Source organism: Dermacentor silvarum, chromosome 1 (genome assembly GCF_013339745.2).
Source record: "Dermacentor silvarum isolate Dsil-2018 chromosome 1, BIME_Dsil_1.4, whole genome shotgun sequence".
Taxonomy (NCBI): domain Eukaryota; kingdom Metazoa; phylum Arthropoda; class Arachnida; order Ixodida; family Ixodidae; genus Dermacentor; species Dermacentor silvarum.
This window is the reverse complement of record NC_051154.1, coordinates 71,133,375-71,194,322: the sequence shown is the minus strand read 5'-3', so window position 1 is coordinate 71,194,322 and position 60,948 is coordinate 71,133,375. Positions and strand designations below refer to the sequence as shown.

Here is a 60,948-nt window from a genome sequence, read left to right as displayed (position 1 = left end):
GCAAATGCAAGAAAAAAAAAAAAAAAAACTTGCTAAATGCTTTATGCTTTCCCAAGGTTGGGGGATTGAAACATACATGCAGTTCCCCACAGCAGTCAAAATACACTACCTTGCTGCTGCAGTATTCTTCGATGGATTCTTTCGGAAATTAAAACAAGCAATGGACAATGAACAACAGCATTGAATAACTGCATGAACGGAAATGTCACAAAGGTATTTTGACTCATAACTATGCGAGTATTGTATCATACTAACAAAACTTCGTACGATGGCAGAGATCTGACAAGCACCATCACAACATAACATCCGGATAAAAGCGCGCAAGGACATGCAGAAACGTCCAACAACTAAAGATCTGGTGTCTCAAAAGCTTACCATCATGGCATGAATAGGGGTGTGCAAATACTCAAAACTATAGAATAACGAATCAAATAGTCACTACTTGCAGTAGAAATATTTTGCTAATTGTTTTCAGATATTTGAATATGTCAACTGTGCACAATCAACCAAAATTGCAGCAAAAGTACGATAATTTTCATTTCCACATACAGTGTAGACCACTTATAACGTAAGTCGCCGGAGTCGCGAATATCCGCACTATAATGAAAGCAACAATTTTCAAGGCCCACACATGCAAAACGTGCACCGAGCCGCCACGCGTATGCGACAGTCGAGGAATGCGGCTAGAACGTTTGCATTCAATTTACAGTCGAATCTCGTTCATTCGAACCACATTACACGGCGCTTCCGACCGGCATTGCTTCGGCACCGCCATAGAGTAAAAGCTTAGGCGAGACCCCTCAATGTCGCGTGCAAAAAAAAAAAAAAAAAAAAAAAAAAAAAAAAAAGAAAAAAAAAACATGGCGGAAATTTCACCCTCTCTCAAATGGCAAGGTCGCCGATTCTGCGTTGCGCCGGAAGATGCGTGTACGTGCTGACATCTCAGCCACGTGTAGAAAATGGCAGTGAACCCTTCTTTCTCCTTTATTTTTATGCTTCCTCTACTTTCTAGCCACCCGTTGACCTTGCATGCTGCGGCTACGGCGCTGTCCCAGGCTGGCCAACGAAACTGCCCACGCCGGCAAATGCCCGCTACCGATAACGGCAGAAAACGAAACTTCTCGGGGAGCTGGCGCCGGGCCGGCTGGAGCGGCAGCGCCTGCACGGCGGGGGAGGGGGGGCACACGGTGACAGTCGAAAGTGAGGGAGCTATGAGGGAGGGAGAGGGGAGCCACCGAAGTGGCGGAGTTGCCGAGGCGAAATCCGCTTCCCTGCCTCCCTCACAATCCACGGTCTCCGCGTGCGCCCTTCGCCGTGCCGTGCTGGCGCTGCGCGCTCCCTGAAGTTTCGTTTACTGCCGTTATCGCGAAGCGAGCGTTGGCCGGCGTTGGCAGAGTCGTGGCCCTCGCTCGTTATGTGCGCCGTGATATTTCACGACTCGCACTCAAGATTCTGGTTTCAGCCTCACTGGCTGTTCGTTCGCACCACGTGCCCTTCTCCTCCACTTCGTCTCTCTTTCTTCCTCGAGCACTCCTTGGGGCGCCCGTTTGAGGGGAGCGTTCGCCGTCTCCGCTGACTTCCGTACTCCCAGGCAGTCACACTGTAACCGGTATTTCGTTTCCCGCAACTGCACTATAAGCGATACGTGTATACATGGAGTGCTATGGGAAAATTAACGGGAGTCTGAAAAGACCGCACTATATCCGGTCCTGCACTATAAGCGGTTACGTTATAAGTGGTCTATACTGTACATAGTTGTAAAGGATCGAGAAAACAATGAGCGAAGGCCAACTGGGGAACGAAGAAAAGAGGAGGAAGAAGGAATTGAATAAAATGGAGGAACTGCTCATACAATCTCCATGCAGCTTCTTAAGATAGTATAGGCATAAAACTTGGGAACTTACATCATGAAGCAGGTTACATTATTCAGGGTGGCAGATTTGACCGGCTTTACAGCGATTATTCACTCTTCGAAGAGTCCTGTGTCTGCGAACGAACTGTTTGATTGTTCCTAATGCTGCATTTGTGTTTTTTAAAATAAGTAATGGCTGATAACTAGTAGTTTAATGAGAAACTTAACATTATAAATACTAGGATGAGGACATCATTTAATTCAAATATGAAAATGGCTGCTCATTTGAAAAGTATTCAACTCTGTCTCAAACATTACTATTCGCACACTCCTACATAACACAGATGGCCCAAACTGCGCTTACCACTATGTAACCAAACTGCGCTTACCACTATGTAACACAATACAGGACAAGCAATGTTAAGCTCAGCACTGCTTCAACATTCCAGGGTAAAAATAATAAAAGCCTTCCTTCAGGCACCCATATGCAAGTATATTACATGCACATCTGAAATGATGTAATCAATCACACAATTCATGCAAAGAAAAAAAAAATCACAAGTATTTTGCAATAGCCTCAAAACGTCCACTTTTCAGAAATGTAAACGCTCATAAAAAAAGGGGTCTCTATCTGCGAGATAAATAGTCCATGTATATGAGAAATTATAAAAACTAAAGTCCATTTACGTTGGAGCACTAAGCTCAAAAGCATGCCTGTCAACATACGTAATAAGTGATGCGTGACTGCAAGTTGTGTGGAAAAGCTACAACCTGTCATACATGCACCAACATTTAGCACAAATAATTTTCTTTACATTACACGATACCTAAGCTGCCATCTTCACACGTTGAAGGATGGACACGAACTCTCTTTAGCTGAATTCTAGTCCTGTGTGTGTCACTCCATATGCGTCACACACTCAGTCAGGACAGAGATTGTGCATGGACGGCCACAATGCAACAGCCAGGTAAAACAAAATACTATACACAGCGAACTCAGATGAGCTATGTAAAGAAACTTGACGTTCAATGGAAGATAGAAAAAAAGAAATGATTAAAAAAAAAAAAACTACACGTTTGCTGGGAGTTACATCCACAGACAGAAATGTCTGTGGCAGCCCATCTGATGGGAATTCTTGGAATGAGCACTGGGGTTTCTTCCACTGCTCAATGGAGCTCAGAATTCCAATGGGTAGGGAGGGTTTTCCCATCTTTTGATGTCACTATGGCTCCTTTTGCAAGCTCACTGAGCCTGAGAGTAGGCACCAGGAGGATAACCCTGCTGCTCATAGGCACCATAAGCAGCAGCCTGTTGACCAGCTGGCTGAGGAGCCCGGTAGTGACCATAGCCAGGGTACCCTGCAGGGTAGCGCAGCGGCGCTGCTGTGCCACCCTGTGGGTAGGCACCGATGTAAGCACCTCCCTGTGGGTAGCCTCCACTTGGCCCATAGCCGTAAGCCACGCCATAGCCTTGTGGGTAGCCTTGGCTATATTGTGCATAGCCAGCAGAAGCTGACGTTGTAGCTGGGTAGGCAGCTGCAGGGGGTGCAGCACCTGCTGCTCCTGCAGGTGGGGCTCCTGGAAAGCCAGGTGACCCAGCTGCCTGGTAGGGAGCCGCAGGATAGCCACTCTGGGCAGCCATCTTGTGGCCTGGATACGGGCTGCTCGGGTGCGGGGTGCTGGCAGGGGAAGGTTGTGAAGGTGGCCGCTGCTGCGGTGGTGTCTGGGAAGGGCCAACCTGTGGTGAGTAGCCTCCGTATGGGCTGCTGGCAGGCCCTCCACTAGGCTGATGCTGCTGCGATCCCATGGCAGCACCTAAAAAGTTGTCCGCAACTTTTTAATTTTTGATTTTACACACATAATATGAAACCTAAAGATGTACAGGAACCTGCTTACAAACCTGTACACAGCAGGCCAGCAATACAAAGTGCCAAAAAAGGCATGTACACATTTTCAATTTAACATTCTTGTCCCCCAAAAGAAGGGGTGAAGGCGTCGGGGGCATTTTGAGCTGACAAGTGCAGTGCATGCAGCAGCTACACTGTATTATACAGGCCAAATGTTTTTGGACACTAATATTTCAAGATGGGGAGCTAGCAAGCTCAAGAAAAAGCCTGAGCTCTCTCACTCCAGCAGCAGGTCATGTCAATCAATGCCAATGAAAAGGGGCAACCATGTTTGATGCTTAATCATGTTGATAGCGTGCAGTACTTATGATAACACTGGCTGCAGTTACAAAGATTAGATAAGGCAATTTTTCAGTGACTGTGGCTATCACACAGTAATCAGCAACATTACTGCAGGAATACTCAGCTTCAGCTACATAAATGATGGATACACCATGGTTGAAAATGCAGAAAGTCCACATTTCACGGTCGGAAACACTTTATTACAAGTTTTATGCAAATCGTGACTCAAAGAACAACACTGCACACAAATAGCAACGATAGAATAATTTGTGAATGAAGTGGCTGGTCCACTGCATGGCCACTAAAGTCATGTCGCCCTAGGCGGTACACTTGTGCCAGAAGTCCTTCTGCAGGATATGCTAGAGCATTAGAAGCACAAACAAAATGTGCTACTTTTACGCACAAGCGTAGATGCCTCGTCTGTGAAATTGGCCAAATTATGTTTTTTGTCATGAGGGAAGCGAGCACTGGAGGAAGGCGCCTGAAGGCGGAGAGGAGAATCGCTGCATTTGCACCCTTTCCGTTTGTGCTTTGCCGCCATGGTGCTTCGCTGTGCATGTTTGCGGCATCTATTCTTTGCATGTGTAGCAATACAATGCACTTTCCCGTGGCACACTAGGCATCACACAGTCGAGATCAATGCAGCGTCTGCGACCGCGTTTGCGCCCTTTCTGTTTGTGCTTCAACGCCGCGCCGTGGTGCTCACTATGCATGTTTGTGGCATCCATTCACTTGCACATAACCCGCGTTCGAAGTGAAACATCATGAACTTTTTTGTGCAGGAGTACAGTGGTGCACTCACAAATCTGCACTTGGGCATCAGATTTCTGCAATGCACAGTGGGGAATCTCATTTAATTTGACTGTCACATGTCTTAAGTGTGTTCAAATAGCAGAGTGTTTTCCCAACTTTGGAAATGCATGCGGCTATGAGAAGACTTGGCAATTAGTTTGACGCATTCTATACTGTGTTCGCTCTTCTGTAATGAAAAATATGTGTTTCAGATGCTCAGCACACTTGTGCTGAAGGGCTACAGTAACGTATGCCAGCTAACACATTTTAAAAACAACAACCGTGATGCAAAATTTCCAATCAAAGACACGTGTGGCTATAAGGAAATGCTGTCACTGTGTTCTCGTTCTCCCCCAACCAGGTGTACCACTGAGAACTCCCAAGGTCTCCTGCTGTGGTGCTTTTCTTTCTGTGCTTCCCAGAGGGTGTGCTGTTGTCTGCAGGGAGCCGATAACCGCTTTTTTTTTTTTTTCTTCTGAGCCTCAGCTCAGCTCCTGCATTCTACAGCACTGAAATGTTAAATATGCTTTTAAACTGCTCTCAACTGTCTACACCCTTATGCATTACTGCAGAAACATCTTTACCATATGTATAATAAACTGTGTCGTCTCTTGAACCTCACTGTAATGTCCAAACTTTTGTAAACTAGTGGCAACATATGTTTCCATAAGCGCTGTACCAGAGCACTGCATACTATTGTATTTATTCGAATCTAACGCGCACTTTTTCCCTGATAAAACAGGTCCAAAAATTGCCTGCGTGTTAGAATCGAGTACGACCCTAAATTTGCGCTACCATATCGCCATCAGCATTTCAATATGGCCGCCTCCTACGCACTTCGAGCCTAGCTCCCGTAGCTTCGACCATGTGCTGAAGTATGAGTGCTTAGGCAGTAGTCTACCAATTTAGTTAAACAGCGAATGTTTACAAGTTTTTACGGCCGATAAAACTATTATCCTTACTTTGTATAGCTGTCTGCTAATTTGCTGTCGCAATTGATGCTTCGCCTTTTGGGCGAAACTGGAACTTTTATGTTCATCGCAACTTTAGTGTATTGGGAGTAAATCTTGAGCGACAGTTGTATTTCTGTATGAAAGCATGAGATGCGCAGTACTGTAAAGGATTTTTTCCCCTCTCTTTTGGTCACGAAAAACGGGTGCGCATTACAATCCAGGGCGCGTTACAATCGAGTACATACGGTAATCATCTATCAAGCTCTACGGTGGCTTAGATTCGAGGATTAAAAAATAATGTGCCAGTTTTTAACCAAAACTGATAAATATGGTGCATAGCTAGCGCCATCTAGAAAAGTCAGTATCGCAGCCGCTACTAGCCACGCCAGTAGCCAACTGAAATACACAAGTGGCGTAGATTTTGACCTGTGTTGTATCGGTAGTATCAGTATGGTGTAGTATCGGCACGCGGCGTGGTGTTATCGTAATGGCACCAAACAGGCTATGCCACAATGGTGCCGCTTTCTAGCGCAAAGTTGTGCTAGCCACAGAGACGTCGTCAAACATTCAAGCCGGGCGGGACTTCGGCATCGATGAGAAAAACGTCCGCCGTTCGAGGGGGCAACGGGAGATGCTTTTTGTGTGCACCACAACGAGGATTGCCTTTACCCAGAAAATTTGATTGTGCGCTTCACCAAAAAGTGCAGCATCTCTAATGCGCTTGATGGTACTGAATATAGTGCACGGTTTGAAGACGACAGCGATAAGGAAGATAGCGACGAGGCTAGCAGCGATGATGACTTAGAATGAACTCGGCATGTTCATATTCAATAAATGCTGTTTTCATTTTGTGAACACTGTCCTCACTTTTTTGTTCGGACTACATTAGAGCTAAGTTTTTTTGTTTTTTTCTTTGGCTTCGGACTTTGTTGGGGTCGGCTTAGAATTAGAGTCGGTCTAGATTCGAGCAAATACGGTAAATACACAATCTGTTGTGAGGTAACTTTGATGTGCCTGATGCACGTGAAGTGTCTGCTGCCTCCCTTGGCTGCTCTCAACTTTAAAAGAACCAACTTTTGCATGTTTATGGGCATCATCACAGCAGAAAGTTTGTACCATAAGGGTAAGTATAACAAAAAAGAAAAAATGAAAGTTCAGTTTTACTTAAGACCCATGACATCTGCATTAGAACGCAATAATTTCAGTGGTTTGCCGTTTGTGCATTCCCCGTGATGAAATGTATACACGCAGCTTCGGCAGTGGTCAACTCATGCTAGGAACTAATTTATAGTCATACCTTTTAGTTGGATTATACTCGTACAAAGGTTTTTAAAAAATTTTTTTTTTCTGCACAGAGCACAGGCCTCAAAATACATGCGCTCACTAATAATCACGTCTCATTCATTCTCACCTGTTCAAAAATTACGGGTGCTGAAATTTTATCGGCACCTGATCACTACGACTGGGCTTATCACTACGACTGGGCTTATTACACGCAACACGCGTCCACAGTCTCGCAAGCGAGATTGTCATGGAGCGGCCTAGTTTCGAGTCATCGACACGCCGATTAACGGCCACCAAAAACATCGTGGTCTCACGGTGCGGCATAGTTTCGAGACAGCGACACGACGATTAACGGGAGCCGTATGGCCAGCGGCCGCTGTAGCTTCTGTGCTTGTCAACGGGCCCAAGTGTGTGTGTGTGTGTCTTTGTGGTGCAGTGTGGGGGCGCGACCTCCTACAGCGGGGGGGAATCATCCGCTCCCTCGCCCCTGATTGAAAGGGGCACGGCCAAGACTTTTGGGAGGAGTCGTGAGATAATAAGATGAACTGTCACCCATACCTTCCGTTCCCCGACCTAAGGAACTAGGGAAAGGAGAGGCTATTTAAGCGCAGGTTTTAGGCCCTGTTAATCAGTTTAGAAGCTGAACCTGTAATCTGCTGAGAAGCAGTCAAGGGAAGGGGGCGTGGGGGGGCTAGTGCCATCCAGTATCGCCTGGGCTGCCTAGCCACGTAGGAACTCCGAGTAACTAGATGTATGCGATGACAAACCAATGTCTGCAACGAAGCTCACGGTATTCCGCCTCAAGTTAGCCCAACCTGCTTGAAGGAAGTCATCAGATCTAGACTCCCGGGAAACCCAGCCCAACAATTGCATCCACCTCAACAAGATCGGCTCGCCAGCATTCTTCTGGAAAGCTTTGCGCGCTGACTTCACGGTTTATGTACTTGCTGCTGCTGCCCAGCCACGAGCATGACATCATTTGTTTTCTTTTGAACTTTGTTTTAGTGAACTACTGTTAAGTGTATTCTTGTATATTTGATCCGCGCATTGTTTCATTTTTATATCCACTGTTAATTGCTCGTCATGTTTCTTTGTCGTCATCATTGAGCTATATTAAGTTCAGGTGTGTTAATTTTCTTGTGTCTTTTTAAAAATTATTTTACATTATTAATTTGTGTATCGTCAGTCGATAAGTATCTTGATTTTTTTTTGTTTTTGTTTACTCCCGACTCTGACTCTCACTGGGCTTCTTCCGATTTTCAGAGTTCTGGCAGCCCGCTGGCAGCCACACGGCAGCCAGCTAGTTCCGGTTCTGATAGGAAGTCACGTGGGCTGGGATCCCAAGACAACCCGGAGCTGCCCGAAGTTTGCGAAATCAAATGCCGGGACAGCGCTAGCCGCGGGATAAATGTAAACAAGCTACCAGCATGGCAGCGACCGGCATGGGCGGCTCGCACGAGGCGTAGTCGGCCCATTTCTGCGTTGCCACCTTGAAAATGTACAGCTGTATTCGAGAAAACGATCACTTTTGCGAGATTTTGCGTGACTAGCACAGCGTAACAAGCGGCCTGCGACGCGTCCGATGCCAAGACGCAAAACCGCACGTAAATAATCGGCCACCGGTGACATTTGAAGTAATTTGACAAGACACCAAAAAGCGGGTACGTCATCGCACGAAAAATTTTGTGCTGATCGAAATGCTTGAATTCGATTTGAGAAAATTTGTTTCGGTTGCGGCTGGTGCATAACCAGCGAAAAGCTTTAGACGAAAAATAGTATTGGTCGATATTGGAATTGGTCGAGAGCAATAATTAACCTAATATGCGTGTGGCCACTATTCATTTCAACCAGTGCATTCCTTTAACATCAACGGCGGTTTCGAGCTGCCACCCAAGCATACAGGCGCGTAGCCGGGGGGGGGGGCTGATGGGGCTTCAGCCCCCCCCCCCCCCCCCCCGAAATTTTTTCGTGCCGGCATGCACCGCCGACCAAAACTACCACCGACGCCGGGAATAATAATAATAATAATAATAATAATAATAATAATAATAATAATTTACTTCCCATGAAAAGAATGACATGGTGGGGTTCTGGATAAAAAGTTGCACGCAGGCAACTTGACCAGCCCAAAAACCCATCAAAGGCAAGAGGGCGTCGGGCGCTCACATGCGAGTAAACAGATGGGAAGGTGTCAATTAAAAAAAAAAAAAATGTGTATACGAGACAGGCAGTAATACACTTTAACAATTAGAAAAACAAGTAATCTGCATTAACAAGGAAATACTGAATTTATACATGAGCATTATAGATTACATAAACAAAGTCTTATTATAGGAAAACAAGAAAAAAATAGGAAAAAAAAAACATAACATAGCACTATATTCAGTGAAGCATAAACTAAAGCAAATAAAGGGGGGGAAAGTCATACAGTATTGCATATGAACAAACTCATTAAACAACAAGGATTAGTTTGACTGAAAGTAGTTGTGCAGGCTGCATAAGGACTGAAGGTCTATTTCTCGTAAGGCGAGGTTACTGAGGTGAAGTCGGAAGTGTATGTCGAAGCATTTGTTGACCATAATTCGTTCTTGAGTGCAGAATTCTCCATTGTTCAGGTGTCCTAGTGTCATAGGCCGCGACATGTTCGTGTAGGCGAGCTATGTTCAATCATTCTGCATTCTGTCTACAATGTCTTTTTCACGCTCGAAAGACATTTCGGCACGAACATTGCGAACTCGGGCTGGATTTCGTGGCACCTGTGGTTGATTTCGTGGCACCTGGGGTCACGTAACGCAAGGAGCCCCATCCGAGCACAAACTTTCAAGGGCTTTTCGATAGCGAGCGGGCGCGTTGCGGCATCTCGCAGCGGCCGCGGAATCTACGGAGCGCATGGATTTCAATTCCAAGTTTTATGGGTGTAAAGTTCTCATAAACTTTTGACGCGAAAGGTGCACTGACATTTCCAAAGGCGTGCTTCAAAAGATTTTCAATTCTGGAACTTTATGGGGTTAATGCTGTTATAAACTTCGACCAACATGCGTGCACTGGAGCCCTCGTGTCCAAGCCGTTCCAGAAATGAAAGCACGCGCTCGCAATCTTCCACACACACGAAAATACTAAATATTACCGTGACTGTGAGCTAGCAGCTGATAATTTTCTCCAAACATTATCAGGACGCGTGCCCAATGTTATCGATCAGCTGGACCAGGGCAGGCAAAGTAAAATTTGAGAAAACAGGAGAAAGGAAATGGCCTATTATTGAGGAAATTCTTTTTGCGGGCTACAAGGTCTGGCTCTCGTTGGCCAGAGGGACAGTGGCCCTATGGATTCAAGCATAGGCCCCCCTGAAAATACAGGTATTTTCAGAGCGCTTCTTCGCATGCGAGCTGATTGTGGAGATACATATCTGAAGAACCATTTGGAAAGTTGCCCCAGTAATGCCTCGTATTTAAGCCCAGATGCACAAAACCAAATTATAGAAATTTGTGGCGAAATTATCAAAGAATGCCTAGTTGCATAAGCAGGCTGCTTCTCCGTACTTGCTGACGAAACGACGGACATCGCCGGAATCGAACAGTTTACTGTTTGTGCAAAGTACCTAAACAAGGATGCCAACGACATCGAGGGAGTGTTTTAGGTTTTAGCACCGGAATAGATGCCCATCTTTCACTGCGGCAGCAGGTTCTATGTAAATGTGTACAAACTGTTCCAGATTCCAGTCACCCTTCTAGTGACCACTGCCAGCGCAGAGAGAATATTTTTTTACAAGAGTTTACTAAAAAAACTACTTGCGCTCCACAATGTCTGTGAAACGCATGGTTAGACTGGTGCTTCTATACACCCACAACGACGTCGGCATCAACGTGTCCGAAATCATTGACCACTTCGCTCAACTTCCCCGCCGAGAGAAGTTTGTCCTTTAGATAGCGAAGCAGCAAAAATCAATGCAACTAAAAAGCTCTATTCCTTCAGGTCCATAAGCTCGTAATTATGAAAACGTAAAAGCTAACGTTCGTTAGCTTTTAAAACCGCAGAAATTTTAGCCGTTTATTCTAGCAGTTAGCATCATGATCAAAATTATCATGCGAATACGAAAATTACGAGGACATCAATAACCAATTTTGACCGACCTTGCTCATTGAAAGCCCGGCCCACGATGCATTTGCGAAAAATACACTCGGATATTGGGTAGTAACTTGCCGTATCATATGTGTCTTTCGCTTGTCCTTTTCTTTCCTTTTTAGCTACCTGCTTTTATTTCTTTTTTGAAACGAAGCAAAACCCTCCTTTAATTTTGGGTGCAGAATAATTGTTGCGGCTGTGCAGGCAGTTAAATTACAGAATTTCGTACTGATTTCTGCATTATTCCTCTATTATTCTACCTGTATGGTGCTGTCGCGACCGCTGCATGGCCCGAGTACATATCATGATGTCTGCGATCATAGTTTTGTTCTTGCCTAGATCATCTGTCTTTCTGTGCGCAAAGTTTACTATCTCTGACTCCGCAACGTGTTTATTTGTCTTGTTTGACGCATAATATACAGTGACGTTTGCTTAAATATGTAGATTTATTGGAGACTTAGATGTACATTTAAATATCTTGTTGCGAGGTGTTGTGTATACAAGCAGTGAACTTTATCCTAGCGACTCTTTTTTGCCCTTAGCGAGTTGTATCTTTGCATTTGTATATTCCATTCTATCTTCGCATTTCTAATGTATATTTTGCAGAACTCCTACTTTTATGTAACTGCCACAGATACGAAGATGAGAGGATTGCCCTTCGGACGGCTTTGGGGCACTTAGACGACAGGTTTCTTACGGAGGAAAATATCTTGGGCATGTGGCCTCGTGCGTCTGCTATGTGCAGGGCTATAAAGACGCTGCTGTGTTTTTTGAAGTGCACAAGTGTATGACCGCCTGTGACGAAACTCAGCGATGAACGCTTAACTGTAAATATGAAACGTGTGAACTGTGAACTTCTCTCTTCCTTCTCTTTCAATCCCTTCTACCCCTTCCCCAGTGCAGGGTAGCCTACCGGGCTCAGCATGTTTAACCTCCCTGCCTTTCCCTTATGACTTCTCTCTCTCTCCTACTTTTTATTTGCACTCACTGTTGCGAGTATAATCTCGGTGTAATTACAATACACGACCGATAACAGCTGCTCCTGCGCAATCTATTGCAACGAGGGACAGCGTCATTGAGGTTTTTTCCTGGCCGTTGCATATGTGCTAAAATGTAAACAAGGTTCTTGAATGACGAAGATTCATCAAAATATTTGTCCTCAACTTATTCATTAGATGGCCTTTACGTTCTTCATATCAGCTGTATACATTGCTTTGCTGGTTTCGAACTCATATAATTTTAATGTCCGTGTGATATTTTCTTTCCTTATTAAATAGACGAAAAAAAAAAAACGCAGCCGCATCGACATCAGTTATTTCTGCCAGAATTTTAAAGACATACGAATATATTCTTTATGAAAAAATACATATTTTACTTGACAGTGCGTAGCGTTCAATAATTCATTTGCAGCATCTACTATACAATGGCATTGGCAATGCAGTTATTATTCATGTATTTGATCCCTCGACAAATTCTATAAGGAGGAGGCCGCGCTGCAACCTCAGCCCCCCCCGAACAAAATTTCTGGCTACGCCACTGCAAGCATACGACGGAGAGACGGAGCGAACGTGGCTAGCTGCAACGCCTTCGCTATATAACTGCAGAAAAAAAGATATCGCTGCATGTACGCGAGCGCGAGCGATGTGAAAAGGGATACCACTAGAGAAAGATGGACCGAAAAGGCACCGCGATGTGGGGAATTGAGCGTCTACAGCTTCGCGAACAACTTGCGCGGAACACGATGAAAATACCATGCAAGCATAATCGACAGCACCCACGGTGACAGCGCCGCATGCGCTGATTACGGCGGGGACGAAGCATTCACGGCACACACACACACACACACACACACACACACACACACACACACACACACACACACACACACACACACACACACACACACACACACACACACACACACACGTGTACTTAGATTTAGGTGCACGTTAAAGAACCCTAGGTGGTCCAAATTTCAGAGTCCCCCACTACGGCGTGCCTCATAATCAGATCGTGGTTTTGGCACGTAAAACCCCATAATTAAAATTTTTTAACACACACAAAAGGAAGCTTCAAATGGTTCGCCGCTGCTCGTATGGCACCGCCTCGCAAGGCGGAACGGTGCGTCAGAACCCTAGTAAGATAACGCTAGAAGCAACGAAATCAGCGATCCACGCACCGCGCCGACGAGTACGCGACACGAAGTCCAAAACCACAACAGCCAGGGCGGCGCGCGCTAGCGTTGACGCAAGCCAGTTGGCTGAGCGAGGTAAAAGTCCTCAAGCGCCCACGCTGCACTCCGTCAAGTCCCCACAAAGATGGCGGCGAGCGCGCATCGCCTCTTTTTGTCATCTGCTAGCCAGAGAACTTCCAGAGAGTAGTCAGAACAAAATCGTCCTGGCTGGTTCTGGCAGCCCGCGGGTAGCCAGAAGCGTCCAGCCCGAGTAAAACGAACGCGCGGCGGAAGTGCGTCACGCGGTCGGCGGAGCAACCCGAGAAAAAATAAAGGCACGCTGGCTGGATCTGGCAGCCCGCGGGTAGCCAGAAGTGGAAAATCAAAGAAGCCCACTGTATTCACTGAAGTACGGAACGACCAACTGGCTTGTATATCCCGTCAATCGACTTCGTGCCGACGGTGAATGGGTGACAGCCATGACAGATGTATTGCTAATTGGGTACTACACCAAACACGCACATCTCCTGATGTGACGTACACCAGGAGAGGTCTATTGTGCACACAGAGCACGAAGGGGTTATTTAGGCAACTGGTACAGCCAGTTTTATCTGTGCTGGAATAATGCCACAGATGCATTGGTCATACAGTATGCAGATACAAGAAGTGCTTACCCTGTTGTCCATGCGCTGCATGCTGCGCATAGTTCTGAGTAGAGAGAGTTGACGGTGGAGCAGGGCTTTGGTTAGGCGTTGGACTGGATCGATTTGGTGGATTCAGTGAACCTGAAGCATTCAAGAGTGAGGAAGGAAATAAATTTGGCATATTTCACTACATTAAAGCTATATTCCAGCAGAGTATGCTACTACACTAACTCGTGATGAGAAAAGCAATAACACAAGATCAAAAACCAAAACCAAGGATGAGAAGCTTAGTTTATACTGTGAAGACAGACCATAACAGACAAATGACCAATTCACATTTTTCATTGCATGCAGTCAGTGGTCAACATACTAAAGCAGTGAGTAGAACTTGTTGCTGGGCGAGTTGGTTGAGACCTGAGGAATACATTGTTGCGCTAACAGGAAACAAAGACTTGGAAAGAAAAGTAGGAAACGATAGGAGCGCCTGACCTATCATTTCCTACTTTTCTTTCCAAGTCTGTTTCCTGTTAGCACAACAATGTATTCTTCAGATACTAAAGCATTTCAGCCACGTCTAACTGATTGGTAAATGCACACAACTTGCTCGAAAATAACTGAAGGCTAAACTGTGTATTTCTCTAGTACAACAAGAGGGACTAGGTCGTCAACGCTGTAGCCAAGTCTCTGCTACAAAAAAGTGAAGCTTGGAGCACGAAGAGCAAGAGCAGAGATCCGCCCACCGAAGTTGAGGCTGGAGGTTATACCGTATATGCACAAAGTGTCACAGAACCTTAGAAAGGTTGCAAACTTCCTCCCCCCTCCCCCACGGCCGCGGTGTGTGCCTTCATTTGCGACATGCTTTGCCCTATCACGCGCACATCCCGATTATGTTTTCGTCAGTGAGCTGCCGAAAACATAATCTCTATGTAGCCGGTGCTCTTCAACCTCGACAGCTTTGCACTGAGTCAAAACGAAACAACTGTTTGCTGCAACCGCTGCGAATAAAACTGCGGCCGCTATAGACGTGATTATGAATGGCGACATTGCGGTGCTGAAGGCAGGCGCCCGACGCACGCACCGAGTCAGAACGGAACTACCGTTCGCTGCAACAACTGCAGACAAAACCGTGGTCGCCATCTACGCGATCATCAATGGCAACTACGCAGTTTTTTAGGCATGCGGCCGACGTGTGTACCGAGTAAAAACGAAACTACTTTTCGCTGCAACCTCTGCAGAGAAAACCGCGGCCGCTATCGACGCAATCGTGGAGGATGATTACGCAATTATGAAAGCCCGCGGCCAACGCGGTATTAATACAGAATACAGGCTTTAAATACACAAATAGGCACGAAGTGTTGTGGCATTGTTGTCATTCACGTATGATTTCAGCCGATGACTATGGCGATGCAGACTCCACTGCTTTGTTTCGGTTGGATGCTAGTGACGTTCTTGCTCTTTTGAGGCACTCCTCGCGTGCTGAGCTCCGAAAGTTGTCCGAATTAACCAATAAGCGGCCAAATAAGTCCGAATTAACGAGAGTTTGATTGCATTGAATAATGCATATGCCAGCTGAGACCAGAGGACAAGTCTGGATTAACCGATTTTCTGAATTAACGAGGGTCGAATTAACGAAGTTTTACTGTACACGGGCGATGTGCCGTATTTTGTAAGTATAATCCACGGCAGGTGCAAAGACTAAGGGCGAGCAGAAATGGCTGGCATCTTGATGCGCGTTGTGTTCCCGAGCGCGCCTAATGTTTGGGGTCGTGTAATCACATTTTCAAGACACGGTGAAGCGAGAGGCATCTCGAAGCATTCGCACTCTGTTGCCGGCGCTCTTCGCGACGACAGTATTGTGACAGCAAGTGTTTGCAGTTTACATTGAGTGAGAGCTGTTCATGTTTGCCTTGTGTGCGTGAATATCATGCTTGTTAATTTAAAGCTAGCGAATGTTTACTGCAATACTGCTTTTGTAAAGCCGGTAAAACTATGAACTTTGTGTGGTTGTCTATCAATTGCTATGAATGCTTTGCCTAGAACTTAAATGGGCCCTGCAACATTCTTTTGGGTCTACCATTTTTGCTCTAGACCTTTTCATAAAATATCAAAGAACCAAGAGCAAGAGCAATGATGATAACACGTACAAACACATGCTATCGACTGAAGAAAATTCAAAATACAAGCAAAATGCGAGTTACCCTAGACTCGAGAAATTTCACGGCTCTGGATTCCACGTTTCACCCGCCCATGACGTAAAAACTGTGGTGCCTAATAGCACCAGGGCACTGATGTTACGTAGCGGAAGTCGGAGCACCATGGTTGCCAAGCCTGGTGGCATCACCATGGCCTCTGCAATCGTGCAGCATACAGTCCGACCTCAGAGGCTGTGGCGTCACTCCTATGGTTACAACTTCCATGACACGGACGTTGGCGCACCATGTGCTCAGCGTGCTGATGTGTCGTTCCCATAGTTCCCATGGCTGTGTATGATAATTAAGCAATGATAATTAATGGCTGTATGAGGTAATGCCATAGTTTTTCTGCAGTACTTGCAATATCCATCGGAATGTAAATTGCACATTATATTTTTAACCAACAATCATAGTGCTGCACATTGATCTCACATCCACAGCACAAAAGTGTATGAAATCACCTTATCGTGATGATGCTGTCAGTGTTGCTCAACAAGCTCTCTCAGGAGCGTTGCAGGTCCCCTACAATACTTTCCTGTGGAAAGCAGCTTTTTTTTTTTAACGATTCATTTTATGCATTTCACCACAAAGGAGGAAATGGGCTCATTCATTTTTTTAAAGCCTTGGTATGTTGCCAATGCTACTTTGCTGCCCCAACAATTATTGTGAAGCTTAAAGGGACACTAAAGACACAAATTATTTCTGCACAGTAAAATCTCGTTACTACAAATACCAGATTAACAAACTTTTCAGAAATCCCCCCCCCCCGCTGACTTCTTATAGGTTCAATGAAAAATATTTCAGTACAGTGAAATCTCGATATATCGAAATTCAGGGGACTGCGGTAAATGTTCGTTATTCTGAAAAGTCGTTACAGTGAAAGCCCCGAAATGAAACATTCCGTCCATTAACTTATCAGTTCATAAGTTGTCACCATATGAGCTATCCACCAAGACGTCGCTGTTGACTCTTGATTGTTGCTGCTATTTGTCATCGCTTTCGGTGTCACGCACCACCGAAGCACCGTGTAAAAGAGTGACGCACTCAAAACAGACGCTGACGTCGAGAAAACTACCGATAAAAAGGAAGCTCCATGTCGCCTCCGAAGCGCAATGTTACTTCATTGTTTGTTTATTCTCACAATTCTTGCCGTAAACACCACAACTGTCTCGCTCGAGGCGAGGCGGACACCAGAACTATTTTAAAGCTCAAGCGCGCATAAATGACACTGCCCGGAAAGTACAAAGTGTGACCGTCTGGCAACCCCGCGAGTACGGCGGTTACACTTCTCCGTGCGCATAGCTACTACGGCCATAAAAAGCGCGAAAGAGGTGCACGGAAAGAAGGGCGAAAGAAGGAAGAGACGCGACTCCGTTGCTAGGCGACACTTTTCTGGGCAGAACATGCGCTCGCAAAGCCCGATGAGTCATCGCCTCAGCTAGTGTTCCAACAGACCTGCACGTGACAATCACCACTTCGAGACCTTCTCAGAATGAAGCCCGACTGTTCAGCTCACCCACTGTTACCCTGCCTCAGAAACAAAAAGCGCAAGTCAAGAGCGAAAGTATTTTGCGCTGATGCCTGACCCGATGTGCGCCTTCTGGGCCTGCTGGTCCCACTGCTCTACTAACCTGCGCTGTTGGAATATCCGTCCACGCGGGGCCTTCGCGCACACTGGGCTGCTGTAGAGCGCAAAGGCACCGTCCTAAACCAGGGACGGATCCATTGCAACGCTTGTCGTGTCATTTGAGGGTTGAGTGGTACGGAAAAGGTGTGCGCAAAAGAACCAGCACGCGTGCGGGCGGGCGGGCGAAAGCCGCTTCCCTTGTGACATGCTGCTGTCACCGATTCGCGTGATTGTCTCGCTGCTTTCGACTCTTTTTCGGAACTCATGGAGCGATTATCGTGGGCGATTGGCCTTTCGAGAGGCGGCCGCCCCGCTTTCCGACCCTCCGATGCTGCATGCCAGCGTTTTTTTTCCTCTTTTTTTTCTTTCCCTCAGGCGCCGTTTGTCTCAGGTTTTCCAGACCCGTGCGCCGTGGCGTCCGCTTTCTGCGCCTTGTCTGCTAGCCGCCTGTTTAGGCTGCCGTGACTGGATACATGGAAATCTAAGAATCCCAGATTTTGGAATATGAGTTCGTAGTACTGAGGCGTTAACATGACACAGAAATTGAATAATGATCACTATTTTGAAAAGTTCGGTATTCTGAAGTTCGTAGCACTGAAATATTTTTAGATAGAAGCCATAAGAAGTCAGCAGGGATTTCTGAAAAGTTCATTAATCTGAAAAGTTTGTTAATGTGGGGTTCGCAGTAACGAGATTTTACTGTACAGTGGAATCTCGATGATACGATCACGGCTAATACGAATTTCCGGATGATACGAACTTTTCTGCGGTCCCGGCCGAGCCCCATTACTTTGCAACGTGCTAGAGAACTGTTGTTACAAATCGATTTTCGACCCGCGTCGGTTGATACGAATAAACGCCGCCCCACCGACGGCCGCGAAAGAGAACAGCGCGCAGTCACGCGCTTTCTCCCTTTCTCTTTTGGGGCGGAGGCGCGGACGCGGCGCCGGACAGCGCGGAGGCCGTGACTGGGCGCGAAGAGTTTGAAGCGGTGGCGCTTTTGTTGCTTTTGTGCTTTTCCTCCTTCTCCGCGTGCCATCGGCCGGACGGAGTGGCTGCTGTGCTTCGGGCCGCAGTTCTTTGTGTTTGCGCCATTTTGCCTAGTCGCAGCGAGCTATGTCTACCGAGATACAATCTCGGCTGATGCGCGGCCGTACGCCGAGGCACGGGAGCCTCCGTTGGCATGTCTTCCATCTACTGCGTTATCGGTGCCGATGGCACAGGGCAATTGTCTGTTTCGCTGCCAGAGTAACATGGTGCAAGATAGCACGGCACGCAATCCACGGTGCAAGATAGCGCGGCACGTCCAGTCGGGTGCTCCTCCATTTCTCCCGCTAATCGCCGTATTTTTCTTGCCGTAGGAGGCTTGCACTTCCATATTCCGAAGGCGTGCTTCGTCCAAAATTTCTTTCTAAACGAGCAATGGTCCATCACTAACCTGGGAGCTCTCAGTAATCCGAATTCTGCGTGTCAAGTGAAGACACCGACGTGGCTTACGAAGCAGACAACTGCGGTTGCCATCTTGCCCCTGTCACAGCAGCAACCAATGGAGAGACGCCTTTCAGCACGGCAGCCAATCGGAAGCCCGCTTTCACCAGAGGGCCCGTGTGCTTACCTAATACCTATCGCAGACCCAAGCTTCTTTTGCGTTTGTGCGTTTGTTACAAGATGGCGACTATGGACAAATTGAGAAGCGGAACGGCGAAACTATGTGGCTTTCGAACGATACCAAGATGGCGGCGCTCGGTGGCGGGAAATATGAGATATGACTCCGTGAACTGCGGTGATTTTGCGCGATTTAAAGCTGTTTTCTCACCCTGCGCACTGACGAATTAATGTTTTTCGGGCACTTTTAGTGCGTTTTCAGCCAAACCATTTTGATACAGCGTAGATTAGGCGTTGCAGATGCCAAAACGAGTGGTTTTAAAAAATAGATTTTTTCTCGCGATTTTCGCGATCTGATCCCCACGTCCCCCCTTAATTTGGCTAGCTTTAATTGATTTTCGATGATACGAATTTCGGATAATACGAATATTTTTCGTGACCCCGTGAGATTCGTATCACCGAGATTCCACTGTACTATGAACTTCAGAATACCGAACTTTTCAGAATAACGACCGTTTTCAGTTTCCATGTCATGTTAATGCCTCAGTACTACGAACTGATACGCAAAAATCTGAGGATTCTTAGATTTCCATGTATCCTTCACGGCAGCCGAAACAGTAGGCTAGCAGATGACAAGGCGCAGAAAGCGGAAGGCGCGGCGCATGGGTTCAGAAAACCTGAGACGGCACCTGAGAAGAAAAAGGAACGTGGGCGAAAGAATCCCCCCTCCCCCCCTATTGCGGAGGCGACGTCGCATCAGGTTTTGTGAGCGCATGCCACTGTATGTCACTGTAGAAGGCAAACCTTTTTGAGCATTTCAGACCATGTTCTGCAGTTTATCTGCATAAAGCAGTGAGTGACACTTTCTTGTAACTCACAGCCCTACTGAAAATTGTGGGGTCTCACATGCGCTTTTTCGCGCGTGCGCCGGCCCGCTTCGCGGGACCATCTCGCGAGGCTAAGAGCAGGACACCGGTATGGACGAACACGGATCGTAAGAATGCGCCACCGTTCGTGTGACCGTACACGTGAATGACTAGGCGATGGTGTCACAGCATGGGGCGAACATATTCGCTGGCTGTCGGGTCGCGGTGAGTCGGACTTCCTTGATTTGTCGTGCATCCATGTAAATGTTCTATTGGTTGTAATTTGGCTAGTGTGCATTGGTGTATGAAAGGCGCAATAAATGCCCTTTTGATTGTTTACACTACTGTGTTGTCGTTCCTTTGTCCCAAGAGCATGTGTGAGACCCCACAAAATATGAACAAGGCATGTATTACCCATTTTCACTCCATGTCATTAGCAAATACTGCAAATACCGAGACTCCCAAATTATCACGTCAGCAACAACACAAGGAATGGTGTGCGATGACATTAACCCTGTCAGTGTCAGTTTATTTAATTTTTTTTCTTTGCTCGTTTGAAGTGACACACTTCCAGCATACGATTCTTTTCTCGGATATTATGAATTGAACACAACAGTTTAATTTTGGCTATGCAAAAGGGAGAAAATGACATGGATAATTGCAAGTGGTTTTTTGGTATGGCCTTCACATTTCTGATGTCAGTGACACTGAAAGGGTTAAGTAGAAAGAGGTCAGAATTTTACGCGCTTTCACTACAAGAATATAGCTGGGAGCTGCTACACCAACAGCTCTTCTAAGACACTAAAAGTGCACTCATGCAACTTTTACAGAAATACTCAAAATACTCTCCCACAGCTGCACTATAAGCAGTATGCATACCGTATTTATTCGAATCTAGGCCGATAGTTTTTTTCAAATAATCACATACGAAACTCTAGGGTCGGCTTAGATTCGAGGATTTAAAAAAACGCGCCAGTTTTTAACTGAAACTGATAAATATGGTGCATAGTTAGCGCCATCTAGAAAAGTCAGTATCTCAGCCGCTACTAGCCGCGCCAGTAGCCAACTGAAGTACACGAGCGACGTCGCCATTTTGACATGCATCGTATCGGTAGTATCGGTATGGTGCAGCATCGGCAAGCGGTGTGGCGTTATCGTAATGGCACCAAATGGGCGATGCCACTATAGTGCGCTTTCTAAACGAATACCGTATTTACTCGAATTTAACGCGCACTTTCAACACCACCCTAAATCTGCGTCAGCATTTCAAAATGGCCGCCTCGCACGCGCGTCGAGCCTAGCTACCATAGCATGCGGAAGCTTCCTCCGTGTGCTGCAGTACACGTGCTTAGGCAATAGTCTACCGTCTGTCTTCACGTTCTCAGCGTCTGCTCTATCAGCATGAAGTACTGAGTTCATCATGATGCCGCATTTAAAAGGAAAGTGATCATCTGTGCGGAGACGGACAGAAATTGGGCCGCATCACGGGCGTTCAGAGAATCCGAAACTTGCGAGCGGGACTGGCGCAAACAGAAGGAGAGGATTTTCGCCAACAAAGCAATGCGGAACGGTTTCAGTGGACCGAAGCAGGATGTAATCTGCGACGATCCACTCCAGCGATACGATCGCCTTGGCCCTATCTTGAAAGCAATCTGCGACGGGTAAAGTCCGCCGCGCGCCGTGTTTTCGCCGCGTTGAAGCGAGAGGCATGCTAACACGAAGGCGCGCTTCGTCTCCAGCGTTCTGACAGTTCGTTTCCGCGGTCAACGAGCGAGATGTGTTCATGTTTGCTTGTGCGGGCGTGACACCGTGCTTGTTAATAGCGGTCTACTAATTTGCTATCGCATTCGATGCATCGCCTTTCGGGTTGCATTCGATGCATTGCCTTTCGGGTGAAACTGCGACTTTTTTTTATTCATCGCAACTTCAGTGCATCGGGAGGAAATCTATTTTTCCAAATGACAAAATTGTATTTCTGTTTGAAAGCATGAGGTGCGCGGTACTGGTAAAGGACCTTTTTTTCCTCACGGAAAACGGGTGCGCGTTACAATCGACGAAGCGCGAGAATCGAGTAAATACGGTAGTTGTGCTAGCCGTAGAGGGGGCCACGGGAGATGGTTTTTGCGTGCGCCGCAACGTGCGCTCCTTCCAAAAATGCACCATCTCTAATGCGCTGGATGGTACTGAATATAGCGCACTGTTTGAAGATCTCAGCAGTAAGCAAGATAGCGACGAGGCTAGCAGCGATGGTGACATAGAATGAGCTCGGCGTGTTCAAATTTAATAAATGCTGTTTCATTTTGCGAATGCTGTCCTCGCTTTTTCTTTCGGCCTACATTCGAGGTAAGTTTTTTTGTTTTTTTCTGACTTCGAACTTTTGGGGGGTCGGCTTAGAATCGGAGTCGGCCTAGATTCGAGTAAATACGGTATTACATTGAGTTCTATGGCAAGGCAAATGTTATATCTGCTCCTACAAATTATAAGTTGTAATGGCCTGAGAGCATGCTGCTAAGAGGTATGCCAGTAATATCTCACCCTGGCTGCCATATGGCGGGTGATGCTGCTGGGAAGGAGGCGAGGGCCCCTGCTGTTGTGGTGTGCCTGGGCCACTTGGTGGTGAGGACACCGGAGGTGGCGAGGAATGCTGCTGCTGCTGGGGTGGCTGCTGCTGCTGCTGTGCCTGGTTGGAATGCTGCGCCGGGTGTTGCGCCGGGTGTGGCGCAGGGTGGGGTACAGGGTGTTGCGATGGGTGCTGGCCGAGGTGCTGGCTTTGGGCCTGAGAGGCGTGTGGCTGGCTTGGGTGCTGTCCTGGGTGTGGCTGGCCAGGATGTGGCTGTTGCTGACCAGGGTGTTGGCTGGGATGTGGACCAGGGTGCTGTCCTGGGTGTTGGCTGGGGTGTTGCCCAGGATGCTGGACAGGATGCTGACTTGGGTGCTGAACTGGATGCTGGACAGGGTGCTGGCCAGGATGCTGCTGGCTGGGATGTTGGCCAGGATGCTGACCAGGGTGCTGACCAGGATGCTGCTGGCCAGGATGCTGACCGGGGTGCTGACCAGGATGCTGCTGGCCAGGATGCTGACCCTGGTGTTGCCCGTGTTGTGATGGATGCTGCTGTGCAGCCTGCATCTAAGGAATAGCAACACAACAATTTTTTTTTGCAAACCCTGGTAGACTGGAAACATTCTAATGGGAGGTAGCTACTTAGGTCATTTGTGAGCAGACTGTGAGCCAACTTGTTCATTAGTGAGGCTTTGTACAGCTTTCAAAAAAAACAACAAAAAAGAAAAACGATTTTATAAAAAATTTAAGGCTCAGTTGACGATATTCAAGGGCCTAGCCTAATGCTTCATATGGCAGTTTTCACCAAAATTTGAACAGTTTCTTTGCCATGTCTACATTGCAGAATTCAATTCTTACTGCATAAAGTAAAGCAAGAACAGGTTTGAAAAATTTATATTGCATTAAACCAAGATAATTCATCATAGAAATTGTACTGCAATTACTTGAAGCAACAGTCCACCTTGCAAAATTTTGTGTAGTGACCTCATGAGGGCTTTCTGTAGCCTTTAATGTATGTGCTGCTTGACGTTAAAGGGACGCTAAAGGCAAATCCTAAGTCGACGTGGACTGCTAAAATAGCATACCATAAACCTTGCAGCATTTGTTTCATGCCAAGAAAAAATTTTGTTTAGTGGTGAGGTTGCATATGCCATCACTACCCTTTACTGCCGTCGGTGAGTAAAACGGTGCCCAATAGATGGCGCTATAGTTTTTGCGCAAAATGCTAACGCGCTGCCGTGGCGAAACCCAGCCAAGACAGAGCGGTGGATTCGCCGCGGCAGCTGCTCTTGGGCAAGTGGGGTGGACCGTTCGGGCATCCCTCGAAATCACATGAACGTGGCACTCTTTTCTACTTGCAGTCTGATTTTTGCAAGCCCGAAAACCAGCACAGCACAACGCAATAGCGAAACTACTGAAACGCGAAAGTGCAGGTGGCGCCGGTGTCGAACAAAAACGAAACTTTTTGACCACCTGCATTACTGTCAAGGGCTATGACTTTTTTTTTTTCTACAAATCTAACATAACTGGACAAGTAGCATTTTTTTAGCCTTATTATGCAATGAAATTATGTATTTATCATGAATGGTTGATTATCAGTGACAGAATTATAATGAGAAGTGTCTTAGTCATCAGGCTACTACCTGAATGACGCGGGGGAGCCGCAAAGCGCTTCCTGCATTTACATCATTTTCTCTATTTAAATCTCTGTTCGCAAAAATATTGACGCCTCAGACGTTCTCGAGAATTAGTGTCCCTTTAAACAAACAGTCTATACAGTGGAAGCTCGTTGATATGATCTTCATGGGAACAGGAAAATAAAGTGTAACATCCGAAAATTGTATCATCAAACCAAATCGTATTAGTGGGAAAAGAAAAAGAAATGTATTGACACGTGTATTTGTTTTTCGTTCTCGAGTGACCACGTTTCACCGTCCAACAAATGCTATCGCTCAGAATGAGACAGGCTGTATTCGAAGTTTCTCGAATGTTATCCATGGTTCTATCTACTATCTGTTGTCACCGAACCTTGTGTAATCTGATTGCATGTATGCACGACGCAAATTGTGTAGTACTATCTGGAAGACATGCGGGCACCAGCGATTACTCTAGAACCTTCGATGACTCATGTATAAAAGTCGGCGTTCACAGTCCATAATAATGGACTGTGACTGCACACATGCCAAGGAATCAACACATTGCCTTCTTGTTGATGGACTGCTGGAACTTTGCGATGGCAGCTACCTTCTGCAGGTCGGGGCGGACTCCAGATTTGCTGATGACGTGGCCCAGGAACAAAAGCTCATTGTAAGAGAAGTGGCCCTTTTATGGCTTCAGAGTGAGCCCTGATGACTTGATGGCCTCTAGTACTGTCGCGAGGCACCTAAGGTGATTGTTGAAATTTCCGGCGAAGACAACAACAGCATTCAAGTAAACCAAGACAGGTCTGCCACTTCAATCCTCCTAACACCGTGTCCATCACGTGCTGGAACGTTGCAGGCGCTGAGCAAAGTCCAAATGGCATGACCTTGAACTCAGAGGCCATCTGGTGTGATGAAGGTGGTCTTCTTGCGATCCCTCTCGTTGACTTCTATTTGCCAGTAGCCAGTCTTGGGATCCATCGACGAGAAGTATTTAGCGTTGCATAGCCGATCCAATGAGTCATCTATCAGTGGGAGGGGGTATACATCCTTCGCGATTTTGTTCAGTCAACAAGAATCGATGCAGAAACGTCGAGTTCCGCCCTTTTTCTTCACCAAGACTACAGGAGATGCCCATGGGCTCTTCGACAGCTGGATGATGTCATCGCGCAGCATTTCATCGATGTGTTGCCTTATAGCTTCACGTTCTCGTGTCGAAACTCGGTAAGGGTTCTGGCGGAGTGGTCAAGCACACTTTTTGGTTATTATGCGATGCTTTTTTTGTAGCATTGGCACGATGCTCCTTTAAGGGGGGGTATTGACACATGTACTTGTATCTCGGGTGACCCCGTTTCACCGTCTAACAAATGTTATCGCTCAGCGCAGGATGGGCCTGCATGTATCAAAAGTCTCTCGAATGTTATTGATGGTTCTATCCGCTGTCTGTTGTCACCGAACCTTAAATAATCTGATTGCGCGTACGCTTGACGCAATTGTGTATGTAGTACTTTCTGGAAGACACGCAGGCGCCAGCGATTACTCTGGAACCTTCGATGACATATATAAAAGTCGACGCACTTGACCTGCAGATCAGATTTCGACGATTGCCGACTGTATTCGCCGCTATCATTGTGCTTTGAATGTCATTTGTTTTGTGGGCACAAGTTTGCCCAATAAAAAGTTAGTTCCGTCATTCACAGTTTTGCTACTGTGTCACTGACCGTCACTACCATGCGACAGTATTATTCTGAAAAACATATGCAGACTCGTATCAACGAGATTCCACTGTATATGCCTTAACCCGAAGTGCCGTGCCCGAGTATACTCGTCTGGTCGCCGATGCACACTCCTGACCATGCCGAAGATAATTTGTAAATGTGAAACATACAGAAATGCAACTTTGAACAATACAGAAATGTAAAAACTTATGACCTTGACGTTGATTACGAGGGGTCAAGGAACAATGACAGTGACAAAGAGGCCACGTTGCCTGAGGGACAATAATTATCCCGAGTAAAATCATTAATTAGCAAAAGTCAATTTCTCTTTGAATGTTCAGTTTAAAATTTGTAAAAAGTTCAGCAACATATCGTCAACAAATGGCAGTTGAATTTATAGCTTGCTAATGCGTTACTTAGAAATTGAATTTGTTGCACTACAGAAAAACACCTGGCACCCAAAGGGTTAAGAAGCTCGTCCTAATGATGCCATGTGCCAACTTTTCGTCACTTTTTGCAGTTTTTGTACAGAGTTGCCGATCAATCATTTGGACATGCGATCAATCATTTGGAGCCAGCTCTGTGACCCCAACATTGGTTACATAGACCTAATGTATAAGGACCAATGAAATTTCGGACAACTTACAGTGCGCCATGCGTTAATTTGGACTCCGACTGCACAACTGTGAGCTATATTTGTGAGGGTTTTGATACGTGACTGGTATGGCTGTCGGCCATGTCGCCGCACCGTCTCTTTGAAACCAAAACTGGCAAAGCCTAGTCAATCCATAGTAGTCATCGACTGCGCCCAAACTGCTGAGCAAGCCAAGGCACTAAATCTCAAAAGCTGCATTTGTGATTTGTGCAAATTGTTGCGAGAGGTCTGTTCAGTGCGTCCATCATTTGTTAGTTTATGTGTTATACCCCTGTCACACAGGAAGCTGCGATATCATTTGCATTTAATGACATTCGATACATCTAATGACATTAGGTACTGTGCATTGCTACGTGGCAGAAGATAATGTCATAGACCTGATGTATTAGAACTGATGAAATTTCGGACAACTTGCAGTGCGCCATGCATTAATTCACATTGACAATGGCTATTGCGATGTGTTGGAAGACTACAAGGCTAGGAAAAAATTTGTGTGTGTCCAAAATGTGCTTTAATATATGCATTTCTAATAAAAATTATTTTTGAGCCTGATGGTATTCATATGAAAATCCTATGATTATGTCAATAACCAAGACGAACTTCCAAATTAGAAATCCAATGCAGAATCGTATCGACAATCGGTCGACAGGCACCATGGCCGACAAGGCCGTCAACTTTTCCGAGAACGAGAATAGTACGCAAACTTTTGGGGAAAAATAAGCAACAGCACAACAATGGTGGAGAGACGGGCCACGATTTCGTAGCGATGCCTTCCGGTATCATCCATCATTCACAGCTGTGGCTGATCCCACTGATATTCGCATTGACTGATGAAGCATGAAAAACTTAAAAAAAAAAAAAAGAAAACCATAAGAAAAGGCATGGCGACAACATCGCGGTCACGGACTGTCTAGGCCAGAAGCAAGCATATGTGCATGCAGCAACATGTTGACAAACCTGGGCTATATTCTTGGACAGTCACTTTCGAAGATACTTTTACAATATTTCGTGTGATTAGCCCCGAGTAAGTCGACGGGCGACAACGTTTCTGGTACTGTGATAAAACAGCGTGCTGGGATCTGTGCAAAAGATGCAGTCACTTGTAGACGCCAATGCGTCTTGCGCTAGTCATGCACAATACACGATATGCAAAAGTCGGAAAGTAGACTTTCCCACACTAACTTTCCCGAGTTGGCCACATTTCTGCTAGTAGTGCTGTTAAAGCTGAGATGCGTGTTGAAACATTGGATGGTGCAGGGAATAGACGGTGGCAGGAATAAGGTCACAGACCCGCATTTTGATCTTTCAAGATACAAGCCCAAAGGTCCCCCATCTTGGTTGTGTCAAAGAAGGTGTGTGGAGAAGCGCACTTGCAGGTTTTGCATATCATCTATTGAAGGTGTCAAAGTGACAATCCAAGGATACAGGACACACTTATTGGCAACTTGTGGAATAAAGTCACTTATTTTCTGGCGAATTCAGTATTTTGGATTCCCGATTATGCAGACTTTTTGGCAGTCGTCATTGAGGACGAATTATCTGTCAGCAACTCTACATCCGAATTGCCAAAACTTAACTGATGGACATTTATTGGTTTTAACCAAAACCACGCAACCATATTTATATTGTAAACAGTGGCAACCTGTAGGACTGATAGTTTTTCTTAAGGCAAAAGCAACACTGCAGCGCAAGCAGTTCTTATCATATTCTCGAGCTATGACGACGAGCAGCTACATGGCCGATGGCATGCAGCTTACACAGGTGCCAATCACGGTGTAACCCACACGATATAACCCACATGTACCATATTTACACGATTGTAGGTCGACCCATTTTTTCAGATTTGACAATCCAATGTTGGGGGGTCGACTTAGAATCGAAACCGAACCGTGTACCGCTAGTAGGGGCAAGAGAAATGAGAAATCAGGGGCGCTACGGCGTGGTTACAACTTTGCAGCTACGTTTCCATGGTTATGGTAGAAGCGTAGCGTGTTAATTTACCGTATTGCATACATTTTGATTGCGCGCACCACGAGCACACGGCTCTTGTGGGAGCATCGATCATGAAGAGCTGCCGTTTGGGGGGTATTGGTAGTTGGCGGGAGCCGTCGTTTGGGGGGTATTAGTAGTTGGCGGAAGAGCTTTTCTTTGAGATACGATGGTTTTCGACGGCCGCACGCATCTGTCACTTCTGCTATTGTGCTGAATCGTCGCGCCTGTCATGAGTGCCAAGAACTTTCGGCGCTTGTTCACAGCAGCGTTCAAACGGGCTGCTATCCTCCATGCTGAGGAAACTCACAACTGCGCAGCTGGACGCAAGTTTGGAGTCAGTGAACGTGTGGTGCGGCAGTGGCGGCTTCAGAGCGAGGAAATTTGGCCTCCCTGGCTACTGTGTGCGGGTGGGTCCTCTCTGCGTGGGCGGCTGTACCGCGCAATGTCGTGGTGCGGTCGTTCGCGAAGTGTGGACTCGCACTTGAAGACGACGTGCTGTGGGACCGCAGCAGCTATGACGGCAGCAGCGCCAGTGAGGTCGACTCTAGTGATGATGAGTAGTCTTAGCAACCACATCAATAAATTTCCCTTGTGTGAATGCACTCACGTGGTTTTTCTCCCCCCCCCCCCTTTTTTTGAGACATACAATTTTTTTGGGGGGGGGGGGGGGGGGGGGGGTCGACCTACAATCGAGGCGACTTACAATCGTGTAAATACGGTAACTGTACAAACCCACATGAGAGCGCCGGTGACAAGCATCTGAGTCACCGTCGCTGTCATGTGGGTTTGTACAGAAGAAATGGTTGTGCTATGGCAATGTTCCTAGCTCGAGAAAATCAACTATGTCAGCTGCACTTATGGTGCACAGCAGTACAGGATAGTGAGCTAGACACTGAGCGATGCACATGGCACTGGTGCTACTGTTTACATTTCTTTACCCATTCCCACCAATGTAACATTACTTGGGGTAGATGCAGTTCAGCAAATGGGCCCTGGCTTCCAGAAGTTGCTCACTCACCAAACAGTAGCGCCTACGACAGCAGCACCACTGCATGACTTAAAACTCACAATGACTGAGCAAGTTCACTCGAGAACATCTGCAACAGACAGTGCAAGTCCAGAGCCAATAAATGGCAGTACCTGCTGCTGAACAGGTCCCTGTGGACTGGCGGCATGCTGAGGCATCTGGTGGCCTTGGCTGGGCTGGTGTGCTGAGCCCATGCCAGGCTGCATGGCTGATGGGTGCGAGGGTGGCTGCGGAATGTGCTGACCACCTGGCTGTTGACCCATGTGTGGCTGTTGACCATGCTGGTTCATTGCAGGGTGCTGCTGTGAAGATGGCTGGTGCTGCATTGGCTGCAATAGCCCCCAGAGTGGACAGCAGTCAAGCACTATCAGCAGGCCTAACTTTAAATGAAGTGCTACAAGGCCAGCATTTGCATTTTTCTACAACCTATACCAGGAGAACGAAGAAGACTTGGTGGCTGCATTATTTGTGAAGCTCTTAATTTTACTCAAAACAAACACTCGAACTTCGTTATAACAAAACGGGATATAACGAAATAATGGATATAATGAAGTAAATGAAATTTCTCTTGAAATCCTCATAGAGATCCATGTATTTAAAACCTCGTTTTACCGCCCTGAAATTGTCCTGCCAATGGATATACTAACAAACTAGCTTCGTCTACAAAAAAATACCCGATCGTTGCGTGCCGAGTACATCACTTTCCGCAGGGTTCAGAACGCCCAGAAGTTCAAAACTCCAGGGTCCCCACGTCGAATACGTCGCCGAGCAACACTGGCGCACAAGCAGCAGCTCACTATCACACTTCTCCACTGAACTCTCTTATGCATGCCTGGCTGCGCGAGATGCACGGCGGAGTGAAAGATTAGTGCATTCACTCCTAACGCACGGCGCATCGTGCAGACCGGCGCACTTGGGCGTGGCCTCCGAGATCTCCCCGGCGTGTCTTGGGGGTCATGCGCAAGCCTGCGTGAGTCCTGCCATGCTGCGCGGCGATGCGAAAAGATTAATGCATTCACTTCTTTTTCTACGGTGCACCGCGCAGGCAGCCGCAGCTGGGCCTGGCCTCAAGAGATCTCTCGGGCTTAATATCGGGGGTCATGCCCAGGCCATCCATTCACTTCTCCCTGCGGCACACCGCGCGGGCTGGCAGCTGGGTGTGTCTTCCGAGATCGCATTGGCATCAGTGCAATCTCAGAGGCCACGAGACGGCGGAGCGAAGCCAGCGTGGCGAAGTTCGCTTGCCTCCTCGATTATACAGCGCAGCACTGTGTCGTATTGTGTGCCACATGCTGCTTGACTGAGAAGAGCTAAGTGGAAAGCGGACGCGAAAGACCATCACACTGGAACAGAAGGCAGCTACCTAAAGGTTGTCGCGTCATGTGCCAAGTCAGTAATCAAATTTCATTGCATGCGTGGCCGTGTAGCGGTTCCACGGGCCACAAGGCCGTCTTATTTCTATTTTTACAATTGCGCACCACACTGGCATATATCGCACTAAATGGCAATGGATATAACGAAGTAACAGATATAACAAACTAATTTCGGCTCCTCCTTCAACTTCGTTATAACGAGGGTCGAGTGTAATTGGATGCGTTATAGGCTACAGCGTCTTTCTGCACCATTATGCTGATTTAGCATAAACGAGCAGCAGCAGCTGGGGGGACGCTGAGGAGTGGATAACAGGCTCCGATTGACTAAGACGGTTGTGACGTTATCCAAGGTACCGCCGCGGTGCCCGATTCAAATGTGGCACTGAACACCCTTGCGCTTCGTCTTTGACAATCCGAAATCCAACACATTTTGTTTTGAAATTGGAATTTCTATCTCAACTGAAGCTTGTCAGTGCAGCACTGGCATTGGAATTAATAATGTGCGAACATGATTGCTGCAGTTGGGCGACTGCAGTGCAGCGAGGCATGGTGCAAGTAATAGTGGAGCATTAGGCCAATTCGCATTTCAAAAATGCTGATTGCCACAACTACATTGAGCCTCAAGTGGGCCCTGTGTGTTCTGGTGGAGAGAAGCAAGGTCACAAACGTCTGCAGGGAGACGTAGCTGGACTTGCTGTGTGCCAGCTCAACAGCTCACTGCATGCAAAATCCTGCGACGAAACTCCCAAGTGCACGTGCTTTCACTGCAGTTATAATTGTTCTTAATTTCAGAAACGAATCAGACAAACATGACTTAAGGCTCAATGAATGAATTATATAGACCCTTTTATCCAGACTCCAAAAATCATTCAGTCACGTGTTGGCACCCAAGTTTCCAAAAAAAAGTCAACAGGTACATGTGTTTAACGCATTCAAGTATTACCGTTGTGGTAATGGTTCGCATATTACCATTGCAGTAAATGGTAAACGGCAACTTTGTGCGAACATAGCACTACTGCAATCAAATGTGATGTAAAACTGCAAGGTGAATTGGCTCCATTTATATTACCAGGTTAAGTTTCAGGTGTGCTCATTTTATATGCATGAGCAATGGGCTTTGATGGTAATAGCAGTCGAGGAAGTGTTTTGAACAAGCCAATCACTTTTTAAGGCAGTAAATTCTCTAATTATCACCCCACCAACAAATTAATTATTCAAGTTATGGTTGTTGGAAACTGCACCATTGCAATTACCGGTAATTGTACAGCAGAACACTGTGCAAAAGACCGACAGCATTATTTTGCTATACAAGCAACAGTGTTCAATTCCTGAAAAATACTGTTATCCCTACATGGATGAATGCAAAAGCATTGTGACCACCAAAGGTCGAGGGTTCGAGTGCCTTAATTAAATTAAGTTAATTAAAGGGGCCCTGAACCACCCCTCGGGCTTGGTGAAATAACGTAGTCAGCGGGTAGCATATGCAGCTGTGAACATCTCAGCCAAGTTTTGCTGCCGTACACGGTGCGTGGAGCTCGCGAGCCGAGCGCAAAGTCACCTTTCTCTGAAACGCTCTTTTCAACAGAAGCTATGATTCTCACTCTTTTCTGGACGCTTTATTTCGTAATAAACCAGATTCACATACGTGACTGCTATTGGTCACTGCGGTTGGCTACACTGCGGCTGTCGCGGAGTGCTGCCACGAGTCCACTGGCTAAGCGCACCGTGGCTCGCTGAGGACAACTGCGTTTGGCTTACATTTAGCGCGTCATAGGCACCAAAATCGGAAGTTGTGGCGTCTACATTAACATCCAAAATGAAATTTGAACTGCGTGCCACTGTGCCATTTCGAAGGCGGAGCGTTGTGGCCACGCCCCACTCCGCCGTCACCTTCGCAGTGCAAGGCATTGAAGAACGAACGGGAGCACAGCGGAAGCAGTGTTTGCCAATAACTCCACTTCTGCTGAACGCATCGAAGTACTTTTTGTAGCAAAGTATTTCTGAAATAGCCTATTTTCATGTCAAATGCCTTTCTCCACTTCGATAAAAAGTGGTTAAGGGCTCCTTTAATTATACCTGTGCATTAACTACCTTAATTAACTGTGCCTGAATTGGCTTACTAGCTTTCTGGACCATCGTGGTCAGGCCAACGCCGAATTTTCCCCCTCATGAGCCATATAATGCTTTCACATTAATATGCATGCTTACTAAGCACATTTTTTTTTTAAAGAACGTTACAGGAAGACCGAAAAATGTGCATGACAGGCTGTTGCCCTGCTGCTTTCATTCAAGCTAGTGAGCTCGGTGGAAGGCTTGATCCTTATGTTGATGCCACTTCATGTGGTTTCCTTCCACACAATCATTTTCTGCTACAATCAGTGCACAATAGGGGTGGAGCTACGACAAACTTAGCCTGCGATTGCTGTGCTTCAAAATGCACAATTGAGAAGAAATTAATTTCACGAGTTCAAATTATACTGCCAGATCTTCCAATTCCAAAACCATTTGAGTTTTTCCAAAACCATTTGAGTTTCCGTTTCCCTTTAAGCTTGCACATTGACAATCTGTTCATTAGATGTGCATTGCTCAGTTATACCAGCCTCAGCAATTTGTGTGCCTGAGAAGCATCCTTTATTTTTATGTTGCTGGAAGCCCATGGTGCTAGGCCTTGCAGTGCTTGCAGAGACCATATGCCATTCATCACATGCTTAGTATCTAGCACTGTTTGTACATACTTTTGCATTGGTCACTCTTGGCACGCATTAACTGCAGTGGCGGTGCCAAGGAGTGTGGGCGATGGGGGCCATCTTGCCCTGGTACGATCTCTGGCACAATCTCGAAAAAACTGGCAAGATCTCGCCTTTAATATGAAACTTGTTGCTTACGACATGATGCACACGAAATGCAGTAATAAGGTTGACCTTTATCCAAGCATTTTGTTGTTGTTGTTGAAGAGGCCCAAAATAAGGAGAGACAGAAGCCTACCTAACACACAGTGCCTGGTATGCGGCAAAGAATGCTTTGCATTAAAATAAATAAAAGCCTCACCGATTGGTGGTGCGGCTGCTGTGCTGGCATAGGCTGCTGCTGACTGACCATAGCGGAGGATGGCGGTGGGGGTCCAGATCGCCCATAGCCCGACATTCCATGGCCCCCCATGGGTGACTGCTGGCCAGCTCCAGGCCCGCCTTTAAAGACAAACAGACAACTGCAGCCCACCTACCACACTGCACAAGGTGAACACTACAACTGCCTATTAAAGAGAGCCATCACAGAAGACTGCATAATAAGCTGCAGCAGCCAGTCTGGGCAACATTTCATACAGCTTCAAAGCAAAAATTCTATAAATCACAACATTTACCTAAACAGGGAACTTTCTGGCCCCAACAGCCTTCAGATAGTACCAAGGAAGTTCCCTTACACACTAAGTACAGTAAATATGTTGCAAGTGCAAAAAAAAAAAAAAAAAGAAAAAGAAAAAGAAAATTATTTTTTTCTATAAATGTACTCTCCACGGCCAGAAATAACCGTCAACAATTGGTCTCAATTTTTCTTGATGTAGCGGGATGATGGGCATTAGAGGTATAAACAACTCGGTGGAAATGGCAGCAAGTGCGGTCGTCAAATACCCACACCACACTCGTCTGTCCCTTTATATTGGTGCCACACGGTTTTTCAGACGCATTGCTGGCAATGAAGTTCATTCTAGAACATGCCTAGCGATACACTAGCGATGTGTACAACTGTGCACACAGCACCTGAAAGGTTAACTACAATGTATTCTAAAACAGCCAAAGACAGAACTCTGCAAGTTTTGAGAACATTTACTGCACCACAATGGGTCAAATATGAAAAAATACATTGAAATCCGTGACGTGACAACTACGCACCAGCGCTGGGGACTGTTAAACTATGCATACTAAAAATTGGGCCTTTCATAAAAAGCAGAATAACACAATAGGCAATGTTGTGCAGAACAGCAAGCAGAATAAGAACTGACAAAAATGTACAATTGCTGTGTAATGTAATTACTGCTTCAGCAATGGGACTGAATGGACAAGGGTGTGCCGCTTTTAGATGCAGTAAAGAGACCAGTATATAGAGAGGAAAAAAAAAAAAATGCGGAAACCATTGACGATGAGCATCAATGCAAGCGAATAGCCTGAACGCTTCTAGAAATATACTCGCTCTGCTAAACGAATGATGCACTTAAACGCGCATATTTGTTGCATTGAGCAATATAGGTAGCGTTTGTTGTTTCCATTGCATAATTCCGCAGAGCACAGTTAACAAGAACATCTGCAGCGGAAGCATAGACTAAACGCTACATCACAGCATCTAAACCTTGAAATTCCCCAAAGCTCTTGCGAAACAACATGTATGCCTCAGAGCTAATGTAGTTGGCATGCAGTGACGAACTGACCCTGCAATTCGGCTGCGCAAGGGCACGTGCAATTAAGATCGGAGCCTTTGTATCGGCAGTGAAAGTCCAACCACCACTGACCACTAAGAAATGAAGCAAAAGAGCCAAAGAAAGCTATTCGCTTTAAGAACTAACTGGCATGTAGATGCGAGCCACCACTGAACACTTTCAGGCCTCTCCTTTCCAACAGTGAAGGACAAGCTGAGTAAATGCAGAAAAGTCCGTTTTTGCTTTCTTGGCAAATTATTTCTCGGTGATGAAACCCTTCTGGCCAAAACTTGGAGGACGATTAAGCGTCGCCTTCAAGAGTGGAACGTGATAGTCTTGCACTAGCTGAATCGCTTGAGCTTGCAATTTACCTCATCTCATCACTCTACCTAACTTTCTGCCGTCCTCCACTCCAATGGTCTACCGGTTATCTGCCCTACACATTACATGGCCTACCCAGCTCCATTGATTTTTTACAGTACAGTTGTCTATGGCTAGGATCCCGGGATTTCTTTGTGGTGTAACGTTGACAGAAAACAATAGTGGGCCGATCCCGGTGGCAGTGCAAGGAAGAACAATGGCTCATAGCCCCTTAACGCAGAGGCTAAAAGCAGTGACTATTGCAAGCAAAAAGGGGTTTGCGCGCGAGTTTCCGCATAACAGAAGTATGTTTTTTCGTATATTCAAATTACAATCTGACACTATCATGTCTGTAGGTTGTGTGTAAGTCGAACATTACGAATTTTGCGACACATTTTACTTTGAGAAATTCAATTAGTTATGCAACGCTTACGCGTCACGCGAAGGGCCTACGTGGAGTGCGACCCCGAGTTTGACGCCGACTCCGAGACCACGAACCCCGAATCCTACAGTGCCCAAAAGATCAGTAGGTGAATGCAGTGATATAACACAATTTCCCTAGCAGGTTAAAATTTATTCTGGTTCTGGGACCAAACCTAGGACTAACGCTTTTTCGCGGCGGTGGCTTTACCATCCGAGTTAACCAGGAGGGTAGCAAAACAAAGAAAGACTGAAATTGACAACTTAAAGTGGAAGGATACTGAGTGTGGAAAATCAGTTCTGTGGAAATCCAAAAGCTGGGGAATTTCACAATAGGGAAAAATTGGCATTCACCTCAGAGTAGCACAAATTAAAAAAAGAAATCCATATTGGTTACACAGAAAGAAAGGTGGGAGTCGCTCTACTATCCCAGCTAACTCAGAGGCTAACAGATCACAGAGGGAGGATTAACTATTCCAAGTGGAGGTACAACGAATACTGCAAACAAGTTCTGTCGAAATTTGCAAGGTTTAGAGCAAATTTCATGAAAGGGATAAATTATCCTCCACCTCCAGACCAGGATGAACTTTTCTTAAGCAACAATGCTTTCTTTCTGAGAAACTCGTATGGGCTTCCTTTGTAGCTTCATGTTATTCGGAGGTAGATCAAAATTTTTCTGTTTCACTGAAGTTACAAGAAGAAGCTATGCCAAACAAAAAAGAACCAAAGCCAAATTGCTCACAATACCTCTGGTCACACAAAGGTATAAAATAAAAAAAGAAACAGTACACACCATTCTAGACAAGAAATGGACCTCTAACAATCATTTCAGCAATATATACAACATGCCCAAAGGTTTGACATACATATTGCTCAAGAAAGTGCAAAGCAGTTGGGGACACAGGGCTACACAGCAAGTTTAATTTATGCAACTACCTGGAGCTGTTTGCTGCTGTGACTGCATAGACGGGCCATATGACTGTTGGCCAGGCATGAGACCACCTGGTGCAGGGCTGCCTCCTTGATCAGGACCTCCCGGTCCACATGGTGGCGGCTGCGGTAGACAAACAGCAATAAGCAGCCTGCTTTTGCCATCATTTATTTCTACCATGAAGCTCCCAAAGTTTTCAACTTCAGGAGCCCTACCAGTTTAAAAAATGTAATTGCAAGGTTTAATTTCTCAAATCTGCACAGTGGTTTATGAGAGATGCTGCAGTGGAGGGCTCCGGTTTAATTTTGACCAGCTGGGGCTCTTAAACGTGCACGTAAATCTGTACACAAGTGTTTTGGCATTTCACCTCCATTCAAATGCGACTGCTCTTGCCAAGAATCAAAACTGGCGACCTCATGCTGTGCAGCAGAACGCCATAGCCACTGAGCCACCGTAGTAGGTGGAATACCGGCTTTCCAGACTAAAGTAAAATACTGTGCTTTCAGGTTTATTTGCTTTTCCAGCAATAAAGTCTTGCCCGCACAAGTAACCAAAAAGTAGCGGTGGCTTCCCAAGTGGCTATGGCTCTCACAGGAGGTCAGACGCAACAAGGAAAAGCAGGCATGCACGAGAACAAGACATCTTGCTTGAAATAGTGAAATGATCTCCAAACGCTGATACATTACAAAAAGTTACAAACGGATTAAAGTGTGGAAACAACCACTACATAAACAAAACTGCGAGGAAGGTTAACAAAATATGTTCAGGCAACAACAACAAAATGCCACAGAAATGGGCAGAACCAAGTATACATGAGCAGACTTTCACAAAACAAATTTTAGTTTGCAGAATGGACATGCAAATTTTTATGCTGCTTTGAAAATTCTGCATAGGCCCAGAATTTTCTACAAGCATGAACCAACCACCTGCAATAGCATCTGCCTGTTTCAGTGAAAACTGCTATGGACTGTTTGTGGGGACATTTCGGATTCCTGCCTCTGACTGAACTGTGGTCTCTTAATATGACAAATTTGTTACATCCCCCAGCCTCACAAGGGTAAGTGACATAATGTTGAATCCAGGCTGATACTTAGTACAGGAAAGCCAGCTGGGCATACTCATGCATAGCAAGATGTCCTGCATTTCAGAAGCCTAATTTCATATTTCATTTATTATACCCTCAGGGCCTTATGGCATTACAGTACATACAACAGGAACAATATTTTGAAATAAGAAAAAGACAGAATGAAACAAAAGTTCAAGAAAAGAGTAAAATCCCAAAACAAAGAGAAATGAAAAGTGCATAATGAGAAATAATGGGAAATTATGAATAACATCATGCAAGCAAGGTTGCAACAGTTTGAAAGAGGAAACAGAATAAACACAGTTAAACAACAGTGTTTAATCATGAACCATGATCGCAAACTATGAGGAAACACAAATAACAATATCACTACTCAAAACTAAAAATATTTGTTAGTTTCCCTAAACCTGGTTGAATCAGTAATGCTGACGATATCACATGGAAGGTTGTTTTATTCGTAGCAAGTCTTTGGTAAAGATGAATTAAAATGTTTTACGGTTTCACAATAGGGAATATTAACTTTCTGTGCATAGTCAAATTGCTATGATACAAACACTGGTGGAACTACGAGGAGAGAATGAAGATGACTGTGGTGGTAAATTCTGTGAAACAGACTAAGTCTAGCTATCTTCTGCAGTTAGTAAGTGACGAAAGATTTAGAGATGATTTCGTTAAACTTAAGTTGCTTTACAATTTCACCCCTCAACCTGGAATATAGATTAGAAATGTAGTAGTGGTACAAAGAAGCATGCAGTAAACTTTTTGATTGAGGATCAATGCATTAGCTACAACCAAATTTTATGTTTTCTCAGATTCTGTGCAGTGCTGTAAAGACTTTTGTGATAGGGTGTACCTTCGTGCTACCACAGTTCAAATGCTTCTGACTGGGAACATCAGCACAGCTGTATGCAAGCAGCAGAAGTACACCGAGCCAATACAACATATAAGGACACTAAATTTAGGGTTCACTGCTGCTTTATTGCTGCTGTTAAAATGCAACATGCTGTAACACCTTTCACTGGTATACAAGGCTCCATAATGGGTGACATGGCATAACCTTACATGACCTAAGCCTCAAGAAGAAACATGAAATACAATAAGGTGTCATTGTCACAGCATCTCAGCAGAAGTGCAGATATCTATGGTCCCTAGAGTGCCCAAAAACGATACTTACAATAGATGCCTGCACCACAGGACCAGCGTCTGCCACTGATGCCAAGTAGACTAGATTCCTGTGCAAAATTTGCTGATACCTACAAGGCAGAAAGCAAACCACTTTTTTTTTTTTTTACCCCAACCGCAAAACAGAGAAAACAAGGACGTTCAACATTAAAATATCGGTGCTCCTTGTACACATGCGACACATTCGCAACACGAAGGCATTTCGTGAAAATGCATACTCACTGCAGACATTCCGAAGCTTTCCCTTTGTTTTGATAGTCGACAATGGCTTGTATTAACTGGCTATTTTCATCCAGCATCTACAGCGAACAAAACAGAGACGGAATTATTGAAAAGCGCAGAAGCTGGGCGCATTTTCTTGTGATTGGTTTCAAATCAGAAGCACTTCAGACTTGACAACGCATGCCTTTTGGTACTGAAGTTCTTTACTCGTCCCGCACAGAGCAATACTTGCACAGTTACCGAAAAGCGCCGAAGTTTGAGGAATTATCTGTCCATGTGTTGTGCCATATTGGTTTCAAACCTCAGGCACTTCAGGCGTGACAGCACATGCCTTCTAGTACCGAAATTATTTTCTAGACACGCACACAGCGGCACTTACTAGACACAGAACGAACAATTACGCCATGTACTTTATGGTCGTTTAAAAGAACCGCATAACGTGCCTGTCACAACACTATGCATATAATGAATGCTCTAGCAAAATGCAACGCCAACTAACTGTCTTTCAACAAATACAAGCCTCTGGCATGATTCTAGCACTTTACGTTCAAATTGAAGCACTGCTGAAAATATTTTATGCGCCTTAGCAACCTGAATACCGCTAGAAAATACCCACCTTTTGTATCTGAGCTGGACTTGGGTTATGTCGCCCTTTCTGTTGTTGTGCGAAGGCGACCGACATGTCACTTGGCTTGATGGGTCTTTGAGGCAGACCACGTGAGTTATTGTGCTCAGCAGTACCAATTAGTGTACGGTCTGAGCGCGAAAATGCAAAAACGATGACTTGCCTACATCGACGGTACAGCGAAGCCAAACAATGGTTACGCGAAAGGAAGCGCGGATACACAGTGTTCCTAGACGCCAAGTGCACGAATACCGGGAATCCAGTGTTGCCGCGATATATTTTGGAGATGCTGCTGACACAGTGACGATTTTTCATTTCGGTTTACGTTCCGGTTTAGCCAAAACGGTTCAGTTCCTGTTCTACTTTGCAACGAAAAAATAACGTTTCAAACCAGTTTGAAGAAGTTTACGTTATAATAAAGTCGCAGTTTAGCCCGAAAGTCAAATCTCAGATTGCCATAGCAAATTATTAGACAGGTATACGAAGTAAGGTAAGTAGTTTTATGGCCGTATAAATCGCAGTAAACATTCGCTCACTAACTAAATTAATAAGCATGGTGTCACGTGCGCACAGGTAAACGTGAACAGATCTCGCTCGATAACCGTGGACACTCGCCACACTAGCCACACTCGCTGTCAGAACGCTGGCGTAATGAAGAGCGTCAAAGTCGAAGCAAAGCTCATACCTTTTTTTCTTGCCTCATCCCGTGTTTTAGCACTCTTTCGAGTTAGTCATTTCATCGCGAAAACCGAAAGGCTAATCGTTCATACAATGTGCTGAACAAAAAGAATGTGTAGTAAGCTCTGTGTAGTTATAATCACAGCCACCGCTTGCTGTGAAGAGGCAATTACAAGGCGTTATGAAAAAAAAAAATTAATACAAGAACAATCTTATCCAACTTTATGCTTCTATCGTGGACTAAACCAAGCAAAGTGCGATACAAACCTTATCAGTTTGCCTTGGGCCTTCTACTTTCAGCTATGATTTTGGTGGAGACCAACTCGTTTTTTTTTTATTTTTTATTTTAAACGTTGAGATCTTTATCTATTATTGTGCCACGCTTTCGTGGGACAAAATCAAGATTTTTTAGTCATAAGTTACCGGTTAAACCAACACTTCGTCCTCATCGGTTCTTCCTGACGTGGTACTGGCTTTTTGCAACTATCTCAGTCGCCGTTGAATCTTTCCAGTCACACGGGGCACTTTCGATCGCGATCGAGTCCGATCGGGATCAAATTTCGGGATCAGGCTCGATCGCGATAGAAAGTGCCGTGATGCAGGTTCTTTTTCTGATGTTTTGGTCCCATGAAGCAGAAGCCTAGAGAACCAAATCAAGGACAAAGCCGTTCGTTCCAGGAAAGCACACGATCGAGACATATAATATAACGAGTAAGAAAGAATATATATATATATATATATATATATATATATATATATATATATATATTAAACACTGCAGGAAATATTAACATCAAGATACAATTACAACTCAAATTCGAATATCATCAGCAGACTAAGTAGTGTTTTGGAATAGCGCGAGTGCAAGCTTGATAAGCAGCGCTATTCTCACCAAGCCAGTGATGTGGCGAAGCGACGAGTTGATAGGAGCACGGCGATTCTGGCTTGCCAAGAGGCCTCTCATCGCAGGCCCCCAGCGGCACTTCCAGGTGGAAGCGGCAGGAGACCGGGAGGTCCTGGACAGGCAGCTGCGTACGCAAACTCGGGACCGTAGCCCGACCGCTCACACTGTGCCTGCGGGCACAGGCTCGAAGCACAGGAACAGGTCGGCAGATGCCCCGGTCGGGTGAGGTCCTGGTGGCTCGGGTCCGGAACCCGACGGTCCGTCTTCATCTCCTGATCCGGTGGCCCACCTTCTTCCTAGGTTACTTCCTGGAACTCCCCGTGTTCTGCCAACGCGTCTCATTTATGATGATGATGATCTTCTGACCTGGCCCTTGTGTCCTTTTGTCCTTGTGTCATTTGTCTGTGGCAAATTGTATCATTTTTCATTTATTTTCTTTACTCGCGCCGCGTGTGCTCGTGCTTGCCGCTCTTCGACGTCGTCGTCTTTTGTAACGCCTGATATAATCTCGACCGGGTGAGGTGGGTCGTCACCGCAGGAATCAGGAGACGACGATGAAGGCGGGCATCGTGATGACGAAAAATAGAAAAGATTGTATTCACTTCATTGGTACATGGTTTTGACTCTATCTGAGTCTCGAGCGGTTCTGATTACCACAGGGGCCAGGACGGCCTTAAATCCCCTCGTGGTGGCCGATGTTTTTCGGGGAAGTCCTCTCTCCGGTGGTCAAGTTGACGACCTCCTCTCCCTCGGGTCCTCCTTCTTGGTAGCTCGCCGTTTTCGTCTGCTCCGTAGAGGTGAGAAGCTTTCTCGGGGATGAAGGGGATTATCTCGTCACGGGAAAAGCGCTGGGGCTTGCTTCCCACATTGGAGAGATACAGATTCCCGGAAGATCATAACCTGCCGATGACTCCTTCGGGGAACTTGTGGAAGTGTCAGACCTCTGTCGGGCGGTCAAGTTGACGACCTCCTCTCCCTCGGGTCCTCCTTCTTGGTAGCTCGCCGTTTTCGTCTGTTCCGTAGAGGTGAGACGCTTCCTCGAGGATGAAAGAGGTTTATCTCGTCACGGGAAAGGCGCTCGGGCTTCTTTCCCACATTTGACAGGTGCAATCCCAAGCCGATCATAACACGCCGTGTACTCACGCCCGCGCGCGCACTCTTTGTCTTGATCTTTTAATCTCGCAATCCCCGGTACTATGCTTCACGCACCACCGTGACTAATTACAGTGCTTTGTGTGACTGAGGTATTAGTTGTGACGCCCGTGACCGTCTATACATGTATACACCGAGTCTTCGAGTTCAAGTGTACTGTTACGAAGGTATTTCTGGTACTTTCAGGGTGTTTATCCGGGACGCCTAGACTCTTCACGCGGGAAGTTGTGCCGCTGTGTCGAGTTGAAGTCGAGCAGGAAGATGGCAAGGCGCATAAGGGAAGGTTCAGTACTGAACGCGTTTAATTGCGTACACTTTAAAGTATATACAGTACAAGTATTAAACAAATATAAGGACCAAACCGCAAGCCCTGTGATCAGGGGCGGATCCAGGTTTTTTCTGAGGGGGGGGGGGGGGGGGTCAGCTTCTGTCAATGATGATGATGATAGTAGCCTTTCTTATTTACTGAAATTTACCCTTTTCCTCACGATAAACCCGCATTTATAGGGCTAAAGCGACACCTGTAGCTCTCCGTGGTGGCTCAGTCAGCTCAGGCGTTGAGCACGAGATCGCGGGATCAAATACCGGCCGCGGCGGCCGCATTTCGATGAGGCGAAATGCAAAAACGCCCGTGTTCTTGCGTTGTAGTGCACGTTAAAGAACCCCAGGTGGTCAAAATTAATCCGGAGCCTTCCACTACGGCGTGCCTCATAATCGGAACTGGTTTTGGCACGTAAAACCCCAGAAAGAGGAAGAAGACCTGTAGCGAAGCCAGGTATCGGTTTCTCCGAGCTTATAGGAAAAGGACGTTACCCAATACAGCCATGTGCTTGGCGGCTGCGCCTGATAATACAGGGTGTTCAAAACTAAGCTTTATGGTTTTCTTAAAGTTAGGCACTGGGAGGCATGCGAAGACCACCTATGCAGATAAGTTATGTGGCTAAGGGGGCACGAAGTGAGATGATAATTATCGCTGTGAGCAGCCCAATTAACTAAAATTGAACAATTATTTTTTGTTGACTGCAGTAAGTGGGTATGTTTGTAATGAAAACTTAGAGACAGTCGAGTTTCTACACAGTATCAGTCGGAAGAAATATTCTAGCGTGTCCGTGCTCCGAGATATCAGACTCCAAATTTCACTTGTCGTACTGCGCAGAATAATCGAGAATAAAGACGCGACAATTCTCATGAATTCCCGTGAATGATCATGAAGCTCAGTGACCACTTCTGTGGAGGGATGGCGGTGCCATCTTCTCTCTTGAGTCGTGGTGGTGTGTTGACTAGAGGAAAGTTTTTGAATACGGGATAACGGTCCGCTCCAACGCAGCAACCACTACGCTGGTTGTTTACGATATGCGAATCACCGCGTATGAAGACTCACGACGCCACCTACAAGAATAACGATGTGGCGTAGTAGACGAGAGCGCGAGCCAGCGTCTTCATGTTTTGCTTCCCACGCGACGTCATCCTTTTATACAAGGCGCGCATCTGCTCCCGTTTCTCTAACCACGCGACGCCATCCTAGGCCCGCGCGCTGGCGTTGGCCGCTGACGTCACGCTCCCCCACTTCGCAGCCGCGGCTCGAGGCTTTGCCTCGCTCCGCGAGAACGCCCACTCAGATAAACGGATCCGGTGGGCTTGAGCCTCCTATGCTTAATGTACGACAATAAAACTGCGAAGTTACAATGCAAAACTTGTAGCTTACGAACGGTACTGTGCTCGTACTGGATATTGTCAACGTGTAACTGTGATCACAAGGAGTGCTACAGTTAAAAAAAGTTGCCTATCCGTAGTTCTTAGTTTAGCTGTTAGTTGTTATTATTTATATATGAACACTTCAGCAAGAGATCTCTTTCATTAAGCAGGTTGGTCGCGGAACCGATGACAGCCAATGAGGCAACCGTTGACACCCCAAGGGGAAACTAAGTTAATCAGGCGCGAAGGCGCTCGAGCGGACCTCGGCGTGTTTGGCAAAAGGGACGTCCCCTCGTTCATTCGACGCCACCGACGGGACGAGTAAGGCACGGCAGGCGCCAGGAGGTCCAAGGTGTTCATGAGAAAAAATAACTACGGCAACTTGCAAGAATGCTAGTGGCCATATTTTTTTTTTTTTTTGCGACAGGGCCATCCCCCTGTCAGCGAGGGGGCGATGCAGAAATCTGAGCGGGGGAGGGGGGGGGTCAGGACATCCGGACATCCCCCCTGGATCCGCGCCTGCCTGTGATCCTCCTTCGAGGATCAGAACCCTTTCTCTCGAGGGAGACGCGCTTCGAGCGAGAGAGTCAAGGTCACACGCTCAAATGCCTCTACGCTAAACGCACTGCTTGTATCATCACCTACAATGACACATGATGCTGAAGGCGCTTAGCGCCACTGGAAATACACCGGACATCAAAAAAGGAAAGAAGGAAAAACAGTAGAAGAAGAAGGGAGGCGGAGTTCGTCGCGTGAACATGATGCGTCCCTCGGCTCCGGTATGGGAGAAGCCTTCGCCGCTGTTGCTGCTCTCATAGCGTTGAGAAATAGCGTCGCGATAGGCGTTCGTTTACGTTTGAGGTTTAGGTTACCACTCTTCTCGCAATTTCATCAGTGCGGGGGGCGCGGAGACTTCAAAGTGTGCGAACGCGTCAAGATCAGTCGGACAATAAATACAGGTAATCGTATCTTATCTCTTTACTGCTAATGTCGACTAAGATTATGCAGAACTGCACCATGTCACCCTTTCCAGGGGTACGTTTTGGGCGCAGGGACATTAGCTGACATTAATTGAATTCTCGTTGACAATAAAGGGCCCCTCACCAGGCCACATAGAAAATTTTGGTTATACGCTAGAAGTTGTTACGTGCCCTCTAGGGAGCGTTTTGCCGCAAGAATTTTTCAAATTGGAGATTTTTCAGTGCCGCAATATTTCAGTGCCGCAAACTCTTGATTCCAGAAGGCGAGCGTCACAGCCAACATAGACACTCTCTCCACGTGCCCCGTCTAGCCTCGCAAGCGAAGTTCCTTCCCTGCGTTCTCCCATACCGGAGCTGCAGAATCGCGTGACGCGTACGTCACGGGCCCCGCCTTCGTCTTCTTCTTCTTTTTTTTGCGCTTTTACAGCGAAGCTGTTAGTCTCTCGGTGGTCGGCATTTTTCGTGTCCGCGTCCGTTGGCAAAAATGTGGGCCAATCCCGGCGGCAGTGCAGGGCAGGAGCAGTGGCTCATACCCCCGTAAGGCTTCAAGCACTCAGCAAAGTGAAGCGAGAAGTACATACATTCATCTTTGGAATCACAAATACAGCATACAGTACAGCATTCGTTTCAATCCAGAACTAGCACAAAACAAGCATCCGAACCACATAATTCATGATAAGGCGCTCCTGATAACAATGCGAAGCACGTAGCGCTCTCCTCATACGTTTCCCTGCAAAGATTACTGTTGCACAAGCTGCCGCGGCGACGGCAGCTTGCGACGTGGGGAGTGACGTCTCTAGCCTTTCATATATAAAAGAATCAGCCTAGCAACTGACTTCATTCTAGTTGTAGCACCGCTATGGATACGCAGCGCATATTTAGGACTACCGAGGAGAAGCGTGAATATATACGAGGAGCGGTAAAGGGGAAAAAATGTCACAGTTTCGCCCGAAAGGCGAAGCATCGATTGCGATAGCAAATTAGTAGACAGTTATACGAATTAAGGATAGTAGTTTTATCGGTCGTAAAAACTTGTAAACATTCGCTTAAAACTAAGTTAACAATCATGATGTCATGCGCGCACAAGCAAAGATGAAAACATCTCACTCGATGACCGCGGAAACTAGCTGTCAAAACGCTGGAGTGAGGAGGCGCGGCAGCATCAGCGAACGAATTGACCTTCGTGCTGCCTCCCGCTTCAACGCGAACTAAGTGGTGAGAACACAGCGCACACGAAGCTATCAGCCCTCGGAACACCTAGACTCTGTACACATCGCAGATAGCTTTCAAGATAGGGCCCGCGAGGCCGCACTCAGCCACGCCATACGCGGCTGCCGCAGGAGTAGAACCATCCCCTTCCCCCCTGGTGCTTTGTTCGCGATGGAAGACCGCGCGCTTCCTCCCCGCCTACCTCCCTTGCGTGCGCGAGATCAAGCCACCATCCTCGGCTCACGCTCGCACGCTTTCATTCGAACCCATAGGATAGGCACTTGGCCACGATGTTATCGCACTTAAACTTCATGGATGGATGGATGGATGGATGGATGGATGGATGGATGGATGGATGGATGGATGGATGCTATGAGTGTGCCCTTTGAAACGGGGTGGTGGGTTGCGCCACCAAGCTCTTGTTATTATTTTGCCTAATGGCCTACCTATATTTTGAGAAAACATCCAGATACAAATAATTCCCAGCATCAAACTTTTTGAACCATCACTGGGAACTCTGTTTTTGTATGCCTCCATTATTTGTGGTCTCCATACTTTTCTGCTTCCAAACCTTCACGCGCCTCTTACTGAGCTCTATTGCGAACATGTTTACTTTCCCCCCGGTATTCATGAACCCAAGGCCTTCAAAGAGCTAGGCCAGAGGAGCCTAAACTGGCAGCTGGGTGGATATCGTCGCATTCTTCACATCTTCATACGGAAGATGTCAGCGACGCCGATGGAAAGGGCAGAAATGCGCCTGGAGTGTCCGTGTAATTGCTATCGCAATAAAAGTGAAATATGTAGTTTGCGCGTAGCCCATTTTGGTGAAAAATTCGGCTTATATATATTTATTTGATATGTATGTAATAAATTTCACAATTGCAAGTCTGGACAATTGTGGATCTTGTAAATGAGTGTAACAACAGCTGTCAGTTATCTTGGGCACCCCAATACTGACAGTAATTAGGAGAGAAGAGGAACATTATTGTCTTCGTTTGGTTAAAGGGTGGGGCCTTAGTAAGAAAGCAAGGGAACAGTACATCACCAAAAGCACATACAATATTGTGTTCGTCGAAGGAGAGAATTGTGATACTACTGCTCCGCACATTGATTTAAACAGATGCAAACATCGTGAGTCTGGCCAAAGAATAAATCGAAACAATGTGAAAACGAGGTATTCTTATTGAATGGCCGGAAATTATTGAGCAGAAGTACTCTGGCCCCGCGCGTTCGCTTAGGAACTGGTGTATCTGCGCAGCAACCACAGCTCTCCCTGTACAGCGGAATCATCGGAACGGTTCTCTCTTCCATCGTAATCTTTCCGTCGCCGCTACAATCACGGCCTGCCGCAGACTGTTGTCTGGGATCGACATAGAAAATGCGTCAGGAACTAAAGCCTCTGAAAAAAAAAAAAAAAGAAAAAAAAGTAGCGCCATTCGTGTCAATGTGCAGGCACCTCCTCTCACGTGCGTTCTGTAGATTGTAAACCAAGTTAGTTGAGGTGCGAAGCCCACCGAGTGTGGCGCTTGGCCGGAAAGATGGGCTCGTGCAATTATCCGGCTAGGGCACAGGGCGGTGCGGTTCGCAGCGGTGTATTGGGAGTGGTTCGAGAGAAGGAAAAATGCGAAAAGGTAACGTTGAGTACGGCAATGGAATGTATGCACAAACAAGGGGCGTAGGTTTGTGTCGTGCCTGAAAGTGTAAAAAACGTGACGTACTATGTTTTTAGAAGGTCGAAAAAGCGCCTTGTTAAGTGTCCGCTCGTTTTTTTTTTTTTAACTTGGTCGGGGCATGGCGTCTTCCTAAGTTTTGTTGACCGCGTCTGAATCTGTTTGCACGGTGGTTCTGCGCGTTTCGGGATGCCGACCCGCGCTAGCGAACGCGCGCCAGTCGAACCCGGACGCGCCTGGTCGTGCTCGCGGCTCTCGCGTTCGTAGTTTCCTTGCGGACACCCTAGAGGCGCTGCTGCAGCTGCCAGGTCAAATATTCAATATTTGGACTGCAGGAGGGGTGCAAACCAGGAAACAGCGGTTAAGAAAAAGGTTAAGGAAACAGAGAGGGGTCTGTGGAAAACAGGGATGCAGACGAAATCAGCACTGGGAACATACCGAACTTTCAAGCAAGAAATTGCCAAAGAAAATATCTACGATAATTCTAGGGGAAGCTCTTTGTTGTTTGAAGCCAGGACGGGAGTATTGCGGACTAAGATGTACCGAGTCAAGTACCAAGGTATAGACACGTTGTGCTGTGCGTGTGGAGAAGAAGAGGAAACGGCTGAACACCACATACTTTTCTGTAAAGGGCTTAACCCTACAGTGCAAAGCAACGGGGCTGATTTTTTCAAAGCATTGGGGTTTAGGGACAGTGAAGGCAAAATAGACTTTAAGCGGGTAGAAATAACCAAACAGAGGTTATCTGATTGGTGGATTTCACCCACCACAAAGTACAAAATATGTTAATAGTCATGGCTAGGTGTCGTATGCCACCGCCCGGTTTAAAGGGTTCAGCCTCATCCATCCATCCATCCATCCATCCATCCATCCATCCATCCATCCATCCATCCATCCATCCATCCATCCATCCATCCATCCATCCATCCATCCATCCATCCATCCATCCATCCATCCATCCATCCATCCATCCATCCATCCATCCATCCATCCATCCATCCATCCATCCATCCATCCATCCATCCATCCATCCATCCATCCATCCATCCATCCATCCATCCATCCATCCATCCATCCATCCATCCATCCATCCATCCATCCATCCATCCGTCCGTCCGTCCGTCCGTCCGTCCGTCCGTCCGTCCGTCCGTCCGTCCGTCCGTCCATCCATCCATCCATCCATCCATCCATCCATCCATCCATCCATCCATCGGAGAGGAGGCAGAGGCGAAGGAGCGCAGTTGGTGCTACTTTAGTTTTTTCCAGGGGTTTTATCAGGAACGTGCTTGGAACGCTGTCGCGCGTGGAAGCCGACGCGTCCTAACCCCGTCAGCTAGCGCCGTTTGGCCACCTGAACTTCACGCTCGCCATGCTCTCTAAACTGCGCATGCGCGAAAAAAAAGGAAAAAAAACTGCATATAGGGACTAGGTACTACTGAGGAGTTGTCGCTCCTTGAATATCTGACTTTGCCTAGGTCTGCTTGTTGCCTCGCGTCTCTGCATTAACTTCTTTCACGAAGAAGTACGGCCGAGTAGTTAGGTAGAAACTGACCACCTTCGTTGTTAGTTCAGCCGTGTGTTCGCTGCAACCATGCCACTGCAGGACGAAGGCCTCTCCCTGTGATCTCCAATTACCCCTGTCTTGCGCTAGCGGATTCCAGCTTGCGCCTGCAAATTTCCTAACTTCATCACCCCACCTAGTTTTCTGCCGTCCTAATTAATTAATCAGCTTCTCAAATATTATAATTAGATGAAAAGTGTTAATCGGAAACTTGTTGAGCAACATGACAAACTCCCTATACAGCTTTCTGTTGATCAATACGTGCTACATTAAAGTTTTTCGGAGCACGAGAGAAGCCCGCGAATACACGCAAATTGCCGCGCGACTGGCCGCTCGAGGCACTTTGCCTGTTTTCGCAGGCTTCTCGGAAAAACACTTTTATGTAGCATGTATTGAGCAGCAAAAAGCTGTATCGGGAGTTTTTCCTGTTGCTCTACAGTTTTCTGACACATTTAATCTAATTCTAATATTTGACAAGTTGCCTAATTATTTAAGACATTATGTAATTAGACGGAATGCAAGAAATAATCTGAGTATCTCCAGGCATTGGCGCACCGACCGGGGGGAGGGGGGGGGGGGTCGGGTGTTGTAACCACGGTGTAAGAATCGTGGTTGTAACCAAGGAGGTTATAAAAAAACTTCTGGAGTGGAGATCCCCTATGCGCCCCATGCGACCGGCTGAAGCCTGGGAAACCGGTTGGCGGCCATCTTGCTCCGGGCAAGAGCGAGCGCTGCTTGCGCGCTGGTAGCGTAACCAGTGCGCTTTCGTGGTGGCGTTTTATGATGAAAGCGAGAGAATTACTATGATTTATTTAGAGCAGATTTTTTTATTGCGATAGCAATTATATGGACACTCCAAAGCAGATTTCTGCCGTCGGCGTCGCCGTCGTCGTCGCCGTCGCCGTGAGGTTCCGTATGACGTCAATGGAGATGAAATCGTCGCCGCGCGCCGAACGCTGTATGTGCGAGTGAAAGGGTGCGAGGGACGCGCGCTTTCACGGGGAGTGAAGGCACGGCGGAGAACAAACGCGCGTTCTGCGCAGTGCTCCCTCAAGCGCTGCGGAAGTAGGCGTCTCTTTCCTCCTTTACAATCACCATATATGTAGAGCAAACGCGCCTTCTTCCGACGCACGAAAGGCCGTTAGGGGGGGGGGGGGGGGGGGAGGCGACGTTTAGCTACGGCACCAAGTGCCTATTTATATCAAAGGCGCCGGCAACAGTCACCAACGCCGCACGCATTTTGTGCGAACGCGGGCAAAACGCCGACGGCGTCGACAACAGTTCTGCGTGTTGCCGTTGCTCCTGCAATGTAAAAGTTTATACAGCTGATAAAGCTACTATTATTACTCCGTATAGCTCTCTACAAATTTGCTATCGCAATTGATGCTTCGCCTTTCAGATGAAACTGCGACAACTTTTTAATGCAACATCCTTTTATGCATACCTCATGGTGGGGTGTCTGTCTCAAAACGAAATGACACGAAATGATCTCTTAGGATAAGAGGCGATAGTGCGCGCAAAACCACTATTAAGTATATAATAATAATTAGGCATGTGAACTGAAGTAAGAATGAATATGTAGAGGCGAATGAAGTGTATTAAGACTGCAATAATGCTGATTTAGGAGTAAATAATGGTGGATTAAAGGGGTTTAGCTGGGTGATAGGAGTAAGGAACACGCGGTGCTGGGTTAGTTGATGATGATGAGAAAACCACATTTAAGTCTAAAAGTGATTACGCAATTGAACTGAGGCCATAATGAGTGCACAGAGAAGTGAATTAGGCGAACTTAGAGTGACTTTTTGCTGAAAAACTTGTGACGAAAGAAAGTGACGCAGACTCCGTAAAAGAAGTGGAAAGCGGCCGTCGTATCATTGAGTTAGCGACGCTAGGGTTTCATGTCGCCTAGTTGTGTCATGAGGAATCCCCAGTAATCTTTCTCATGTCAGATTAACGACACATGCACAAGGCAGTTGTTAATGCAAAGAATACGTGGGCTGAAGCTGTAACGCCTTTTATGCGCATCAGCTTGCCACATTACCGAAGTGACACAAAGTACAAGGTGAAACCAGTAAAGTGGTAAATAAATTTTTATTATGTCCTAGCTATTTTGATAAAAATAAGCATAAAACAACATGGTGGAAGAAATGAATAAAATATTGCAAAACTACCTCGTAGATCACAGTGTATACTATAGGAAAACAATACCAAAAAGGCATACATAAAATGCAAACGCATAAAAACAAACATATTTTTGGCTGCATGCGCGAAAACAAAAAATTGCACCAATGCCCAAAATTAAAGGCACGCTGATAATGTCACTTCTTAAGGCGCACGGTTCAGTAACTGCGAATAAAGGCTATTAAATTTTGTAAAGATCGTGAGTCCGCAATAGACGAATTTGTATGAACTCTGATTTGCATGTAACTTTACACAACGGCATGCAACAGCAACTTGATCTCAGAAAACAGTAATATTCGCGATCCAACTTAAGTTAAATTACGCCGAGATAGGATACCATGGCTCCACAAGAACTGTTGTTGCTCCAGGCACATGTCGTGTTGTTACACACAGAGTATGTGACTGGCAATACTTTTTATGTACCAGTTACGTCAGTTATTTGTTGCTTTGACGCGAAACAGCTGCGTGCCGATATTTATGCACGCTGTTGCGACTCGGGGTCAGGGACGAGAGACGGAGTCTTGAAGCAGGCGAAGAGGAGACGAAAGCTTTATACAATATGTACAAATATGTACAGATATAGCAGGAATAGCAGGTAATAGCTGGTAATAGCTGCCATTAGCTGGTGATAGCTAGTAAAAGCAGTAAGAGCTGGTAAGAGCGCACCAGAACGACGGGGCGGCCGGTGGCGACTCTCTGGCTTAACAATGGGCCTTTTCTTCCTTCCCCTTGGCGGCGACTCCTCGTCGACAGGAACCAGACGGGGCGGTTGCTGACGTCAACCGCGTCGTATTGTGTCGTCGCGCCTCCTTGGCGACTCGTCGACAGATTCCAGACGAGGCGGCCGCTGACGGCACCCGCTAAGGCGTTGCGCTGCTGAGCTCGAGATCGCGGGATCGAATCCCGGCCGCGGCGGCCGCATCTCGATGGAGGCGAAATGCAAAAACGCCCGTGTGCTTGCGTTGTAGTGCACGTTAAAGAACACCAGGTGGTCAAAATTAATACGGAGCCCTCCACTACGGCGTGCCTCATAATCAGAACTGGTTTTGGCACGTAAAACCCCAGGAAGAAGAAGAAGAACCCGCGTCGTATTGTGTTGTCGCGTCCCCTTGGCGACTCGTCGACCGAACCCAGAGGGACGGGTGGCTATGATGGCCGGTGCTGCTTGCAATAACCCGCGACAAATCCATTCGACGCAGATAAATCGGAGTTCCTGTCGCCTCGATGAAGGGTTGGCACGTACTATGGCACAACAACGCTTATAAACAGTCAACTTGTTAGACGCAGCTACGACGTCCTCCAGGTCTGAGAGCTGTATCATTTTATATAAATAAGTAGTAAATAATTCCTCTCGACAAGCCGAATCTTATATGCAAGCGCACCGAAAATATATACGAACAGCAAGAATTTGTTACGAACGCGCTTATAATGCAGATGTGCGGGGAGCACTGGAAGAATGGTTGGAATGCTGCCCTGTCGCAGCCTTGTCGTTTGACCAGACCTGTCAAAACAACCCTCTTCAAAGTGCACCGAGCAAAGAACATCCGAATCTTTAGGCGCCCAGCCATCTCTGGGAACAGCGGGCTGCAATGCGTCACGCAGCGTTTTCTCTTTCGGGAACCTGCCGCACAAACATACGCAGAAAAAAGCTTGTTTCAGCCTATATTTGCCAGTTAAAAGCTAGATTTCAGGTTAACAGCGCTCCTCGGCGGAGATAGTGCACAGCAATAGACGAGCGATTGAAGGCTTTTTCGCGCTACTTACACGTGAAACGTTACTCCTGACTTTTGCTTCGCACGATTCGTGCAGCCGAAGGCGACGCAGGCGTTCACCATCCCGTTCAGCAGAGCTTGGATGTTCGCTTACAAACGCAGAACTACCGCTCAGTAGAACGGAGCTAAGCACTCAGAGTGGATAAAAGCCGCAACTGCCGAACTACCACAAGGGCCGAAGCGGCGCAGCTGCGTTTTCTGCCCGGAGCAATATGGCGGTCGCCGGCGTCAGCCGCGGCGCGGCATCTCCACTCCAGAAGTTTTTTTTATAACCTCCTTGGTTGTAACCCCCCACGTGTCCAGCCCCACTAGTCCAACGTGTAGCTTCAGTGCTCTGTTCAGATTGTCGTTACAATGCAGGAGGTGGCTGGAGGTTGACTTTTCCTGATTAAGAAAATCGCTGTATTGTATTTCATTCACTCTTAAATTACTTTGAGTAAAACGCTGAAGAAATAAACATCACCGTCATCCTTGGTCTCATTATATTATTATAATTATTAGAAATTTTATTTGCTGTTGGATTCCTCTGCCTAAAACAAGAAAAATGCATGTTATGCACAGTGTTTGCCCCCCCCCCCCCCCCCCCTTCCATTTGCACACCATGTACATGTATGGCTTGTGCTGAGTGGCCTGACCCTGATTGATTACTCCCCGTTGTCTACGAACATGTCGCTTACGGCTGCTGTGTAAACTAATGAAATAAAACAAATGTTTCTGTGTAAATTAATGTCAACTAAGCTATTGCATTATGAATCTAATTAATTTTCATGTTATTCTATAATTTACGTATCCTGCACTTTAAGTGGCCAGAACTGTGTTCGCCTCTGAACTGCCAATTTCCTTCAGACACTGATAAGAGATACAATTACTTTGTTAATTACGCATTTTCAAATGAGCACCTACTAATTTGCACTAGTTACACGGGTAGCGTGTCCAGGTCGCAAGGAAGGCGTACCGCTATGCCACCCCATAGTTCTTTTGCATGCTGGCACGTACATATTGTGCTTACATAGAACGATTACCGACGTTACCCGGGAGTACCTGAAACTCCGATGTAACGATCGATTTTCGCTGATGTACCATACTCGGTAGTTCCACGTTGTGCGCCGCATGTATCCGATATAACAGCTTGAGTACCGGAAAGCTTGAGTACCGCGGCGACATTTGCATCATAAACTGCATTACCACGCCGGCTATCACATGAAACTGCTTGTTGCAGCACGCATACGCTGAACGTTATCACGATGGCAGTAACAACCTCAACGCAAACTTCCTGAAGTTCGCTGTAGCGCGTTACTGCAAACATAGTACAAGCAACAGTATCGCGTTCTCTTCACACAAACAACAAACCGACCCTCGCATAAAAAAAAAATGAAAACTTTCTCGAGCAAGATGTTGAGCACATAACAATTGCCGTTGTCGCAGCTTATGAAGAGATTCGCAATCCATGTGGCTCTTCGACGCCGCAAAACTGCAAAACGCAGCATAATTCCACGGCTGTGCGGAGTTTCGTTGATGGTGGCGCGCACCCGCTCGCGGTGCGAAGGATACGGACGGATCGAGCGTCTGCTCCGACGTTCCGACCTCCGTATGAGGTTTCCGGCGCTCGCCGCAAGGTGTCGCATGAATGGCTGGAGTAGATCGAGCAATGCACGGGCCTGATTTTTCGGCCCGAGCCCGGCCCGGGCCCATAATACAAAGCCCGAGCCCGGCCCGGCCCGGGCGTACATGACCGAGACCTGCCCGGGCCCGGCCCGGGTCCGGTTCGGGTCCGTGGTTCCAAGCCCGGGCCCGACCCAGGCCCGTGTTACTGAGCCCGGCCCCGGCCCGGGCGTTCATTACTAAGCTTAGCTAGGGCCCGCGTGTGCATGACCAGGCCTGGCCTGTAAGAAAAAAATTCTTTTTTTTATTTACAGATTGTACCGTATCTGTCAGCCTCACCTTCTCGAGGTTTAATCAGCTGCAGTATATAAGCAATAAAAGTCCGAAATATTTGTTTTTCCCACGGGAACATCAGTAATCCGGCTCATTGCCTGTGCTACTATTTTTCTGGTGATGCGCATGCACTTACCTTGATTTGTACGATATGGTTCTATGATGTCATTTAGCATGGAAATATACAGGGCGTTTCATTTTAGCTGAACCAAATTTTTAAAGATTGCCTGTGGCAGATAGCACAATTAAAATTCTTGATCTAAGCTACTCGATGAGGCGGCCATTACTTCCACGAGAAACCAAAACGCCTAATTGAAGAATTAACATAATTACACTAATTAACTTTTTAATTAATTATTTTACGGCACATCTTTCAATCTACGAATTATAGCCGCCGAGTTCGCAAGGCGTATCCACTTGGAACGAATTCTCAGGACTAAACCAGTTTCGAGATAATAATTTTTAAAGTGTCCGACGAAATCAATCGAATCAAATCAATTTATTGTCCAGTTTACATGCTGGACGGTCATTTTGGACTAAAAGCTACATATATAGCTTGACGCGACCCAAAGACCAGGCAAGGCAATAGTACAGCAAACAGTGTGCACACATGCACAATAATTCACATATATTTCCAGCTATCGCTGGAATTCCTCATAGACGAAATAGCTACGACCGGAAAGACAAAGAATATTTGCGTCACGGCGAGTTAACAGAATTGGAAAAAGTTTTAACAGAGTGCATTTTAAACAACACTACAATAACAATACTAGCTATACAAAACAACGCAACACCAGCTATGCAACATAGCATGAGACTGAATTTTACAAGATCAACATTTGCTAAGAAAACGAAACAGGATTTACATTATATACTCAGAACCATACACAAAGGCAGAATAATAATCACATCAGATACATTACAAGCGACCAAAGTGTCAGCTGAGTTCTTTCTTACTGAAATTACCGCCATTTTTGTATCTGTTCAAAGTGAATGGTAGGTAATGTATTAACGACTGACGCTTATAGAGTGTTCTGAAGTATGGAATTGACCATATCTCAGGATTTCTTGTGCTCGCATTAATGCGACGACGCTCTAAGGAGGCTAATTGTTTTATGTAGTTCCAAGCTAATTCTGACGTGGATGTCCTAATGGATGGTCAGAACGCCTAATTGAATATTTAACATAATTACGCGAATTAACTTTTTAATTAATTATATTGCGGCACATCTTTCAATCTACGAATTATAGGCGATGAGTTCGCAAGGCGTATCCACTTGGAACGAATTCTCAGGACTGAACCAGTTTCGAGATATTAATTTTCAAAGTGTCCGACGAAATGCATGGGCGTTCCAGTTAACTTTTCGAGGAAAACGCTGTTTTATGCATTGAAGCACAAAAGTAACTGGCCTTAGCGCTAAAATAATGCCATAGTATCGACACTGGTAATAGTGCGATCGCAAAAGCGGTAACATGGAAATGGTTTGAGGAGTGGTTCTTTGTATAATTTATTTTTCCTTACGCGGAAACAATGTTCCTTTTTGCAGAAAAAAAAATTAGAGTAGCTTGCACTGGCGGCGTGATGCTAAAGATACAGCGTAGATGATGGACACCTAACTAGTCCTGGCTTTTGGGCTAGACTAAGCACTACCAAGTCATCCCCAGCACTTCCCGGAATTTATTTATTATTGATTGATTATCGATTAGCTATTGATTGGCTGTCGATTGGCTATCGATAGACAATTAGTCCCCACCATTCTTAGCTAGACTTATCCAGGCTCAGCTTCGCTAGTTCACAGGTGTATGTGCCATTGCGCTTGGACCCTTTCTGCACTGCTGCCAGGATGGGCCCACATTTTTGGATTCAGCGGACACATTAGGCCCGACTGAAACAGCTCCGCTGTTAAAAACGAGAACTTCATTTGTTTTACTATTTTCTTTGATAAGATATAGTCATCTGATAAGATATACAGTCAAGACAGCGGTGTGGATCTGAGAACAAACGGGAATAACCGATATTATAGTTGTCATTAAGCGGAAAAAATGGAGCTGGGCAGGCCATGTAATGCGTAGGATGGATAACCGATGGACCATTAGAGCTACAGAATGGATACCAAGAGAAGGGAAGTGAAGTCCAGGACGTCAGAAAACTAGCTGGGGTGATGAAGTTAGGAAATTCGCAGGCGCAAATTAGAATCAGCTAGCGCAAGACAGGGTTAATTGGAGATCGCAGGGAGAGGTCTTCTTCCTGCAGTGGACATAAATATAGGCTGATGATGATGATGACAGTCATCTTGCACGTGTCACTTCAGCTTGGCACAGAATGCATTGAACCATGCAATGCATAACGGTCGCGTGTGCTCGAAGGCCTACTTAGACCCTTCAATGAGCGGGCCCGAGTCTAGCCCGGGCCCGTGGCTTCAAGCCCGAGTCCGGCCCGGGCCTGCGGCCTCAAGCCCGAGCCCGGCCCGGGCCCGCGGCTTTAAAGCCGGGCCCAGCCCGAGCCCGCCGACAAACGCTTCGGACGGCCCGGGCTTTCGGGCCGGCCCGGGCCCGTGCAGTGCTCTAGGCTGGAGTCGCGAATACCTTGGTACTTGACTCGGTACATCTTAGTCTGCGATACTCCCGTCTTGGCTTCAAATAACAAAAAGCTTCCCCTAGAATTATCATAGATATTTTCTTTGGCAATTTCTTGCTTGAAAGTTCTGTATGTTCCCAGTGCTGATTTCGGCTGCCTCCCTGTTTTCCACAGACCCCTCTCTGTTTCTTTAACATTTTTCTTAACCGCTGTTTCTTGGTCTCCACCCATCCTGCAGTCGAAATATTTGATTAACAATTTTCTGGTCAGCTTCCTCCATTTTGTGTCAACATTCCTCATGTACAATAAACTGGAAAATCGCCTTGCCCACCGCTTTCCCGCCATTTCTCTCAATCGCTCCTCAAATTCTATGTTGCTGCTAGCTTCCCTGCCCTCGAGTGACGTCCATCCCATGTCACCCTGTATACCCCCTGATTTGGCGTATTTCCGTGTGCTGCCAAAGCAAGCCTACCTACCACTCGCTGCTTATTTCCAACCTTGCTCGAACCTCTGATCTCATGCACAGAATCACATTGCCGAAAGTCAAACAAGGGACCATCACCCCTTTCCAAATCCCTCTCATCACTTCGTACCTATTGTAATTCCACAGTACCCTATTTTGCGTCACAGCTGCATTCCTGCTACCTTTAGTCGTTACATATTTTTCATGTTCCGTTAGGTATTCAGCCCCACTGTTTATCCACATGATGATGATGATGATTTATTGGCATCCCCTTTGAAACGGGGTGGCGACAAATAGTCACCTAGCCTGCTTGATTTAATCAGGTATACTACACATGTTCTTTTTCTAGCATTTTTGTATACCTTTTTCAAAAATTTAGCTTGTACCGCTGCCTATGATTTTAAGAGATCAGGTCGTATCCATCTTTTCCCTGCTTTTTTTCCACCAGTACTCTAATCGTCTCTTGCTGATCTCTACGGCTGATCTGTTTATGTTTCCTTCCACTTTAAACCCAAGCGCTTCTGGGAGTTGCACGTTACCTACGGTTCTCGCTGGGTGGATCCCGTCGCATTCCATTAGGATGTGCTGAGTGGTCTCTGGATCTTTACTGCAGCATACACATGTCTCATCTAGTTCCGAATATTTGTTCCGATATGTTTTCGTCCTTAGGCAACCGGCTCGAGCCTCAAATAGCAAGGCTCTGCCCTTTGTGTTATCGTACAGATTTTCCCTTCTAATTTCTTTCTTCTCATTCTTGTAAATCTCCATTGTCCTTTTCGTTTCCATTCTTTGCATCCAATTCACGGTCTCTATTTCTCTCACTTTCTTTCTGATGACCCCTGGTTGTCTATTTACAGTTTCGATTATCCTGTACTTGGTTGCCAACTTCCTTGACCTCTTCCTCCATTCTGTGTCCACGCTTTTCATGTAGAGATACTTGTGCACTTTAGCCGCCCATTTATTTTCATCCATGTTCCTGAGCCTTTCTTCAAAACTAATTTTGCTTTGTGCTTCTCTGACTTCAAAAGAGGCCCAACCCATGTCTCCATGCACTGCCTCATTTGTCGTATTACCGTGTGCTCCCAAAGCCAACCGGCCTACTGATCTTTGGTTAACTTCCAAACCCGCCAATATATCCGATTTTAAGCATATAATGGCATTTGCGAATGTTAGCGCTGGCACCATTACTCCTTTCCAGATTCCACGCATCACCTCATACTTATTGTGGCCCCACAGTGCTCTGTGTTTCATTAATGCTGCATTCCGCTTCCCCTTTATTTTCAGATTATCTTGGTGGTTGCTTGAGTAATTCTTTCCTTCGTTTATGTGTACGCCGAGGTACTTATATTGCTTCACTATGGGTATTACTTGCTGTTGAATTGACACCACGAAGTTACTCGTGTGTTCATTAAAGATCATAATCCCTGATTTCTCTGTGCTAAACTTAAGGCCTAGATTTGTCGCTGCGTTCCCACAGATATTCGCAAGTATCTGTAAATCTTTTTTATTGTCCGCTAGTAGCACAATGTCGTCTGCGTACATCAATCCAGGGACCTTCTGTTGCACCATTTGTCCATTACGCATGTAGGATAAATCAAAACCTAATTCGCTGTTTTCCAGTCGTCTTTCTATGCCCTTGACGTAAAGCGTGAACAACAATGGTGACAGAGG

The 60,948-nt window shown here is 46.3% G+C and overlaps 1 protein-coding gene across 2 annotated transcripts; it reads right to left on the bottom strand.

The window, feature by feature from the left end:
- Positions 1 to 868: 868 nt before the first annotated feature.
- On the bottom strand, positions 869 to 40,728 carry LOC119465361 (calcium-binding protein P). Of its 2 annotated transcripts, XM_037726152.2 has the most exons (9): positions 40,491 to 40,728; positions 39,875 to 39,951; positions 39,645 to 39,723; positions 37,392 to 37,509; positions 34,313 to 34,452; positions 30,005 to 30,220; positions 22,835 to 23,426; positions 14,040 to 14,150; positions 870 to 3,667 (listed from the first exon to the last, which is right to left on the bottom strand). In XM_037726152.2, exons 1-9 carry the CDS (start codon positions 40,554 to 40,556, stop codon positions 3,096 to 3,098), a joined length of 1,971 nt encoding a protein of 656 aa, XP_037582080.1. In that variant the 5' UTR covers positions 40,557 to 40,728; the 3' UTR covers positions 870 to 3,095. The 2 variants fall into 2 exon arrangements, with proteins under 2 accessions (XP_049525267.1, XP_037582080.1); XM_049669310.1 differs by lacking the exon at positions 30,005 to 30,220 and having other exon boundaries at positions 869 to 3,667.
- Positions 40,729 to 60,948: the final 20,220 nt, after the last annotated feature.

What these genes read in the sequence shown, in the direction of transcription:
- LOC119465361 (XM_037726152.2), bottom strand. Translation starts at nt 40,556, where the DNA reads ATGTCGGTCGCCTTCGCACAACAACAGAAAGGGCGACATAACCCAAGT. An exon ending in AAAGCTTCGGAATGTCTGCA is followed by an intron (nt 39,724 to 39,874) that starts GTGAGTATGCAT and finishes TCTGCCTTGTAG; the next exon opens with GTATCAGCAAATTTTGCACA. An exon ending in AGGGACCTGTTCAGCAGCAG is followed by an intron (nt 23,427 to 30,004) that starts GTACTGCCATTT and finishes GCTATTCCTTAG; the next exon opens with ATGCAGGCTGCACAGCAGCA.